General features: G+C 36.2%; 2 protein-coding genes and 1 pseudogene across 2 annotated transcripts; all 3 read right to left on the bottom strand.

Moving 5' to 3' along the window:
• Nucleotides 1-2,117: 2,117 nt before the first annotated feature.
• LOC132305192 (uncharacterized) lies at nucleotides 2,118-2,492 on the bottom strand. Its single transcript, XM_059802866.1, has one exon. The coding sequence runs from the start codon at nucleotides 2,490-2,492 to the stop codon at nucleotides 2,118-2,120; it is 375 nt and encodes a 124-aa protein (XP_059658849.1).
• An 18,886-nt stretch (nucleotides 2,493-21,378) lies between these two features.
• LOC132305191 (G-type lectin S-receptor-like serine/threonine-protein kinase CES101) lies at nucleotides 21,379-47,468 on the bottom strand (annotated as a pseudogene).
• A 9,506-nt stretch (nucleotides 47,469-56,974) lies between these two features.
• Nucleotides 56,975-60,850, bottom strand: LOC132305190 (G-type lectin S-receptor-like serine/threonine-protein kinase At1g67520). Its single transcript, XM_059802865.1, has 6 exons — nucleotides 59,646-60,850; nucleotides 58,623-59,023; nucleotides 58,155-58,374; nucleotides 57,784-58,021; nucleotides 57,518-57,665; nucleotides 56,975-57,419 (listed from the first exon to the last, which is right to left on the bottom strand). The coding sequence occupies exons 1-6, from the start codon at nucleotides 60,847-60,849 to the stop codon at nucleotides 57,111-57,113; spliced, it is 2,520 nt and encodes an 839-aa protein (XP_059658848.1). The 5' UTR covers nucleotide 60,850; the 3' UTR covers nucleotides 56,975-57,110.
• Nucleotides 60,851-72,089: the final 11,239 nt, after the last annotated feature.

The following is a 72,089-nucleotide window of genomic DNA, read 5'->3' as shown; positions in this document are numbered from 1 at the left end:
TCCTTGCCTCATCCTTCCACTCGAGCAACACGCTATCCCGGATAAAAGTCATGATTGGGTCAATCCAGCTCGGCTGATATGGTATGGCATTAACTTGCCGAGGGTCCGAACCGGACGGTTCATCAAAGATGGATGGCTGACATAACACATCAACTGGTATAACCCTAGCAAATGTTTCTCCAGAACTTGACGCACTATAAGCCAATTTGATCTGCATCTTCATTATATTCCCTCGACAATTGGATGAATTTAATCTGATTGAAGTCTTTTGCTTCTCGTAGGGACGGTAGAACGGTAGGCCTCCATTGTTTTATCTTTGGTTCCATATTCCTTAGTCACCTATGGATTGATCAGCTGTGAATTGCTAAAAATAACTAGATTTTTAACCTTCAATTCTTTAGCTAGCTTCAGTCCAGCCAGCAATATTTTGTATTCAGCCTCATTATTGGTTGCGCTGAACTCAAGTCTGACCACTTGACTCAGTGTGGTGCCTTCTAGCGTTTGCAGTTTGATCCTAATTCCTACCCCCATTTGATTTGAAGAACCATCTACAAAGAGCTTCTATGAAGAACCTCCAGCATCTTCTTCTATGTCTTCAACATTATATTCCAGCAGGAAATCAGTCACTGCTTGTCATTTGATGGCGGTTATGGGTTCGTATGTTATGTCAAATGAGCTTAACTCTATGGCCCACTTCATCATTCTTCCTGACAGATCTGGTTTATGCAGGATCATCTTTATAGGAAAGGGAGTCAGAACGACGATAGGATGGGATTCAAAATAATGCATGAGCTTCTTTTTTGCATTCACCAATGATAGGATCACTCGTTCGGCCTTTGAATATCTTCTTTCTGGCTCGGAAATTGTTTTGCTAACATAAAACACTGAGAACTGCTTACCTTCTTCACAGCGCACCAAAACGGTACTCGTTGCGATGCTGGACACACCAAGGTACATAAAGAGCTTTTCACCTGGCTCAAGGGCTAATAAGACTAGAGGGTTCCACATATATTTTTTTAAGATGGTCAATGCCTATCTTTGCTCATCCCCCCAGGCCTGCCTTCCATGGCCTCTTATTATATCAAAAAACAATTTGCAATGATCTGATAGCTTAGAAATGAATCGGTTCAGTACAGTTATTCGCCTTGTGAGTGCTTGCACTTCTTTGACCATTCTTGGTTTTACATTTTTTATCAAAGCTTCTGCTTTGTCCGGGTTTACTTTAATACCTCTGTTATTGACCACGTGTCCCAGGAACTGTCCAGAACCCACGCTAAAGGAGCATTTGGTTGGATTAAGCTTTATTCCATAACTCTTCAACACCCCGAACACATCTTACAAGTGTTCTAGGTAATCGTCCTTCTTCTTACTTTTTACCACCATGTCATCAATAGATGCTTCTACAGTCTTCCCAATTTGATTTTTGAAAGTCTTGTTGATCAGCCTTTGATAAGTAGGTCCAGCGTTCTTTAGTCCGAACGGCATGACTTTGTAGTAGTAGGTTCCTCGTTCGGTGACAAAAAAAGTTTTCTCTTCATCAATTGGGTCCATAGGGATTTGGTTGTAGCCTGAGTAAGCATCCAGGAAGGTTAGCCATTCGTATTCAGTAGTGGCATCCATCATTTGATCAATCTTTGGCAATGGGAAGCTATCCTTCGGGCATGCTTTGTTCAGATTGGTGAAGTCAATACACACTCTCCATTTCTCATTCTTCTTTTGCACAACAACGACATCTAAAAGCCAAACCATATACTGAACTTCTCTAATGAATCCTGCATCTAACAATCGATCAATCTCTTCAGCTATGATTTGATTATGCTCTAGGGTAAACCTTTTCTACTTCTGTATTACAGGCTTGGCATTCGGGTCTACATTGAGGGAATGACAAGACACGGAAGAACTGATTCCAGGCATGTCGGAATGGCTCTAAGCAAACACACCTGCATTCTAAGATAGAAAATCGATTAACTGTTGTCTCTCCCCCACTTCAAGCCCTGACCCTACCCTTGTGGTTCGGTCTGGCTTCTTACGATTGATCTGCACGTCAATGAAAGGTTTTTCGGTCAAGACCGAAGGCTCCTCCGCCCATTCTTATTGGGTGGAGGCTCCTGTAATTGCTATCTTGGGCTAGCAGAATGGATGGGAGCTTTTCCCTTTCTAGTAGACTTCAAAGTTACAGAATAACACTCCTTGGCCGCGACTTGATCTCCATAAATATCAATCACCTTGTTCCCATCTAGACCCAAACATCTCATCACTTGATGCAGAGTTGATGGAACACCCTGGACCCTGTGAACCCACCCCCTTCCCATCAAGAGATTATAAGATGGATGGATCTCAACGACCACAAAACTCTCTGTCAGAACTCTTTCAGCAGCTTGTACTGTCAATTCCACCATACCAATGGGCTCCACCCGTTTCCTATCGAACCCTAGTAGTGGATTTTTGGTGGGTTTGAGCTTTTCTGGCTTGATCTCGAGCCGGTCAGACATTATTCTTAGCATGACATTCGCACTGCTCCCAGGATTAATCAGAACTCTTCATACCAGGCACTTCGCCACTGTCAAACTAACGACCGGTGGATCTTCATGAGGGGTCTGAACACGCAATAGGTCTGTTCTATCAAACTTTATCTGCGCTGATGCGTTCTGCTGGTACAGAGCATTCACACTGCATACTATTCTCTTCATTTACGCTTGGCAGAGACGCATTCTGAGCAGCTTCTCTAACTTTTCGGTCTGTTCAGGTCAGCCATGAATTACATTGATAATCCAAACGGGCTGAGCATTATGGTAACTTGGTTTTTGATTTCTCTTAACTTGCTCAGCCGGTCAGTTCTGCTCCTATGTTAGCCCTTGAACGTATCCTGCAAATTCTCCCATTGTAATCAATATCTCTACTTACCTCCTTAAGTTTCTGCTTTCATTTATCTGATGACCAAAATCATTATAGAAAACACAATGTTTAGCTTGATCTTTCTGTTCGAGAGGTTGTCTAATTGGTAGTGGAGAGCGAAACTTATCTTTGTTTTCTTGATACAGCCTTGTGAGAGTGATTTTAAGTGGAATGTCGGGGCCTCTTTTCTGCTTTCCAGGAGCTCTGATACAATGACACAGCTTGTTTTTGCCGGATATTGGATTTGGACTTCTCCTCTGTTGAAATTATCAACATCTTCCTTGCATTAGCTGCTTCTTCTTCTTCCAAACGCATGAAACCGTCAGCTCTCGTTCAGCTCATCCATGGTCTTTGGCGTATTCACCACCCGACTTGTGTGGAACAGTGTCCCTCAGTTCATTGCTAGCTTGAATGCTTGAACTGCTATGGATGGATGACATTCCATTACAATGCTCTTGACAAGGTTGAACCTGGTGAGGAAAACTTGGAGCCACTCATCTTCATGCTGCTTCATTGTAAATAGGCTTGAAAAATCTTTAGCCGGGCGCTTATTCCCATAATACTGGCTTATGAACTTGTCATATAGGTCTTGGAAACTAGCGATTGAACCTTTTCCCAAATTCTTGAACCAATTGAGCACTGGCCCGGTCAAACTTGTAGGAAAGCACTTGCACATTAAAGGATCATTCTCCGTGTTCAGAGCCATTTTCAACTGAATGTGGTAAATGTGATCAATTGAGTCACTCGTTTTATTAAACAGAATGAAAACTGGCATGGAAAACTTCCTTGGGTTCAGAGCGTTCAGGATCTCGTCAGTAAATAGAGAGGCAACCGTTCTTACTGACGAATGTAGGGCTTCGTTCTCCCTTAGATACTTTAAAAATGTCTTTTGTTCAACAGACCCCCTATCCAGTTTGCTATATTCGTATGTGGCCATTGATGGTCGATAAGGAGGATCATACGACCGTTCCTCTGTTAACTCCTTCTGCCATAACGGTGTAGCCTTGTGGAAACCATACTCCATGGCTTCATCTCGCCTCAGCCTTTCTTGATACGGATTAAATGCCACGGCCTCTTCTCGCCTTATCCGCTCACGATGCGGATCTAAATGAATTGATCCTTCTCGATCCTCTACTTGATGAACATTTAGCGGTAAATCACCTGGCCTGATCTCTTCGCGGTGAAGATCCATACGATTGTTGCCTTCCTACTCACTTTGGTGAGCAGCATTGGGTTGCATAACTCGATCTCCTATTGGAGTTAGTCGTGGAATCGTCGGAGCATCCCAAAGCTCCATTCAGGCTCTCAATTCTGCATTTTCTCTTCTCAGGGCTTTGATCATGCTCATCAACTCATCAAGCTTTGACTGTTGCTATTCTCCAATGAATTTGAGCTCTCACCTCCTATCATCATTCCTGATCAGAGCAAAGTCATCAACTGTAAATTCCTGATCGGATTTGAGCTGTGTTAATGTGAACGTACTATATCTAGCCTCAAACCACCTGAATTTCAATCTCCCTTGGCCTAATCTGAATCTTTCCTGCCATGAATTCGTCAAATCTAGCTTTACTAAACAAATCACAATTGCGTAGATCCGACGTTAATCTCTCAAAATCAACTAGAATCAAGACTTTGCAAGACAAACCATGATTTCTCCGATCTGGATTCAACTTCCAGAGATCAAGCTTCTTCTTCACGAATTAGCTTTGATCGAATTAGTCTTAATTGAACACGAATCAATCCTCATCATTTCTCACGGACGGCGCCATTGAAGATGCAAGAAATTTCTCTCTTTATTTTGACAAAGTAATTTTACACTTCAAAGATTTTTCGATCCACTTTCCCTCTCTTTTCCTTCTATTTATAGACGGTTACAACCACTCTTAAAGCTTTCTAACTGACTTTCTTGTGATGGGTTGGCCTTGTCAACTTTCCTTCGTTTTGGGTCCAATTCCTTTCATTCTACTTCGGGCTCATCTACTGATCTCCTGGTTTTGGGCTTACTCAGTGAGGACTTGCTTCATTCAGTTGCACTTACCCGACCCGCTCTTAGCAATCTGGATCGTACCAGGCCCAGGCCATTTTTGGTATCCTCACCTACATAACCTCCCACAAACTAGTATGAGGCGAGTACTCATCAAGGTAAATAAAATCTATACAAACAAATATTAGATTTTTTTTTTTTTTTTTCCGTAATTGTTATTTTCCAAATCAATCTTGTATTTTTATAATGGTTTCCAAGCCCATTGCTCTATATTTAATTTTACACAAACTTTAATAACTTGGGGAAAATAAATCTTTCGAATCTTCTCTATTGTCTATTTGGTTAATTTAAATATGTTTGGACTCAAATCACATAAAAAACATGTTAAAACCAACATTTGGGCTAAAATTAAGACATGAAAACTAAAAATAGAATAAGCTAGAGGCTAATGTATTGACAAAATTAGGTTATTAAATAAAAAATGCTAACACTCTACTAATTATACAAGTATAGAATAATATATTATCCCTAATTTTCTTGATAAAATACCAAAATTAACAAGCAGATTGTAATGACCCAAACCCAGTGGGTCCAGATCACTACCCGGATCCTGACCCGACCCATAAACACCCAAGGATAAAATGGTCTATATGACCCGTATAATGCATTGGAGGTCTAAATGAATCCTTAATAGTAATTTCTAATCACTTTAGATCGCTTAAGAACGAGAGAACCAACTATGATCACTATTTAGGTCACTTAGGGTTACAAGGATAAATCAGTCTTTTTGGACCGTGCAATACATTAGGGATCTTATAACTATCCTCTAGGCTATATGGTCACTTGGGATCATTTAGAATGGAAAGAAAACAACTTAGTTTGAGACCCTGATTAAGGGCTAAAAAAGGCAAAAATGTCATTTCCGGCCACTTCGCTCATTTCCCGACGGGGCTGTGGGAACCCTAATCTCTCAAATACCTTGTAAGATCGACATGAAGAGTTTCGGGACCAACAGAAAAAGTGAAAAAAAAAAAATGTCTCAAACCTAACCACGATCGCTCGTGTGTGTCCTACGAGAGATCAGAGGACACCCCTGTGTGCGCGAGGCATGCCACATGCGGGGGACCCCTGCCGAACGAGCGTTCGTCCTCCTTGGATGAGCGAGTGTCCCAACCCAAAGATAGGGCTTTTTGCCCCTTTTACCCTCAGAACCTGTTCCCTGAGCATGTTATTGGTCATTTTTTACCCTTTTGCCCCTGTCTCAACTCACAAACGTGCATAAATGCGAGATAATGGAATTAATACAATAATTTACAGTCTTAAATTATAAAATTGTTCCGAATTCAATTATATGATTCCAAGTTACAATAAAATACTTCAAATGAATACAGAATACAAATTACACCTTGACGGTCGAATTTACGATGCCTAATATGAATTTACATCAACTATGCGTTCAATACAAGATAATAAAGGCAAGCTTCCGTTAACCCTATCTACGCAATTGAGGGCTCGTCATTAACCATGTGGCCGTCATGACCTGAAAAATGTTAAAGGAAGGGTGAGCATGGAGGCTTAATAAAAGTAGCCTAAGGCGTCAACTTTGGACTCCCTTGAGCCAAACAACACACAATAGGATAAGAGAACCGAGATCATGCATTGGGGTACATAGAACATTTACAGTAAACAACTATATAAGTAAGTCCATCAGTATCAATCTCATAACTCAAATGCCAATGTGTATGAAATGAAATGGAATACACAATGTTCCCTGCCTTGGTCTCTATTGACCCAGACTTGGCTTCTACTTGCCCAAGCTTGGCCTCTACTGGCCCTAGACTTGGTCTCTACCGACCTAAACTCACTTTTGAAAACCACTAACTGACTTTACTGAGGCGATATTGATAACTATCCTTGGTTCCAAATCTGACAACCATTTGGAGCCTAGTCTCAACTTTTTCATGTCCTAAACCGGCACGCGCTCCCTCTAGGTCGAATTAGCACGGGACTCACGAAATTTGGTTCCCTTTTTTTTATAAAAATCCTTTTCTCATTTTCATTTTCCCCCATGCCATGCATATGCATCAATCTCATCATTTATCCTCATCTTTATCAAAATCACTACAATGGTGTAATACCCTAATTTCAAAAGGATAGTCTCGGTATTGTTTTGATTGTTTTAATTGCATTTTAATTATTTATTTGATTTCTTGGCTAATTGTTTACTATTTAATTGATTTAATTATATATGTGTTAATTGAATTATTTGTTTAATTAAACTTGTATGCTAAAACGTGTATTCGATTTATTTGTTTAAATTAAATTTTACGAGATGGTCTGTATTTGTTTAGGAATTTAATTATTTTACGTTTATTTTATTTTAGTTTATTTTTATTTTTATTTTATTTTTCTTAAGGAATTGGATATGAATAATAATAATGGATCAACCAATTGGGTCTCATGGACTACTCGGATAAGGGGTTTAATGGGTGTGGATAATTACCCATGAAAAGTTGTATATGTATATATAATAAGGAAAGTACTTTAGTAATAATCTAATGTATATTTATATATTATATATAAAAAGGATTACACATAGATGGTAACTAAAATATATTTTAGTTACCTTTTTAGTATTTAAATTTTATTTTATTTTTATTATTAGTTTGACTTGGATTGGGAAAAGGATTAAGGTTATTTTATTTTCCTATAAATATAAAACTATAGGGTTGTAAAAGGAGTTAGAAAATAAATCACGAAATATATTTTAGAGAGATAAAGAAGGAAGAGGAAGAAAGAGAAAGAGGAAGGAGGATAAGGTTTTTATCAAATCCCTAAAGGCAAGTTTTAATTCTTCTCTTCTTCTTTGATCCGTACTCTATGCATGCTAGATTAATTATAGATTCTTTAAATAAATTAATTTAGAAATTTCAGTTCGTATTTTAATAAGTTGTTTTAATTATTCTTTTATGCCGAACTGGGCATTGTTGGTGGCCTTAGTTTTTAATTTATTGTATTTTATTTTTACATGAATGGTTGATATCATGAATAGTTTTGTATTTAATGGATGAAATCAAAATTGGTTCATAATGTGCGTACCACACAAGGAAGTTACTTTTATATAAATCAACATAAATCAATTTGTGCACCTGTACGAAATCAAAATTTGTTATTCTTCACACCTTAGGCACGTTGAACGAGAAAGGAATAAACAAAAGTCAAAGCTGCATCAGTTATATTAATTGAAATTTCATTTTTTTTTTCTTCTTACGACATACGCGCCGAATGAGGGGAAACAGTATTAGCATGAATCAATTTTGCATGTAATACATGACATTAGAATCTATTTTTCTTGATCAAGCATGCACACCGAACGAAAAGTTAATATTGTTGGGATATATGCCTGAAATCAGTCAGAATTTATTTATTTTTTTTACATGAATTATTTTTTAAATATTATTTTGGTTAATGCTGGGATATTAAACTGATATTTATTATTTTTGATTGATGGATCTGTATTCAATAATTATTTAATTTAAATAGATTCATTAAGAATTGAGTTGCATGATTTAAAGTACTCATACTAAGTATGAAATTTAATTTAAAAGGTTAAATTAATTAAATAGGATTGGGTTAAATTATTTAAATCAATTATTTGAATTTAAATGAATTTAATCAGGCTGTGGAGGAGTATAATTAATTGAGACACATGTTAATTTCCTATGAAGTAAATTAATTGCATGATACTTAAAATTGTTATTTTTACTCAATTAAATATAAATGATGTATATATGATTTATATCATGTTTGTGTAGATTATTAGATGTAGATGTTTGCATCTTTATATGGATATGGAAACCTTTAAGTGGTTATATTGTGGATTAATGCACCATTATGGGATGGGGACATATAAGGGAATGGATTAATTAATAAAGTTAAGTCCTACTTATTTTCTTGTCAGGTCAACGGAATAGTTGAATGACATATTATTAAAATAATATTTGGATAGTTTATTTGGATGGTTGGATATGACGGATTATATATATATATATAATTATATGCCATGATATGAGCTTGAGTCTTAGGATCAGTGGTTAGGGTGCGTATATTGCCAGGGATGTGTAGCTAAATATAGTGTAATTGTGTATCCTGGTAGGTCTAGGTACTCGTGCCCACTATATGTGCATTTTGCATGTTGCCTACTATTCAGGTTGAGACAACTCTATAGTCTAGTGAGATTCCTTTAGTGTGTATATATCTATATATGGACTATTTAGTTATTGTTGAATTAATTAGGATCTGTTTGTGTATCGGGTCTCTGTTTGGGATGTAGTAGATTAGAACTTATTTGTGGGCCTGATCCGCTATTATTTTTCAGGTGTTCGTCAGTTCCAGTCTTAGAGATTGTCCATACTGAGCAGAGATAGTCATTCACTCTTCCGACTCTACGTAGGACTCTTCTTTATGTTTTACTTATTGGATTTATTTCAGTTCAGTTATTTTAGTTAGGATATTATTAGGGGTCCACAGTATGGATTCCCGAGTAGTAATTTAGTTAACTACTGGTATCAGAAGATTTAAAGAATTCTGTTATGGGATTTTTAATTTTTAATTATTATTTATTTGAGGATTTTAAAACAAGTTTTTATTATTTAGTTTCTTTCAGCTTATTATTTATTTAATTATTTATTATTCTTTTTGTATTCAAATGCTTGTTTAAATATTAATTGTTTGATATCCCTTATATTCTGTGCTCGGAACTGATTACCTGTGCCTCTAGAATCGAGGGGTATCACAAATGGGAAAACCGTAGCATTCTCTATAACATGATCATGGCATAAGATTATCACAATCAACACAAGCATGGCATGATTTCTTAAGGATAGTGCAAATGTAACATTTTACTATCATTTAGTTACAAGCATGCTTTTCTATTAAACCATAGCAACACAATCATTCTAGCAATTAAACTCAATATGGGATGACACATTTACATCATATAAGCATGCTTTAAACACAAAATCATCTCAATTAAGCCAACATTTAGCATGTAGCATGAAATGGAAATCTTTTAACACATATAAACCTACTTCCTCACACATTAGCATGCCAACATCCTCATATTCATCACTTTACATTAAAGAGTAAAAATAGAAGCGTTCATAGCATTTTTACTCAATGAAAGGCAAAGTTCAAAGGCTTAGAAAACCCCTACCTTAAATCCTTCTAGCCAAACAAGTGCTAAGGCCAAGCCAAAATCGAACTCCCTTAAACCCATGCAATATTGATGTCAAATGGAAGCCTTTGCCTTGTTCTCCAACTTTCCCTTCTTGACCATCTTTAAATTCCCACTCCAAACCTCCCAAATCTAAGCTTAAAACATTATGTATATGTGTAGATATAGAAAGAGAAGGATAAAGTTAGAGAAAGAGAGAGAGCTTGACCAAAAATAGGGAGGAAAGAAGGCTAGCAAAGTTTTCAAAATAAATACTTGGCCCTTCTTGTACCAAGTGTTAACCTATGGTTGGTTATAACTTATACTAAGTTACCATCATGCCCCTCCTCTTCCAATGAAATGCCATCCTTATCCCACAAAATATCTCTTCTAATATATACATATATATGTATATATATGTGTGTGTGTGAAATAACAACAATGCCCCTCAAATAAAATGAAAAAATCGGGATAAGTTCTTGAACTCGGAAATCGTCCAGACTTTCAAAAAATTCTAAAAATAATCATGTCAACTCTAATTGAATTAAAATAATTAAGAATAGATTTCTAAAACACTCGGCTCAAAAAATAACCGAAACGGCCCTTAGACCTGCGTGGCACACAAAATGAGGCACGAAAAATAAATTAAAAAAAATCCAAAACATTACACATACACTCTATAATATACGTGAAGTATTTATTAACAGAATTCTTTTTTTTTAAGGAGGTGAGGGTTCGAGTCCGAAATAATTTAGGAATGTGTGTATGAGTTCTTACCTAGCCAATATATACACAAATTATATATATATATATATATATATATATTGTGTATAAATTATAGTGGGCTCCAATGGACCTAAGGATCCAAAAGGCCTAGAACAAGAAGATAGACCATTCAAAAGCAACTCAACAAAGTAGGATTAACTAAGTTAGTGGCCATATAGGCCCAAAAAACTAATAGCCTAGTATGCCCATAATTTGAAACATTTAGTAGTTGCCAATGGCTAACCAACCAAGTTTTCCTTTCTCTAAATGTTCTCTCTCTCTCTCAGATTGACACCTTTTTGTAATTATTGCTTTGCAAATCGTATTTTAGAGTTGAGTTGGTTTAGACTCAATCAGCAGAAGATGACATTGAAAACAACCATTACAGGGTTAGGTATGGCTTCAACATCATCTGCTTTATTATAAGTCTCATCTTCTAACACACTTAAAGCTTCTTTCTTTGTTGATCCATAAAAGTACTTAAAGAATAGTAATTTTTATGTATATATACATATATAGATATACCATTAGAGGGTTAGGCGTAGCAATGACAAAGATGGGATACAAGTTCTAATCCATCATTTGAGTTTAAGCTTCCTTACTAAGGATTTGGGCAAACTTCGGTATTTATTAGGAATTGAGGTGGCTCGGTCGAAACAAGGCATTAGTTTTTCTCAATGGAAGTATACTCTTGATCTCTTACAGGATATTAGATATCTTGGTTTGAAACTTGTAGCTACACCTGCAACGACCCAAACCTGGGGTCCGAATCGCTAACTGGGTCCCTACCCGAATTTGAGGACACTCAAGGGTAAAATGGTCCTTTTGCCCTCAACTATGCAATATGAGTCACGAAGAGGTTACATTGGTCATTTCTAACCACCACGGGTCGCATGAGCAGCTGATCTCGGAGTTTGGGTTCGTTCGGGACCTTTTGTTCACTAAGGGTAATATCATCATTTCTTATCAAAATTATAAGATAAAACCCAAACCATGTGAAAAAGGGTTTAAAATCAAGTAACTTTGACTCAATAATGAGTCCAATCAGGTTTGAAACAAAAAAGTTATGATATGTCGAAGTTCTAGCCAAAAAGAAGAAAATTTGGCTAAGTATGGGAGCGGGGGACCGGTCGCCCAACACCCTTGGGCAACTCGGCGTGTGTGCCTGACAAGCGGCGACTGGTGCCCGGATTGGCGACTAGTCGCCCATTTGGCAACTTTTTGCTGAACAGTGTTTTTAGCCCAAAAATGGCATTTTAACATTTTAGAACTTTTCCATTCTAATTCTTTTGGTTTGGCACTTGAATCCTGGGCTATACCTTGGTCGTTTGGACCCCGAAAACCTGTCCCAACACTCACATATGGATATAAAATGAATCAAACACCAAAAATTAGTTCCTTCTCATCATTTTCATCCTTTCCTTCCATAAAATTACATAACCGGCTTAGATATGAACATCATCATAAATATGGTCGTTTACATGTCTAAAAATACTCCAAAGGTTTCAAAATTTCCCAAAATAATATAAAGACATAGTTGAAGTCCTTAAGACCGAAAATACAATGCTTTACATGAAAATAACCAAATTTATACAAAAATGGCTTTTAACGCAAACATTGATTACAAAAAAAATTATAATTGATAATCTAACAACTTTGAGTACACTTGGGAGAGTCCGTTGCCAATCCTGTCCTTGTAATAACCTAAAAAATATTTAAAAAAAAAGGGTGAACACGGAGGCTTGGTAGGAGATGCCTAAGGCACCAACCTTGGACTCCCTTGAGTCACGAAACATATAATAGGAATTAAGAAGATTGGGATCAAAAATAGGTTTTTCATAGCATTTAATTCACTATTCAATCTCAACGACTACATAAACACGGGTCATTCATCATTAAAGTGTACTATCCTGTATTGAGGACATAAATCCTCAAAACAAAATCTTCAATAATCAATGGTCATACCGCAAACCTTTATTGGACACTTGGTCCTACCTAACATACCACATCATCGAGACAAACCACCTAAATCCCTAAAACACTATTATCCCAATCGAAGGTATTTCCCAAACCAGATCTACATTGTCACACTAACATAATACATAACACGATGCTCTCACTGTCACTAACAAGGCGAAACAATCATTGACCTTTAACCCGACATCATGTTAGAGAAAGACTGATTTAAGAGAAATGGTTGGCCAGGCCATTCTCGTCATCAATTTGCTCTCAACACTAATGTCGTTCCCGTCTTCAGTTCCAAACCTCAATTACAGTCTCACATACTTGATCTATAAATCCCAATCTTGCCTTAATCATATAACCCATAACAATCTAAAAACCGACACCAAATACTACAATCATCGATAAGTATAAAAACTCTCCGGTTAACACCCTTACCAAGTAGACAACTCCATAACATCATTCGATTTAATTCTTACCTCGCCACATGCTAGTCACTAATCGTCTAATCATGGACATCCAATTGCACTCAAAATGAAACTAAACTCCTTATTCACAAGAAGAAGAACCACATGAGATACCCGTATGGAACTAGAGACTCAAATCTAGGCAATCTCGCCACTAACCAGCGATCTCGCCACTAACCAATGGGGACCTGACACTAGAACCTCGTAAACCAAATGCTTAGGGCACAGTCCACAACACGACCATCTCGCACTACCAGTACCTATCAGAATCCTATTGGGACCCGACACTAGAACCTTGGAAACCAAATGCCTAGGGCACAGTCCACAACACGACCATCATATAAGAGCGTTAATGCTAACAATATACTATCGCTAGGAAGGATTACAGCCCATCGGACATCGTGTCCCGTTCTATCTAGAACCAGTAATTCCAAATCGATAACCTTTATGTCATAAAATGACACCTCGACACTTATTCCATCTCTATCTTCCTAAGCGACACTGCCTTAAACAATGTGCATATAAGACCCGTGACCTCTGTCACAGCAACCCACTGACTTGTCAAAGAAAAAGGTGTTTATATGGCAATATCGCCCTCACTGGCTTTAAAGACTAAACAGCCCACAATCACCTTAACCGACGCACAACCCCCTCACCTACCTGATAACGTACAACAAGCAACTCACACTCTCTAATCCATATTAAGGTCACACTGCAAACCGTCTTACTCATCAGCACTTAGACATCACGCCATAACACCTCTACCATCATTCTTCCCAAATGATAACTTGAACCTTTTATCCCACCAACTCAACCAGCTACTACTAAGCGATCTCCCATCAAGCATCTCTAAGATGACATCATCACAACAAGAAAGTATGCATTACTCTCAATACTTCCCACAGCGACCACTACATTGCTATAAGAAAAGAATCTTCTACATGGCAATGCCATGCTGACAAATCCCAAAAAGAGAAAATGAGTACCGTAACTTAAGTGCTCAACACATAACTATCTCCTCAAAACTAACTACAGCACAAACAGCTGTTAATACTTAACCAGTTACTCGAACCACTCTTCCCAAGGCAATATACGTGCCTAGTCAAAGAAACTTCACGCTCTAGCTTCAACATCTTTCACTGTCCCTTAAAACACCCTTGGTCCTGACGAAAAGTCAAATGGGGATACCCATTAAACCTATGAGATCATCCTCATCCTAAGTCATTCCAATAAACACTCCACCCTCCTGGATCCCCAAATAAGGAGTACTACCTCCTGACACTCCAGACACAACCATAATGAAACTCCAATTCAAAAATCTTTACTTCTAAAATGTAATACGCACGGTAACACAGTACCCGCTATCCACTACCTCATCCACAAACAACCGAACACTTCAACGACCACACACTTCCTGCCTTATTGCGCAATCCCGCACTATCCAGTTAAAACTGACCACCATTCCCTACTTCGAGACTAACTCGACAACCATACCAACCTACAAACCTTCTTATCAACTGAGCTATGCAATCAACTCACCGAGATTCAATTACCTGTAACACAATCCTGTAGTTTTCTGAAATGGAAGTCACCCCTTACTGACCAGTCTCTAACACAGACTCTTGTAAGACCACGAAATGAACTTCTTCTAACGGTCGGTCACCCGGCCCTGGCATGATTCCAGTCAATGCCCACGCCAACCTAAACTTGCTAGTACCAACTAAACCTTCTTAGCATCTATAACCAACCTGTACTTGAGTACCTGAAATGTACATCCATGATCCTTGGACCATACCCGTGACCCTACCAGTCTCTATCACACCTACCATAAATCGGTTCGAAAAGAACTGTCATACCAAACCGTGACCCAAGTTATAAGCACTAACTTCTTAAGGTCATACCTTTCTCCCACGAAAACCTTACGTCGTACACCTGACCCCCACGGTCACAAGAACCCACAAAAACCCATAAACTAGCATATGAAACCCATACGCCTCATCCTAGGCACCGCACCATACAACATACAATCGTTCTAAAGTTGTGCCCCAAGCACCACACTATGAAAACAAAGAGAAGACTGAACTGACCATGCATAAGATAGCTCAATCCACGAGTTCCCAATCCACGCCATATGTTTGATAAGAACCGACACCGAAACAACCCTGGAGCAACCAAGCTCTTCGCCTACTCAGGTTATAACTTACATAACCATCTACGTCGCCACAAGTACTCTATCGTAATAATAACCATCCCATGCTCAACCGCACACACACACACACACACACACACACACACACATATATATATATATATAATAACTGTAACCCATTCCCTGATACAACAGTGTCCTTTTGAATAAAATTTTAACATTTTACTTTCTTTCTAGTCATCATTCTTTCACACATGTAGAAATATGCTGGCATAAACCATGCCCGACTACCCGTCACATTAACATCTAATATAAAATTATACAAACCATGCCTACTTCTTGCCATTATACCACGCACCTTACACTTGTCATCTCATCACCATCAACATGCTTTCAATCATTCACACATTTCATTGACATAGCCATGTAACACACATCTTAGAAATTAAACATGTAAGCATATGAATAGTTAGCAAGTAAGCATGCTCTTTTTAAAACTGTAAACATATAAACACGTAGCACATAGCACATAGTCAATGCAAGTCAACCTCTCACCCCGTCTAGGTAAGCCACTACTCATCATCCTAAAGGTTTTCGAACATTTACTCTAATACCAAATCTATAACGACCCAAACCCGGGGTCTGAATTGCTAATCTGGTCCTTACCCAAACCCGATGACACTCAAGGGTAAAATGGTCATTTTGCCCCCCAACTATGCAATATGAGTCACAAAGAGGTTACATTGGGCATTTCTAGCCACCCGGGTCGCATGAGCAACTGATCTCAGAGTTTAGGTTCATTCGGGACCTCTTGGCTACTAAAGGTAAAATCATCATTTTTTGTCAAAATTATAAGATAAAACCCACACCATGTGAAAGATTAAAATCAAGTAACTTTGACTTAAGAATGAGTCCAATCGGGTTTGAAACAAAAAAAGTTATAGAACGTCGAAGTTCTGGCCAAAAAGAAGAAAATTTGGTTAAGTATGGGAATGGGGGACTGGTCGCCCAGCACCCTTGGGCAACTCGGCGAGCGCATGAGGGCCACCCGGCGGGCACGCCTGACAAGCGGCGACTGGTTATCCGGATTGGCGACCAGTTGCCTATTTGGCAACTCTCTGGGGAACAGTGTTTTTGGCCCAAAAATGGCATTTTAACATTTTATAACTTTTCCATTCTAATTCCTTTGGTTTGGCACTTGAATCCCGGGCTATACCTTAGTCGTTTGGACCACGAAAACCTATCCCAACACTCACATATGGATATAAAATGAATCAAATACCACAAATTAGTTCCTCTTCATCATTTTCATTCTTTCATTTCATAAAAATAAGTAACCAGCTTAGATATGAACATTATTATAAATAACGTCATTTAAATGTCAAAAAATACTCCAAAGGTTTCAAAATTTCCTAAAAGAATATATAAATACATAGTTGAAGTCCTTAAAACCGAGAATACAATGCTTTACATGAAAATAACCAAATTTTTACAAAAATGGCCATTAACGCAAACATTGATTACAAAAAAAATTACAATTGATAATCTAATAACTTAAAGTACATGCACTTGGGAGAGTCCGTTGCCAATCTGGTTCTTGTAATAACCTGAAAAATATTAAAGGAAGGGGTGAACAAGGAGGCTCAGTAGGAGATACCTAAGGCACCAGCCTTGGACTCCCTTGAGAAATGAAACATATAATGGGAATTAAGAAGACTGGGATCAAGAATGGGTTTTTCGTAGCATTTAATTCACTATTCAATCTCAACGATAATACTTAGGCATTTTTAATACAAGTATGCACGAGATGTAATGCAATGCCCACATTTCCCAATCTTGGTCTCAACCGACCCCAACTCAGCCTCTACCGGCCCTAAGATTGGTCTCAACCGACTCCAAACTCACATTTTTGAAAAACGTTAACTGACTTTATAGATGCGAGATTGATGACCATTCCTGGTTCCAAATTCGGCAACTATTTGGGGCCTAGTATCAACTTTTTTACGTCCTAAATCGGCATGTGCTCCCTCTAAGTCGAATTAAAACCGGATTCGCGAAATCCGATTCCTTTTTGTAAAACCTTTCCAAAACCCCTTTTTCTTAGTCAAATGCCCCAAACCATGCTATGCATGCAACCATGGCATGAATGTAACAATTTCTAGAATTTACCCCATTCATGGTATTCCTATCAACATGATTATAAGCATAACATTTTCATTTAAGCCAAGCACAACAATGGTACTTTATTATAACCACTTATAAGCACATTCATCATTAAATCTCATGACATCACAAATCATGCTACGATTCATACATTAAGCATTTTGCACCAAAATCATGTAATACACATATTTAGCATGATATCAATCACATATTTATCCAAATACTAGCATGATTCCCACACTTTGCATATATTGCATATTAAAAACACCATGCTTCACACTTAACACATAGTCACATAACAATCTTTGTAGAACATGAATTTCTTAATTTAACATGCACATCTAATATTCATATAAGTATGCTTGGTGTAGAAATCAAAGGTAATAATACTCAACAAAAGGTAAAGTGCAATGCATTAAACATCCCTACCTCAAAGTGTGCTAGCCAAACAAGCCCTTAAGCCTCCCAAAATTTGAAATTCCTCTAAGCCTTTGCATTAGTGGTGTCAAATGAAAGCCCTTACCAAGTAGAACAACTTTCTCTTCTATGGACTCACCAAAATCCCACTCTAAACCTCTCAAAATGGAATTTGAAACATAGAAGACATATTTGTCTCTAGATAAAAAGAGAGAAATAGAAGGGTTAAAGAGAGAAGAGAATTGGCCAAAAATGGAGAGGAAATGGGGTTGGCTTGGTCTTGCAAATACTTGTATGGCCTTCCTTGTGCCACTTGTCACCATCCTATGGTTTACTAAAAATGGTCAAGTACCATTATACCCTTACCCTTCCTCTAAAATGCCAAACATACCCCAAATATATCTATCTCAATACATATATATATGTATATGTGTGTGCAAAGACCACAACGCCCCTCAGTTAAAATGGCAAAACTAGGAGAAGTTCCCGAACTTGGAAATCGTCCTGACTACAAAAAATTTTTAAAAAATGATCTCGTTAACTCTAATTGATTTAAAATAAATAAAAATGCATTTTTAAAATCCCTGATTCGAAAAATGATCGAAATGGCCCTTGGAGCTTGCGTGGCACGCAAAATGAGGCACTTAATATAATTAAAACAAATATTTCAAAAAATTCAGAAAAATCTGGGACATTACAACACCCATGTAGACTAATGTAAAACTTAAGGTGGATGATGGTGACCCACTCGATGATCTAGAGATGTATCATAGACTTGTAGGTAAACTTATTTACCTCACAATCATTTGTCCAGACATCTCCTATGCAATCAATGTCGTGAGCCAGTTCATAACCAATCCTTGGGTACCTTACATGGAGGCAGTTGTATGCCTCTTGAAGTATCTCAAGGGTGCTTTAAGACGTGGTCTACTTTATCGATCTTCTTTGGATTGAGGGATACACATATGCAGATTAGGCTGATTCTCCTTCTAATCGACTATCCACCGCTGGTTACTGCACCTTCATAGGAGGAAATCTAGTAACTTAGAGGAGTAAGAAATAGTCAGTTGTGGCTCATTCTAGTGCTGAAGCAGAGTATCGTGCCATGGCACACACTACCTGTGAACTTACTTGGTTCAAAACTCTTTTATAGGAACTTGGGATTTCAGTCCAGTATCCAATTCTTCTCCATTGTGACAATGAGGTAGCAATTCATATTGCTAGCAATCCAGTCTACCATGAGAGAACTAAACACATTGAAGTAGATTGTCATTTTATTCGATCTAAAGTTGACTCAAATGAGATTGTTACATCTTTTGTAACATCTACACTAAGGCGCTTCCCAAGAACTTTATTGATTCCATATGTAGCAAACTGAGAGTTATTAACATTTACTTTCCAGTTTGAGGGGAAGTATTGTACCGTATTGTATGAGTTGTCACACGTGTACAATTAGAATTATATAAGTTGTCACCTACCCCTCATTACCATATATAGAATTACCATATATAGGATTTACTTGTTCTCCACTTACCTACTGCTGTACCTTCTCCTATATAAATACCTTTGTATTATTGTAAACTGACTCAATAAGATATACGTTTTCATGTATTCTCTTTCTCTCTCTCTTTCAACAATTTTCGATACTGATGTTAGGCAATTCATTATTAATTTGATTCACCTACCATCAAAGCCCAATTTAGTCATTATTTTCTTGTCCATTTTTAAGGCCACAAAGCTAGTTTTGCACTTCTTCAATCTCAATACATGCAACATCTCCCGTAACGCGTTTTAAGTCTGTCATTTTTATCAGAGCAGGAATAGAGAACAGAGTTATTAAAAGACATTATCAACATTATATTTTGCTCAGTTTGTAAGTGGGTTGAACGTAAGTATCATTAGTGTGAGTACTAGTCTAAGAACAGTCATTTAGTGAAGTACTAAAGGATAGGTAATTGTCTCCAAGTCCTCCCTCCCGATAACCCTTCTGTAGGAGGACCAAAAATAATTTATATCATAGTAAGATTCTTATTTTTATCTTCCTCAATTTTTTTTTTATTATGTATCCAATATACAATTTTTTCCATTTATTTTGTTGCTGATCATTATAAACAGGTAACATACATTAAACAATGCGATAGAATGTAATTCTGCCACTTCTCTTAAGTCTTATCTCACTTTTTTTCTTTTTCTTGTTAGAATGATCCTTCATGGAGACTCATGATTTTATAAGTACAAATTTAGATGAGGAAACATAAATAGATATTAGAAGATTAGGAAAAATAAATAGATGATTTCTCGAGTCGGTCCCATTGAGTCGTATGATTAGGCCTAATAAAAAGTTACTGCCCTAGACTGTCAGGCATCAAACTGTATTGAGCCTCTTTTTTATTACCTGTTTTCTTGTTGCAACTTTTTAACTTCTAATTGCATATTTGAAATGATTTTGAAATTTTTTTAATTTTGGATTAATGATGAGGTATAACTTTGGCTCTTTATAAGAGACGAAAACGATTGATCAATTGAAATCCCATAAGAGGAAATAACAAGAAAATTGAATGCTAGCGAGGTTAAAGTGGTCTTTCTATAGCATTCTCTTTAATTATATCAGCTCCAAAATAACATTTTATGCAACTATATCAAGTTACTTACTTATATTACAAAAAACCAGGGGCCGCTTGATATTATTTGAGGCATAAAGCAACATTTTACAATTAGGCCTTCTTATGTTTAATATATGAATATAATATTAATAAATTTTATTCAAGGAAACTTAAAACATTATTTGGATTTTTAATTTTAGAAATAGTAATTTAATTTTGTAGGCAATTAATGTGTGAGGTTCCAAAAGAAATATAATGACAATTATTGGCATGTAATAGAGATAGTGTTTTGTTTGGTAGGCAATTGATTATTGATGTGTGAGAGAGTTTAAAATAAATATAATGATAGAATAATTATTCAAATGATTTTATTTTGTAACTGTGTGAGAGTTCAAAAGAAATAGTATAACGTTGAATAGTTATTGATATGCAAGATAATTTAAAAAATTACTCCGTAAAACTTTTCCAATTTTAAAGAAACCTGTATTGATCAGTTATATTTATTTGGTAATTAATACATTGAATGAAACATAATTAATACATTAACAAAAATTTGGGGCCTCATTTTTTTTTATTGGAGCGCAACTTGTTTTTGTATTCATCACTATAATATAAATTGCATTATTTGGTAATTAATATATTAAAAGAAACATAATTAATACGGTAAAAAAAAATATGGGGCCTCTTTTTCCAATTGGGCCTAAGGAGGCCACCTTATTCACCTTATGGTTGAGCTGGCGGCCTGCAAAAAACCATCTCTATCTCGCATCTATTGCAGAAATGGAAAGCCCATTTACAGAATACTTTTCAGGCCTACTTCTGTGTGAATCTTCCTCAACCACTCTGCTTCCACTTACAAATGCTGGTTTCTTTGGCATTGGCAAAGCCATACTGTAACTTATTAACATGGAAACAACTTCTGGTATAGTTGGCCTATCAACTGCATGATCTTCTACATATAAAAGACCAACATGAATACATCTTAGAAACTGTTGTTCAATACATGAACCCCCCAGTGTTGGATCCACAAGCTCTAGAGCAGCATTTTTGTTCCATAAATTCCATGCTTGTGATTGCACAATTATCAGTTAAAATGTTGGAAACAAACACATTAGTATTTAGCAGTGAAAAAAATAAAATCAAGACCACCATTTCGTATTACTTACAAATCCTACTAGGTTAAGTGGACCTTCAATATCATAAAAGCTGTTGTTCTTTCGGCCACTCACAATTTCAAGCATTAGTACTCCAAAACTGTAGACATCAGATTTAACAGAGAAAACTCCCTCCATGCACTCAGGAGCCATGTAACCACTACCAACAAGGCAACAATATAGATAATAGTGTTTAAGTATGCCATAAATTATAAGTTTAAGAGAAGTAAACTTCACACCTATCAAAACATATATAAATAAACTTATTCGATACTTACTACGTCCCACCAATTCTTTTTGTGTTAGCTTCCGATACATTCTGCTTGCAAATTCTAGCCATACCAAAATCAGAAATTTTGGGGATCATGTTCTCATCAAGTAATATGTTACTAGCTTTCAAATCTCTATATATTATCCTATACTTGTGAAGGTAAAGTAGTCCTTGAGCGATTCCTTTAATAATGTTGAGGCGTCTTTCCCATGTTAATTGCTCATTCTTACTTGTATCTATCTCGAAATGAAGTGCAAAATATGGTACCATACGTGTTTAAATTTTTGGGACAAAGATAAAATTTCATTGACCAATTACACTTGAAACTGACGCAAATGATGTTGTAGAGAAACAAAATGGATTTCTTACCAAAGAGAAGGGAGTGTAGACACTAAAATTTTAGCGGGCTTCGATTTTCACAAATGGACCCGTTAAATATAGGCCTAATGTTTAATTAAGTTATTTAATTGGCCCAAGTTTGGTCCACTTAAATTATTTAATTTGTAATGACCCGGTCATTTTCCACCTTTTTCTTTTTTTGAAATTTTACGGATAAATTTTTTCCGTTTAATTTTCTTTTCTGAGTTTAGTTTCTCGTCACTTAGTGTCATCTCGAGTGCTCAAAAACGGTTTATGAGACTCTTTTGTTTGGATTGACAACTTTCTTTGAGGACCGAGTCATTTCTACATTTTCACTTTTCGGACACTATGCGCTATTTCGTCCTTTTCCATTTTTGTCTTATCTCCATTTGTTAGTTTTTGGCACAACCTCACTTTTCATGCTCGGAGTTAGTTTTTGACTTCATCTGCCTTCATCTTGAGTGGTTTCCTCGAAATACGTATCTTTACTTTTGTAAGAAAGTACTCTGGTTGCTCCCGGTGTCCATAGGGGTAAGGATGCACAATTCTTTAGAATCTTTTTCTTTTCTTGGGGTGTTTTTCATAAATATATTTTGAAGATATTTTATTTCAGGGGCATCTAAGAAAATATCTTTTGGAAGATATTTTCATTCTGGGGAGTTTCGCAATTAACCTTTTTTATAGGGGCCATTGTGTAATTAACGAAAGTTATTGTAAATTACCTTATTTTGAGCCTGGATCCTCGTACGGGATTTATTTTTACATTTCGTAGAGTCGTGGACTCTTAGAATTTCCTTCTGGTCATTTTTCTCCAGTTTCAGAGTTTTTGGCCCCGGTTGTCGCCGAACTTGTTCGGGTCATATCTCTTTGCTCGGGACTCAGTTTTTGACGCCGTTTTTTTTGTGGTTCATATTTTATCATTTTGAATCTTTTTCATGCATTGAGTTTTGCCATTTGAGTGCGTCTGCTCAAAATTCACTTTTCTGGACCCGGTGGTGCCATTTCGGGGCCCTTTTAGGGTTTTCCTATAAATAGAAAGTCATAAAGTGAAAAATCACTTTTTCTCTTCTTCTTCCTCTCCTTGGCCGGTAGCAATGGAAGACCATGGGGCTTCCACCATCTCTCTCCTCCTTCGATCCACTTTTTCTTGGTGAAAAGTCTTCGGCCTTAATGTTTATTGTTCTCCTCGACGTGCTCTACCTTTACCCCTTATTAGAACCCATTTCTGACCACTTTTTGAGTTTGGGTTTGAATTCAAGTTGTGATTTTCATGGGGCTTCCTTGGGATTCTTGTTCACCGTGTTGTCCCCGACAAAACCCCGAAGTTTCGTTGAATTCAGAGCTGTTTCATTTCGGTGGGGATTTGAGATTTTCATCTCAAATTGAGGTAGGGGGTGTTATAATTTACATTCTTGTTATCTTGCATGTTGTTGATGCTTATATAACTTGTATGCTTACTTTTGTTCAAGATCTAGAATTTTATTTAAATTGGATTTTTATTCTACTTAATTGAATTTTATTCAAATCAATGGATTCCTTGTGTTTTAAATCGTAGTTTATAGTCTATATAGATGCACTTGATAATTTCTTGACATTTCACATGCCATCATAGTTGAGAACTTAAGGCATGACTTGTGTGTTCCAAAATCTTGGTTGTGCATGGAATGTGGTTTAATCCATTGCTTGTATCTTGATACACTCTTGGTTGCACAACTTGTTGATTTTGGAACTTGGGATATCAATCAAGAATTGACATGGCTAGGACTTGGTTCTAGTACGGGGGAATGTCCCTCTACAACTATAGTGCGCACTAGGGGAAGGTATCCGTGGGTTAGTAGACTTAAAGTGATCGTAATAGTACAGTTTTAATTCGAGCGATATCCGAGTTTCCATATTGGTTGATTTCACTCTTTAAATTTCAAGTTGCTATTCCTTGAAGATTTAAACTTGTCGTGTTATGTGAAATGCTCCAATCTTGTTTCATTGTGATTTCATGCTTCATTCGTGATTTCACTCCTTAAATTTTAAGTGTTGTTTTCCTTGAAGATTTAAGACCTTTTCGTGTTAATTGGAATGTTCCAATCTTGTTTACTTGCATAGATATTATGCCATGTTTTTGATTCCATGTATAACTCTTGTCGTGTTAATTGGAATGTTCCAATCTTGTTCACTTACAGAGATAGTATGCCTTGTTCTTCATTTAATGTGTAATTCTTTTCGTGTTATGTGAATTGTTCCAACCTTGTCTAACTGCATAGATATTATGCATTATCCTGGACTTCATGTATTCTCTTGTTGTGTTAGCTGGAATGTTTCAATCATGTTAATTGCATTGATAATGTGATTCATGTTAATTTATAAACTTATCGTGTTCCTTGGATTATCCCAACCTTGTTCAATTTCATAGACATCATGACTCATGTTGCTTCATGTTAATATGACTTAGGAATGATCCTATATAAGCATCTTGACTTAGATTCTAGGTGGCATGGAATAATTTATACTATCAAGCATAATTTTTGAACCCTTAGATTTCAAGTGTTATCTCTTGAAGATCTAAGAACCTTGTCGTGTTATATGGAGTATTTCCTACCTTATTTAATTGCATAGACATTATGCTTTATCATGGATTTCACTCCTTAAGTTTCAAGTGTCCATTCCTTGAAGACTTAAGAACCTCTTGTGTTATATGAAACGCCCCAATCTTGTTTACTTGCATAGATATTATGCCTTGTTCTTGATTTCTTGTATAACTCCTATCGTGTTAATGTCCCAATCATGTAAATTGCATTGATAATGTAATTCTTTTATTCTAGTATCTTCTTGTCGTGTTGAATGAATATTCTAAATCTTGCTTAATTGTATTGATAATGCAATTCATGTTGATCTATATTCGAGTATCTTTCCTATCGTGTTCTTTGGATTATCCTAAACTTGATTCGTTTCATATATGTATGTATATCATGATTCGTGTTGACATTGGTCTATGGTAGCTTAGGATGCTCCCTGAGTCAAACCTTTGACATAGACGTTAGGTGGCATGACCCTTTTGAATCGTTTCATGCTAGTCCAAAAATCTGAAAGAAATCGAGTCGATACATGCTCATTCTCTATAAGTAAACTTGTTTACTCACCCCGAAGTTATTGGGGGGCTGTTTCAGGTACGAAGACTTGGTTCGTGATGTTCATCATTGCTTGGATGATTGTAAACTTGAAGGTTTTTAATTATTGTAAAGGTTGGCTTGGAATGCCACTTATAGCCTTTTATGTCAAAATGTGTATATTTGATTCCACATATGAAATGTGTACATGAGTACACTATTTACAATGTATTTGACATGTATGAGATGAGGCCGGAGGCCAATGACAAGTAGTTTGTATCCTATGTAATTTTTGACTTCATGAAATATTATGAAAATATTGAAAAATATTGAGTTTTTGTTTCACCATGTTTGCATTGGGTGTGGGAATTCCATTTTGATTCTTCTATATGGTCTCATTACTCATATATGAAGTATGGCCAAGGGCCAAATGGTATTTTGAAACCTTTTCATAGTTTTGAATTCTGAGTTTTAATTCCAAGTTCCATTTTTGTCATTTTGGCCATTGGGGGGGGGGGGGGGGGGCGGATTTTGCATCGGCTATATTTTTAAGTCATGGACCATTGTAGCACATCCTAATAGGTAAGTTACGTTTGCGTGCATGGTCGTTTCCGGGCAAAACCTCTTCCTTGGCAATTTGAGCTTTCTATGGACTCATTTTGCACTTTTGTTGCATAATCTGCTCTAGGGAAATTCTTAACTTTTCAAAGTGGTTTTATTTTCTTCTTTTAACTTGGTTGAATATAAAACATGATTTTAGGGGGGGTTTCTTCTTTGTGTTTTTCTAGAAAATGTCGTCTTGGTACCGGAAATTGTTCACGAAGTTCAGCTTTCAGTTTTACATTTAGCAGCTTTTTGGACCCTCATGACCTGATTTCATGGAAGGGCATTTTGGGCATCTTACAGTGAGTTTTTTTTCGATTCCTTCCATAGTCTCACATAGAAAACTCAATTTTAAGGGTGGTTTCTTTTTGTGTTTTTCTATAAAATGTCATCTAGAACCTTAAAAATCCAATTTTTGCCGAGAAACCTTTACTGCCAGATTTTTGGGTTGAGCGTATTGGTTTTTGCCCTCTAACCGGTTAAAAGAGGTCATCTAAATAGTTAGATGTGTGTGGGCAGTGTTTTGGTCGTCATTTTTGGTCTTCTAACCAGTTAGAAGGGCTTGGTAACCAGTTAGATGACCTAGGGTTGACTATTTTGACCGTTTTACCCCTCTTTCTTCCGTTAGCCATATCTTCTTCATCCGGACTCCGAATCAAGTGATTCTTGAGTCTATGTTCATTAATTTTTTATTGTCTTTCCAATGGTGTACTCGGAAGCACTCACTTTCATGTTAGAATTGATCGTTTTGCCCCTAGGTCCATTCTTGTCCGTTTTTGAAACGCCGTTTCCGCATTTGTTTTTCTTTGGGTCCGTGACTTCATTGAGTGTCACATTGGTGTCCTAGGGACGTGTTATGTCTCTTGAGACCATTGTTTCATATTTTGCTTCCGCATTCTGGATCCAGTTCGGGTCATCACAGGACACACTGGGTTAAAAAATTCGGGGTCGTCACAGGTGGTATCAGAGTGTCCGGGTTCGAATACCTTGGACGACGGGTTTTGGGTGCATATCATGCTCATATTTTTTTGCTTTGGTATGTCATTTGTATCTTGGTAACATATCTTATTTGATAACATGTCTGATATGATAACATGTTCACGTGTTCAGGTGTTTTGAGACATTTATTAATTGTTAAGCATGCTTTATGTGTATATATACTTCCTGATAACATGGTCGGCGTTACTATCATGTCTCGGTGTGATATCATGTCTGCGTGCTTAGGTTAGCATGACCGTATGTGACGTATGTCGGCATACCTAACGTTTTTCATTCACGTATATTGTCGTGCCACGTGCTTACGTGTTTCCTGATAACATGTTTTGATGTGATAACATTTCTGTTTGCTTGTGTGACAACTTGTTTAAAAGCTTGTTCATCTTGACATGATTATGTGCAACATATTGACATGCTTTCTATTCTTTTCCTGTATCCACTGACATGTCTTACGTGCTTCTTACTACTTGTGTGAGTAGATAGTCCGTTGCTATGTTACATGTTCACTGTTTACTTTCATAACTGGTTTTGGCATTTTCACTTGGGGTCTGTCGTAAACCTTAGATACGTTCTTGTTTTATGAGTTTCTTCATTGGATAGGAGAAATTCATTCTGTAAAGACCCATGTAAGGAACTTTCTTGTTTGTTCTGTCGGTTGATGCGAGTAAGGCTCATGTCAGCGTAGAGGATTGCGATTCATTTCCTTTTCCTTGTCTGGTGGAGTGAGACGTGGGCCAGGGCAGCACCGTTTCATTTCTTTTTCCTTCGTGGCTTCTGGATCTAAGGCCTTAAGCGTAGCGGTGCCTATGACATTGTTGTCAGAGTTTTGGGATTGGCCAAGATGGTCTGGCCAGACATCATTGGACCATATCCCATTCTCGCAAAATACCTGGTTCTCGTAGTGCTTCTGGTAATGATCGTTTCCGACATTGATGTCTTCGTATCGATACGTTTTTTTGAGTTGACCTGGTTGGGGCAGGTTATGAACTAGTGCCTTATACTATCATACTACCTTGCTGACGAGTAAGTGTGGATGGGTTTTGGTTACTGTTCGTATTGCCTTGTCATTCTCTTCTTCTATCGTGTTTTAATGTTTCGTTGTCTTGGGATTCTCTCAGTGGTTGACGTTGAGTTAACGTGCCGATTCGTATGAGGTGTTGTCTCAGTTCGTGTTTCACGTTCCTTCAGTTGATCTTGAAACTTATGGAGTTGTCCTTCGGTGCCTTATGAGGTGTCCTTTGATTTGACCTTTTGTTTGGTCCTTGTTATGTTCTTTTCCGGTATGTTCCGTGGTGGCTTCTGTCACTACACCACAAGCTTAGAGAATGTGCATTAAGGCGAGGGCCAAGTTTTACATTTATAAAAGCCACTACTACCTTCACTAAAAATATAGTTAGGGTGAGTAGGGATCGTCCCAAGGGATTGGAGTTGAATTTGGTTGTGGAATCGCTATTAGGGTTAGTAGGTCGAGTGATCAAACAAATAGTTGGTTGGTTGATTAAACTAGAGAGCAAATTAAACTAAATAATTGAATGCAATAAAGAGTAAGAGTAAAAGAGAGAGATCTTGGGGTTTAGAGGTCACCACCAAGCAATACTTTTTTACACCCTTAACAAGTGACTAATGAGGGAAATGTGCGTTGCAATATTGATGTGTGTGTGTGTTTGGTTGATTCAATTAGCAAGGGTGACCAATTAAGTATATATTATCTAAGGAACATGTGAAACGCACAATATATCTAACAATTAAGTATATATTATCTAAATAGCATGTGAAAAGCACAATATATCTAGCAAGTCATTAATCCTTTCATTAAGCTCACAAGTCAAATACACCACAAGGTTAGAGACATATGCTACTTATATTCAAAAGTATGGAACATCAAACAACAAACATGGATTGTCCTCCCATCTAATAACTATGCTACCACTACACTACAATTAAGCTAATGACATGAAATTAAACTAATTAAGTTAAGGGAGAGGCACAATCTATCAAGAAATGAGCATGAACCATCAATAAAATTACAAGAGCATTCCATTAAGCACAATGTTTTGACAATCTTTAGATCTATGGCATTAATACACATAGACATGCACCAATAACACAAGAAATGGAGACAAACACATGAACATCTATTCTAGCATACATAGACATATGGATAGAACGAAATGATCAATTAGAAGCATTAACCACATAAATCATTGAATAAACAAGATCTATATATATATAAGTGCCAAAACATGTATTACAACACTAATCCCTCAATAATACACAAAATCAAGATGTAAAAAGCATAATTGGGGTTAACTCTAGCCCCAAGAGGATGTCTAGCCACACATGGTAGTGCTTCTCCAACCCTCAAGGGCTAACTCCATGGTAGAGATTTGCTCCTTGGTTGATGAAGAGTCTCCAATGGTGTCTCTAGCCTCCTCCTCCTCTGAGCTTCCTCCTCAAGAGTTCTTACAAGGTATGATATGATATGATATGATGTAAAAAGTAATCCTTATCCTTATATAGGTAGGTCAAATGACACCCAAAAAAAGCTGGGGTCGTGCAGCAAATATTCCCCAATGATTAGATAAAGGACAACTTTTTGTGAGCTGGAAATTTAACTTTTTTGTACTGGAGGAAGTTTGATCTATCGAACCTTGGACTTGGATCGATCGAACATGGCTGAGATCTATCAAACTTAGGTTAGATCAATCCTCAATGGCGGCGCTTTTTGGATAAAAACAAATCTGAGATATTTCGAAGATATTTTTTGGGAAAAGGACAAAAGTGGTTGGTAGGGTGGTATAACTAGATAAGATCAATCATTTGGATAAGTATAAGTTAGTTCGATCGATCGAAGAATGATGTTGGATCAATCGAACTTTTAAGATCTCTGAAAATGTCATCATGGCTTTGATCCATCTTGAAGTGCTGAGATCGATCATGTTGGATCAATCGAACTTTGATCTGAGATCGATCGAAGATGTTGATTTCCACCTTTTTCTTCCTTTTGCTTCTACTTGGCTCATTTCTTTGATTCATCCCAGAATTGCTTCATTTATGCTCTTATTTGGCTAAGTTAGCTTATTTTTGGGATAAGTGCCTGAAAATGGAAATAATACGAAATCAATCTAAGATGGTAAAGTAAGATAGATAAGGGTACTAGAATACCTAAGCTTAAGGGGTTTGAAAACGCACTTTTCACTTTTCAGCGCTCATCACACCCCCAAACTTAAATATTGCTAGTCCCTAGCAATGAATTAGAAAGTAAAGGAATGAAATGAATAACTAAACAACTATGAACTAAAAAACAATAAATGGATAACGCCACTTTTGTAGGGAACACGATTGCACTTAGCATATGCAGCAAGCCTTTTAAACCCTTAGGTTTCCCCTAGTGGACGAGTGAAGTCTCGTGAGGGTTTACAGAAATGATACCCACAAATATTAAGCTCATTCTCACAAAAGAGATACCAATATTATAAACAAGCATTGGGAGAAAACTACCTCAATGATGCAATTTTTCAAACATTTCTAAGCAATCTCCCAAAATCTCAACATCAAGCAAGCTAATATGGTCCTCCACACATCAAGAAAATGATTATGCAAATCAAAACAACTCTAGAATCCTTTTTGAGTGGACCGACATCAAATGTGTTGCTATCTAAGCTAACTAAAGAATTAATCACATCCTTACCCTCAAACTAGCATACAAATCTAGTACCGATCATCAAGACAAAAAGTGAAACTTTTATTAAAGCTTTATTGTTCTAGGTGCGCTTATTCTTTTCACTCGATTTTTATTTATTTTTTATTAGGATCAAAGATGAAAGCATGGTGCAATGTGTTGATCTATTAATCTTTCTAGTGATTCATAAGGTCGAGCGTTAGGTCAATGACTCCCAAACCAGACGACTTTAGGGTATTAGACGTTCAAACACCCCTACGGACTTACAAGCTCAAATCAACTAGGCTACAAATCAAGACAACCTCTATCTAATCATTTCCTTCTTCTCACCTTTTGGGAGAAGTCCTTACTTTTTATTGCTTTTGCAACTTCTTCTTCTTCTTTTTTTTTTTTTTTTGGTATTCAATTATTAACCTAGAGTTTGGGCCCTCCACCTTTCGGCGTGAGAAGTTCAATGCTTGATGAGGCTACAATCCCTGCTAGTGAAAATGGGTTATTATCTACCTTTATTAAGAATGAATGCTTTCAATGCACTACTAGCCCAATTGGGATATAATCAATTCAATAATCAACAAAGCAATTACCCCATAAATGAATGCTAGTGTGCGCCTGTGCTAGTGTAGAATCCTAGAATGAATCTCAAAATAATCATAAAATCAATATGAACCACAAGTGCAAGCAAAATATCAATCTTTCAAAAAATTTACTCATAAATGACATCCATAAGGCATACAAGGAGTATTGAACTCTCAAGTCAAACAAATTTTAAATTTTAAGTAATATAGTCCTCAAAAGATCAAAATCATCGCTAATATGGACTAATCATAGAAAATCTCTCAAATTCACAAGTTATGTTCAAAATTTTGAATTTAAAAGTAAACACTGTAACATACACCATTTACCCCCAAACTTAAACGGCACAATGTCCTCAATGTGCAAAGAGAACAAAAGGAAAAAGTATACCGATGCAATTAAGGCAAAGAATGACTGGGACTGAAGTATCCAAAGTGGGTGGCATGGCCCCCCCAAACTTGGGATTAACTGTGGTCATGAAATTTGGCACTCGGATAAACTCATCAGATAACAAAAAGGGATAATCAGTGCACAGTGGACATGCAAGTGTAAATGAAATAAAGCAGTGAGAGAGGTATAAGGGTGGTCCTGAAAATCGAGTAGCACTCTCCCACTGAAGTCACTGTGATGCACCTGATGGAGTCAAACAGATAGATATGAGAACATAATAGATGACATCCATAGCAAAAATATATATAAAGAAAATAAAGTATATAGTACATCAAAAGAGCAAAGCCGACATATCCGGCTGTAAATAATATACAGTGACAAAAATAAAGTATAGATCACAGAGGTGTAGTATAAAAAGATAGAAGAAACTGGGAATCATAGGTGGAGGAGGCAGGACTGGCAGGGCGAGCTTTGCGGATATCCCTAGATAAATCTCGGAGTGCAATCATGACATCCATGCGGAATGTAGCAAAATCAGCTCGATGGGCTACAATATCGACTCGAATGGCAGCAGTATCAGCTCTGATAGCAACCACTGCATCCTCAAGAGCTTGAAGACGCTCTCCAAGCTGGGGTTCTGACTAGGAGCCTCAGGTATGGATGAATCAGAAGAAAGATCCTGAGTCTGCTCCTCCTCGTGTACTGACGACCCAGTTGGAGAGTGCTGCTTTGCGTCATCTGCAGGTTGCTTTCCTCAGCCTTGAGCTCCTCTGCAACCATTAATGCATGGTCCTGCAGTCTGGTGATAATAGCATTGTAGCTCTTGTTCCAGTCCTTCTTCAAGAAGTAACAGGAACCTCTCTCAAGGTGCTCTTGAGGATGAAAAGGATAGCGCTGATTGATCAGTATCTGGGTGATGAGGTGGCCAAATGGGAGAGACTTAGCCTTTCCGGGCTTCTCCTTGCTGATATACTCATCGAAGAGCTTCCTCATCACGCTCCAAATGAGCGCGTGGATAGATACCCAGTGGCCTGTATAAAATGCGTAGAGGGCTGTCAGATAGTCTCTTCGCCGCTGAATCTTGTGCCTGGCCATATAGATGTTCCGAAAGAGAATGGAATCAAAGAACCATAGGTCATTTGGAAGAAAGGTGCGGGTGGCGAAAGTCTCGCCATCGGCATGGTGACCTGTCAGAAATACTACCATGTCGGCATAAGAAGTCCTGTATAGCCTAGGATAATGCTCTTGTAGCTCCGAAGGGTATCGGTGTGGACAGTGGCATGATCTGGCTAGCGTGTCCACAGTAATAGTAATCTGATGGCCATCTATAGTAGTGACCAGCTCTGCCGTGGTACGGGGGGACGGTCGGAGGTTCTGGAAGAACATCCGTACTAGTTGCGGGTAGATTGGCTCAGGGGTAAGAATAGCTACAAGGCCCCTCTGGATAATATCATGATAAGCTGATCGGGTCAGTACCGATCTGGAGAAGAAATCTGTGTCGAACACTGACTCATGGTCCACTGTCAAATACGCATATCTAGGCCTGGGCCTGTCACGCTCTCGAGCTGGCTGGTGTGGTGGAGATGGTAATGGTGAATGCTCAGCCTCAGCATGTGATGGAGATGGTGATGGTGTAAACGCAGGCTGAGCCTTAGAAGTAGATGGAATATGATCATCCTCAGCCTCATGAGCAGGTGACTGAGGTGGAGTAGGCTCTAATGGCTCCTTCTGTGCATGAGAGGGTTCTGCTGGCTCCTCTATCCTAGGTCTGATATGTCTCCGAGGCCTGTGTTTGGCAACAGTCTTGCGCTTAGTCATGGCCTAAAAAATAATTTAAAAACTTGCAAGGGGAGTCAATGCCAAAATGAAGAATTGAAAGCACAAAATAGAAACATGCATGTCAAATAAGATAGACAAAACATATAGATGACATAAATCTATGCAAGTGACAGATATGAAGCATGCTAAACAATGTAAGTATGAAATGCATCCAATGTGGAATATCACAGGCATTGGCAATGAATGAGATAGCATGGACACAAGATAAGATGCATTGAATGTGTGTATGAAATATGTGAAGTTCGATTGATCACAAAAAAGTGTAAGATCGATCTCAAAACTTCGATCAATTTGAGAAACTGAAAAAGATGAGTTCGATCGATCTATCAAGATCAATCTGAGATAGAAGTTCGATCGATCGAACTGTGCGAAGATGAAAACTGAAAAGTCACAGATCTACGACTTTGAAAGCATGGGGGCCACATGAACAATGTCGTGGGCCCATTAACACAACAATTCCTCAATCCTAGTCACTTTACAAAGCCCATACTCCCACAAATCAAATAAAAACTCAAAATATATATACATATATACAAATCTATATACACATATATATAACATGATTCAAGTTTCATCAATGGATGAAATCATCAACAATACATCCTAGATCTAACAGTAGGCAACATGTATTGAACAAATTGAAGCTTGAAATCACAAGATGTGGCTCGGATCTTACCTCAAGTCGCGAGAGAAGATGAGAGGAAGATAGAGATGAAAATCCGAGAGGAGAGAGAGAGAATCAACCAGAGATTCGCCGGAGACGATGATGAAGATGGGTGCACAATGGTGACGGGAATGAGGGACAATGGTTTGGAGGGTTGGATCGATCTAATGAATTGATCTTGAGACCCTTAAGGTCTATTTTTAAAAACTTTTCCCGATTAGTTCGATCGATTGAATTGAGATTTCAGATCGATCGAACTTTGATGATCTCTCTTCAAAGTATTTTTCGAATTTTTGAAATTTTTGAAAAATTAAAAACTAAAATTAAAAATTAAAAATTAAAATTGAAAAATAGAAAATATTTTTGGATTTTTGAAAAATAAAAGTAAAAATAAAATAAAATAAAAATATTTTTGAAATAAATAAAGTAAAATCCCTTTTTTTTATTATTTTTTTTTAATAAAATATAATAAAATCTTTTTGGGATTTTTGGAAAAGAAAATAAAATAAAAATATTTTTGGATTTTTTTCTTTCTTATTTATTTATTTATTAAAAAGTCAAATGAAGTCAAACAAAAGTCAAAAAAGAGAATTGAAGAACTGAGATCGATCTGAACAAAATGTTCGATCGATCAGACAGAGAGCAAAAATATGTAGGTTTTTGGTTCAAAAATTTGGTTAAGTGTTGGAACACAAGATCGATTGAACTTTGAAGTTGGATCGATGAAGAACTTCAGATCGATCTTGAAATGTTTTCGATCGATGAGATATAGAGCTAAAATGTGCAGGTTGATGAAGGCTCAAAATATTTCTAAGTGTTGGAGCACGAGATCGATCGAACTTTGAAATTGGATCGATCTAAGGTCTTCTGATTGATCTGAGAATAAGTTCGAACGATGGGACAGAGAGGTGATTTGGATGCTGGTGGATGCAGGTAGAAATTTTTTCTAAGTGTTGGATGCAGGTGGAAGTTCGATCGATCGAACTCTCATTTGAGATCGATTGAACTTATGCAAAATGCTCAATCACAACATAAAAGTTCATGCAATCCTAATCACAATCCTTAGCAATGCATATAAACTAAAAACAAGTATCTAGACTTCGTAAGAAATGAAATTAAAGATAGAAATGAGGGAGGAATAGGGTTTTGACACCCTACGAAATGTTTTGCTAGTCTTTAACGTCTCTAGCAAGACGTTGGGCTCTTTTAGTTAGGATCAAAGATCTTGTAATGCATCCCCTCCTTGTTGGGGTGATAGATACTTTGAATTCCACCCAACAAATAGTTCTTTGAAGAACTTGTTGAATTAAGATCAAAAGGAACTTTTGATCCCTTGTCAATGCAATCACAACCTTTGGGCTTCCATGCCCTTTCAAGGCAAGAATTTGAAACAAGACTTTGAAAATGCAAGGTTGAAGATGATTCCTTTGAAGTTTTGGTCTTACACAAAAGCTCACTTCCTTGACATTGAAGATCATAGCATTTATCTATAACATTAACTTCTCCTTCATATTTGTCAAATGAGTTGGCTGTGGAATTGAAGATATTCAACTTCATCTTCATGTGGCCAAATGAGATCTTCATTATCCCCATCCTACAATTGATGTTGGCATTAGCGGTTACCAAAAAAGGACGGCCAAGGATAACTGGAATTTGGCTTTTAGGATTGGGGACCTGTTCCGTGTCAATGACAACGAAATTAATGGGGAAGAAGAATTTGTCAATCTTTTAACAAAACATCCTCAATTATACCCCTAGGCTTCTTAATGGATCGGTCTGCAAGTTGTAAAACTACCGGCGTCGGTTTCAATTCACCTAGGCCTAATTTGACATAAACCGAGTATGGAAGAAGGTTAACACTTGCTCCTAAGTCAAGAAGCGCTCGATTAATGATATGATCACCATTAATGCATGTAGTAGTAGGTGAACCGGGGTCCTTAAACTTTGGTAAGGTGTTATGTTGCAAAATTGAGCTTACTTGTTCGGTCAAAACCACTTTTCTTAGTGCTTGGCTCTTGTTCTTCCGCTTTTGGGTGCATAAGTCTTTCAAGAATTTGGCATAAGCCGGAATTTGCTTGATTGCATCCAAAAGTGGAAGATTGACTTTCACTTGCCTAAACATTTCCATGATTTCATTGGTTTTTGCCTTTTGCTTATCTTTTGAAATGGATCCTTTTAAGGCATCCGGAAATGGAGTTTTTAACTCAAAAACTTTTTCAGCACTTTATTTTGAAAACTCTTCAACACAAGAATTTTTCAAATCGTTTTGTTTCAAATCATTTTTCAACAAAACCTTTTCAAATTCATTTTTCGGCAAATCTTTCTTCAAATCATTTTCAAAGTCATTCTTCAAATCATATTTTGAAGCTTTCTCATTCACAAGATCATGTATATGCAATGAAGGAGGAATGGGATGTGAAACAGGATGGGTGACAACTTGAGGTTGCACCGGTTCACTCTCTTCATTGAACTTTTTGACTTGATTGTCCACAATCCTACCACTTCGCAAGGTAGTCACTGCATTAACATGTTCAATGGTGTGGCCTTCTGATGAGGGATGGGTTTCCACAACACATTGTTGCTTAGGTGGGGCATTCATATGCATCTTTCCCTTCTCTCTTGCATTAAGAGTGCTTCCTATTTTCCCTACTTGGGTTTCTAGCTTTGCAATAGATTGAGAGTGGGAATGAAGCAATTGTGTGTTTGCCTCAAGAGTGCCCAAAGTATTTAAAACTTTTTCTTCGAAGGCGGGACTTCTAGCATTTCTTTGGGAATAAGATTGGTTGGGAAAATGAGAGTTAACAAATTGATTCCCTTGTGATTGATAAGGTTTATAACCTTGGGATCCTTGGTTTTGAAGTGGAGGTGGAATGTACTTCCCTTAAAAACAGCCTTGGGAAGGGTTTGAGCCCTCTCCTTGGTTTTTCCAAGAGAAATTCGGATGATTTCTCCAACTTGGATCATTAGAACCAATCCTCATCTCTCTTGGCAAAGGGAATGCACTTGACGTTTCAACCTTTGGAAGGGTCTTTCCTCAGGATGATGAAGAAGGATGGACTCTGGTGACAAGAAAAAAACCATGGAAGTAACGAGCTGACATTTTTTAGACTAGTTATTTTGACAGGGGGTGAAGGGAGAAGAAACCTCAATATCACTATAAGCAGTCTGGCCATAATAGAAAATGGGTCAAGAAGACACAGTCAACCAAACACACCTATATAAGAAAAAGGATCCAGAAGCCCATTACTTTGCAAGAGTTCTTTCCAGAAGGATATCTAGATGACGAAGTTGTAATAGCTTACATGGTTTCAACTAAAACGAGCCTTGATGGTGAGAATAACAAGGATTAAGATTTTGCCCAGACTGTGGAGAATCATACAAAGGATGTAGCCATCATTGAAAAGTTCGATGATGATAAAGTAGTCGGAGGTACGCTAGATTCATGTTATGCACCAATTATTTTCACTGACGAAGATCTTCAGTTGGGTTCGAAGCTGCATAATTGTCTTCTTTTCATCTCCGGTTACATAAAAGAACAAAGAGTTACTCGAATTCTTGTTAATGGTGGATCAGCGGTGAATCTCATGCCAAAATTTACGATGAAAAATCTCGGCATCATAGTCGACGAGTTATCTCGTACCTATTTGATTATTCAAGGTTTTAACTAAGGAGGACAGAGAGCTATTGGTATGATTCGGGAAAAACTAATTATTGGCGAGCTCCAAGCTGAAACCTTATTCCACGTTATTTATGCAAAGACGTCCTACAATTTGTTGTTGGGAAGGCCTTGGATACATAGTAATGGTGTCATTCCATCGACTCTTCATCAGTGCTTCAAATTCTATAAGAATGGTGTACAAACAGTTGTGGTGGACCATAAACCATTTACAGAAGCAGAATCTCATTTTGTCAATGCCAAGTTCTATATCGATCATGATACACCTTCTGAAGTGCCCATCCCAAGCCATCCATTTACACAAAAGGTTCAAGAGGTTCAATCTACAAAAACAAAAAAAGCGTTAAGAGATCCATTAGATGTTTCAGTGACAGACATTGTAAAGATAGCTAAAACGAGAGGGGTCTCGATAAAAGCACATCGGACGAAACCTATTTTAAAGTATGTTCCAAAATCTCAACTACAAGAAGGGCAGTCACCTGTCATTGAGATACTTGAAACCAAGGAATTTAAATTGAAGATGTCACAAACCAAAGAAAAAGAAGATGTGCAAAAGCTGAAAGGAGAGTTAACTCTTCCTCTCACCAAGATTCAAAAGTCTTCGCCTTCCAAGCCTCCGTTAAAAGGGTTCATGCGGCCTTCTCAATCTCTGGTCAATCATGGATCACTTCCAAAACAAAGGACTGATGAAGGATTCGATCCTAAAGTATACCAACTCATGGCTAAGTCGGGGTATGATTTTACAAATCCTACAAACCTTGGAAAACTGAATTCAGAGGTTATCGGTGAGAAAATGCATGGCCTCAATGAGACACAGAAGAAGTTGAAAGATTAAGGGCATAAAATCATTCCACCCAAGTTTGGTATCGGTTTCGTACTTTCTGAGCCACTTCGATTTCACATCATAAAAAAGGATAAAAAGTCAAACACTTTTTACATTGGGTTTGAAGAAGTCAAAGATGAACAAGACCAACAGACTATGCATCAAAAATCAGTCTTCGATCGTATAGGAGCTCCATGTGATCGAGCATCTGTATTCAATAGGTTGTCAAGCCAAAAGTCAAATGTCTCAAGTTCTCATGTCAACAGTTTGCCTCGTACCTCTGTTTTTAACAGAATGAGCTTTCATAACCAAGGAAGAAAATTTTCACAACCTCAATCTCGAAAGTTAGTAGTTAATCAGATTGGTACTATTAATGATGCACCACTAAGAAGCAGTAAGAGTGGAAAGTCAGAGAAAACTAACATTGACGTGGTGAACAATAGTGAAGTTCGGAGCCTAGTTCCCTCACGAATAAAACGTATGACAGAGGTAGATGTCACTAATGATGTTACATTAAAAGCTCGAAGGCGAACCGTTGTATTCACTAATCAAGCAAAAGAAGTGGATAAAACAAAAGACATTGGCGAATCATCTTATGTTACTTCATACTACATCACTGTTGAAGAGGAACCTGCCTCTGAACAACCAGATGACATCGAGAAAGCTCCACCAACACTAGAAGACGGGGGGCAGGCTACCGTTGATCAACTCAAAGAACTCAACTTAGGGACTGATGATCAACCCAGGCCAGTTTTCATTAGTGCATTCTTAAGCCCCTCAGAAGAAAATGATTACTTTCAATTGTTGTCTGAGTACAGGATGTCTTCGCTTGGACATACAAAGAGATGCCCGGTTTTGATCCTAAAATTACAGTGCACAATCTTGCTATCAAACATGGGACACGTCCGATTAAGCAGTCTCAACATTTCTTCCGTCTAGAGCTAATTCCGAGGATAGAGGAAGAACTCAAAAAATTGATTGAAGTAGGGTTCATTTGTGAGGTCAAATATCCAACATAGATTTCGAGCATTGTTCCAGTGAAGAAGAAAAATGGACAGATTCGAATTTGTGTGGACTTTCGTGATTTGAATGAGGTATGCCCAAAAGATGATTTTCCTCTTCCCATCCTCGAACTCACTCTAGATGCAACCACAGGGCATGAAGCTCTCTCGTTTATGGAATGTTGCTCCGGGTACAATCAGATAAGAATGACTCTGAAAGATAAGGAACTAACTGTTTTTCGCACTCCTAAAGGCATATATTGCTACAAAGTTATGCCTTTCGGACTCAAAATTACGAGAGCAACATACCAGTGTGCCATGCAAAGGATTTTCGACGATATACTCTATAAGATTGTTGAATGTTATGTTGATGACTTGGTGGTTAAGACGAAAGAACGAAGGGATCATTCACAGGATCTATGTATAGTTTTTAATTGCCTCCAAAAATTTCAACTCAAGATGAATCCTCTTAAATGTGCATTTGGTGTGACTTTAGGGAAATTCCTGGGATACATTGTATGTCATCGTGGTATTGAGATTGATCCTAATAAAGTGGAGGCCATTCAAAAGATGCTGCCACCAAAGAATTTACACGAGCTTCGAAGTTTGTAAGGTCAACTTGCGTTCATTCGTAGGTTCATCTCAAATTTGGCTGGCCGTTGTCAGCCTTTTAACCGACTCAAGAGGAAAGACGCCCCATTCATCTGGGACCAATCTTGCCAAAATGCTTTTGATAGCATCAAAAAGTATCTTCTCAATTCTCCGGTATTGGGAGCACCTGTACTTGGAAAACCGCTCATACTTTACATTGCTGCGCAAGAAGAATCGTTGGGTGCCTTACTTACTCAGAATAATGAAGAACATAAAGAAAAGGCATTGTATTACCTAAGTCGCAGACTCACCCTGACGGAGCGAAATTATCCTCCAATTAAAAAAACATGCCTCGCATTTGTCTTCGCCTCTAAGAAATTGAGGCCTTATTTCTTGGCTCATATGATACATCTTGTTACAAGGGCTGATCCTCTCAAATATATCATGTCTAAACTGGTCATTTCCGGATGCTTGACGAGGTGGTCAATTTTGTTCAACGAATTTGAAATTGTTTATGTGCCACGAAAAGTAATGAAAGGATAAGTCTTGGCAGATTTCTTAGTTGACCATCCTATTCCAGCTGATTGAATTTTTTTTGAAGATTTTCCTGATGAAGATGTCTTCCTTGTGGACATCCTCCCTCTGTGGATGATGTTTTTCGATGGGGCAGCACGAGCAGACGGGGCTGGAGCAGGAGTAGTGTTTGTCTCTCCAAAAAGACATGTTATTCCATACTCTTTTGCACTCGCTGAAAACTGCTCAAATAATGTAGCTGAATATCAAGCCCTAATCATCGGCCTTTAAATGGTAAATGAGATGAAGATCACGGATCTCAAAATCTATGGAGACTCTAAGTTAGTGATTAACCAACTTTTTCAAGAATATGAGGTTAAGAAAGATGATCTAGTGCCATACCATCGTTATGCCTCTCGTTTGTTGAAACAGTTTGATAGTGTCGTGCTATAACATATTCCGAGGAAAGAAAATCAGATAGCGGATGCTTTGGCAAATTTAGCTACAACATTGGCGTTAACTGATGAGGACCTGGTTGATGTTCCTGTATGTCAACGATGGGTCTTGCCACAAGTCTTGGAAGATAAATGTGAAGAAAGTAATTTGGTTTCTTGCTGGACATAAGAGGAAAAAGACTGGAGGCTCCCTATCATTGATTATCTGGAACATGGAAAGCTTCTTAAAGACCTACGCCACAAGACTGAAATACGAAGACGAGCACCTCGTTTCATCTTTTACAACGATATGTTGTATAGACGTTCATATGAGGGTCTTTTCCTTCGCTGCCTTGGAAATGACGAAGCAACCTATGCAATGAAGGAGGCACATTCTGGGATTTGTGGAGCCCATCAATCTAGTCCAAAGCTTCACTTTCGTACCATGGTCAAGGATTGCGTAGAGTATGCGAAGAGGTGTCAAGCCTATCAATTCTATGCTAACTTCATACACTAACCACCAGAACCGTTGCACCCTACTGTGATGTCATGGCCATTTGATGCATGGGGATTAGATGTAGTTGGTCCTCTAGACAAGTCTTCAAAGGGCCACTTGTATATCTTGGCTTCCACTAGTTATTTTTCTAAATGGGCGGAAGCTGCACCCTATAAACATGTGAAAAAGGAAACAGTGGTTGATTTCATCAAGTCTAACATTATTTATCGATATGGTGTCCCTCGATACATCATTACTGATAATGGGATGAATTTCAAAAATAGTTGGGTAACCGACCTTTGCGAGAAGTTTGGCTTCAAATAACGTAAATCCTCCATGTACAATGCCCGTGCAAATGGTCTCACGGAAGCATTCAATAAAACTCTTTGTGAGTTATTGAAGAAAGTAGTCAACCAGACAAAGAGAGATTGGCATGAGCGAATGGAAGAAGCATTGTGGGCATACCGCACTACGCATCGTACACCTACTCAACCAACTCCATATTCTCTTGTCTATGGCATGGAAGCGGTTCTTCCATTGGAACAACAGATCCCTTTGTTAAGGATAGCCATACAAGAAGGTCTTATAAGTGAAGAAAATGCCATCTTACGTCTTCAAGAACTGGAAACATTGGATGGAAAGAGATTAGAAGCTCAACAACAGTTAGAGTGTTATCAAGCTCGACTTTCGAAAACATTTAATAATAAAGTTTGATCTCGATCATTTCAAGTTTAAGACTTAGTATTAGCTGTTCGTAGACCAATTGTCATGAATCGCAAGGGGAATAAATTTGTATCCAAATGGGATGGACCATATATTGTTCGTGAAGTTTATACTAACGTCGCATATCTCATTATTGATGAAGACGGAGTAAAAGTGGGGCCCATTAATGGCAAGTTCCTGAAGCGATACTACCCATGAAGGCAATGCTCCTGATCGTATGAGCTTAAACTGCACTATGCTCTTGGCCCGCATGAGCTAAAACTGTGTACGGCCCCAATAATAATAATAATAATAAAAGAAGTTATTTTTAACCGAACTACGTCATTGACTTGATCCCTATAATGGTATATAGGCAGCTTGGAGGTTTGTTCCAAGTTCAGTCATAAAAAAAAAAAAAAAAAAAAATAAAAAATAAAAAATTTCTTCGTATTACTCCTGGCCCGTAAGAGTTTAAACTGTGAACAACAGAATAAATAAAACTCTTGATGCTTTTATTAATCAAAATGAAAACTTGCACACTGAGTCAGATCTTTTGGCGAAGCTTCAGCTTGAAATCATCATCAAAACTGATAATGGCTAACGATACTGGTGGTATGACCTCTTAGAGTTTCTTCTTACTCTCTGAATGGTTGATGTCTGATGTCTGATCTGTGGCTAATGAAGACTGCATCTACATCTGTCGTTGCTCTCCGAATTGATTAGTTGTTGCTGACGACGCTCTGGCGATGGCTAACAATGCTGGTGGTATGACCTCTTGGAGTCTGTTCTTACTCTATGAATGGTTGATGTCTGATCTATGGCTAATGAAGACTGCATCTGTCGTTACTCTCTGGATTGATTCGTGGCTGCTGACGACACTATCTATGCTTGGTCGTATGACTTTTCGGAGTCTTGTCTCGCTCTATCAATGGCTGTTGGACGATCCATGGCTGATGAAGATGCAGATGGTAATAGTATGGGGCTTGAAACTCTTGAAAAACACCATGGTTGACTAGCACTCCCTGAAAAAAAAAAGAAAAAAAAAAAAATCATCAAAAGTGTGGATTAGCATGGATGGAAGATTTTAGCTCTGAAGGAACAATGGGTCCTTACGGACTAGATGCGTTCCGAATGAACAATGGGTACTTACGGACTAGTTGCGTTCCGAAGGAATAATGGGTCCTTACGGACTAGATGCGTTTCGAAAGAACAATGGGTCCTTACGGACTAGTTACGTTTCGAAGGAACAATTGGTCCTTACGGACTAGTCAAAAAAGTTTGTGAAAAAAAATTCCAACAAGCGTGGAAAGTAAAAAAAAAAAAAAAAACAAAAGTAGAAAAGTTTCTCCAGCAAGCGTGGAGAGAAAAAAAGAAAAAAAAAAAAAGTTTCTCCAGCAAGTGTGGAGAGAGGGAGAGGGAAAAAAAAAAAATGATGAAGAAGAAGAAAAAGAAGAAAGAAGAAGGAAAAAATATACCAATTATTTGTGTTCAAGCAGAGGCCACAATCCAATACAGTCTTCAGAAGTACGTTGTGATCTGACAAGTCTTTAAAGATTATTGGAATTGATGTCAAACCTTATAATATTGAGGATATATATAGGCAACAAGATACCTCCAAGTTGTATTGGGATTTGGACAATTCAATTCAAATAGGAAAGTCAAATTCCAATCCAAAATTGGATTAAAAAAAAAAAAAAAAAGAAAAAAAAAGAGGAAAGTTGGATACTTCAAGTCCCACTTGAAAAAGGAGATAGGTCCTGTCACTCTTGGAACTCGAAATGGGGGCAATTTGTAGACACTAAAATTTTAGTGGGTTTCGATTTTCACAAATGGACCCATTAAATATGGGTCTAATGTTTAATTAAGTTATTTTATTGGCCCAAGTTTGGTCCACTTAAATTATTTAATTAGCCCAACTCAGATGGTTAAATATAAAGGTAATTATTCCTAATAAAATATATTTGGAATAATTATTTTTAAGGATAATTATTATAATATAACCGGCCTGGCCCAGTTATTATTTTATCCTTATCAGGAGATGACACATGTCATCATCCTATGGATCCAAGAAGCTTATAAATAGAGGCCTGGAGGAAGAAGGAAGGAGGTACACAAATTCAGAATTCAGAAGTCTAGAGACTCAGAAATCCAGAGACTCAGAAGTTAAAGACACAAATTCAGAATCCAAACTCAAAAGCAAAGAACATCAAACACATCCAACAACATGCCATTCTTCATCAAATCCCACAGTGATTAACAATAAGCACATCCAACGAATGTACCATTCTTCATCAAATTCCACGGTGATTCAAGAACAAGCTCGTACAGCCCTTGGATCCAACTAATAACAAAAAGGAGATCGAATCAGAGGACCATTCTTTTTGTAAAAGATATCACAAACGATTGTACTCCAAATATTTATGATTTAATAAATTATTATTTTGCCCATATTTTGTCTTTATTTGCAAAGAACAAAATTTGTGTGTACAGGGAGTCCAAACTTTTGTTAGGCATGTATTCATATACCAACATCTTCTCATCTCCTTGAATGCAACAACATAGAAGCCTCACCAGATTCATGTGTTGGAGTTTGGCTATGAGTATGAGCTCATTCTTGAACTCCACCAATCCTTGTCCCGATCTTCTCGATCTTCTTGAAAGTCACTTTACAGCTATTTCACGTCCCTCAGGCAATTTTCCCTGGAATATATAAAAGTTCATTACCTAATAATGCATCCTTAGATCTAGGCTAAGAAACAGACTAATGCTATAAAAATAAAAAACTTAAACCCCATACAAACCAATGCGTCATTGTTTTCTCCTATTTGTGTGTGTGTATGTATGTGTGCGTGTATAGGAAAACAAATGACAATTGAAATCCATTGATGGAAAAACTGAAATATTCGATTGTGCAAGGAATTTATACAAGGGCAACGATTTCTTTTCTGGATTGTACCTTGTAAACTGGTCCAAAACCACCCTCTCCAAGTTTACATTCCGATGAGAAGGAACTTGTAGCATGCAAAGCTAAATACCTTGAACTCGTGACCCTTATTCCCGTCAAGTTCAGGTTCATCTCCATTTGATGTCATAAGTTCAAGTAAAACTTTCTTCTCTGTATTCTCTATTTCGATAGAATACAAAACTAAACCTGTCATTCCATAAAAATAATAGAGACTAGGGTGAAACATGACAATGTGACAAACAAATCTATTATTTGTTAGGGATGTACCTCGTCCTCGTCGTTTATTTTTTCTTCTTAAAAAGCACAAGAGGACGAAAAGAAGCATTACTAATGCAACTACTACAGCAATGACAATCCATATCCATTTCTTCTCTCCTGCATTTAATTATTACAATAATTGTAAAGTAGAATATTCCAAAATAGTTCTTCTCATTTTCTGAATGTAAAACAATGATTTCTGACTAGTGATAAATGTTCAAATTGCACATCTTTTGAATTAAATATATATATATATATATAGTTTATTTAGAAACATAATCTTTACTGGGCTACACTAGTTAAGGTTAATTGAAATTACGAATGGACAAAAGAATGAATCGAAATTTTGTGCGCATGATGGATAAAACATATAGACAAAAAATGAAATGATGATTTTGTGTGTATGTAGGTGAAACTAACACCAAGTAAATAGCCTTTACTTTTAAAGCTGGTTCATTTGTTCCGGATGATATTTAGAACGAGTGCCTAATGTTATTTGAGTATGATTTGAGAAAACCTACTCTTTCTTGGAGACTCGGAAATAAGAACATATTGTTGGACTGCAGCACCACTGTAATCTTGACGAAACACCAAATTTCCTTTCCAAAATACGCATCCTGTCCCATAATCATTAAAACCAACACAATCACAATCTTTCCAACATATGTCCCTACAATCACTGAGACCAAGACTCTCATTATTGTCAGATGATGCTTCACTAGGAATGAAGCCCCCAGATCGTAGATCAAACTTCTGGTGGCGATTCCTGCACTTGGGCTGCTCCCATAGCTCACGCCCACTGTAGGCTAATTCTGATCCCCGCGTATTGTAACCATAACAAAGTTGTACTTGAGCAATCACAGGCCTACCTTGATTATCAGATATGAGACCCTGGTAACCTAGCACCCATGCTGATATAATTTTTTGATCATCTGGTGTAAGTACAGGATCTATTATAAGCGAATAAGTAAAATACTCCTCTTCCGCATCAGTAACATTGGTGTAATTATAATTCCAGTTGAAAATATCAGGTTTTGGCAAGAATTCAAATGCCTTATCCTTCAACACCCCACTAGTCCAATAAATCGTCCCTCGTTGCCTAACAACCAATCGGCGTCCACTAGGATCCCATTCAAGAGTGAAAGCCCCTAGAGCTGGTTCATCCTCAGCAAACCAAGATGTAAGAGACCAGATCCGTCCAGTCCTGTGGTTGACACCTAATTTCATCCCCGGTATAAGCGTGTCGGTAGGATAGTCAAAACTCTCCCAGAGTACCTGCGGCTTTGTTGATCCATTGGAATTTGCCTCTCACTACAAAGTTTCCTGAATCCAACAAAGTTGCAGTTATGTTAATGGTGCCGGCTTTACTCGCATATAGCTCAGTAGAGTTCCCTCCATTGTATGTAATAATCAGTTTCCCGGCTTTGTCTATACTGAGAACACCAGAATTGTTATATATAGGTGAGTTTCTGTTGGCAACCCATACTGCCCGTTGATCATGGGAATTTGTATACCATATTCCTCCTAAGTAAGTATTATTGCTGTCTGAGTACCCCGAAGGCGGAGGCTTAAAGAATCCCAAGGTGAAGATTTTACTTGAGGAAACTAGGAAAGTGGAGGAGGATGAGTTGAGCATATCAACTTGTTGGAGTGTGTGTGATGATGCATCAAGAAAGGCCAACAAGGATGACAAAATGTGAGAGAAAATTATGAAAGTGAAAATTTTCTTAGATCAGGCCATGATAAACAACGTGTAGAACAATGATTTAAGCAGGCTGAATGGGTTTTGGCACGTATATAAACTCTAATCTGTTGACTTCAAAAATCATCCGATTTCCTGGAAAATACCCACCACGTAATTTCCATGGTGTTACTCTCCATACGGGTGCATGAACTAGTATTCAACAACGCAACTATTGTGATTGAATGAGTAGATATTTTTCTTGGGTCCCTCTTTACCTTTTTAATGCTGCAAAATTTGTACTCCACTAAATTGCCTCTGCCTAAAGTACACGTCTCAGCAAAGTACGTGGGAACTAAGAACCAGGTCCACAAATATGTCTAAATGCTTTCAATCAAGGAAAATATATCATCAATTTTAGGTGAAAGACACTTATAATTAATTGTAATATAATTTTGTTCAAATATTAGTCATAGCATATATAACTTGAAAAAATTCCAAAAAATAAAAAGTAAAACATAATTTAAATAAATAAACAAAAAACTTATGTGAGAAAAAAAAAATATATATATATATATACATAAAGAAGAATGTTGTAAATGTCTTTCAACCATCATAATTTTACAAAGTCTGCATTCACACACCTAGATGACTCATATGAGATAAGTATGGTTTGACAATTCTTGTCCTCTTTGCACCATATTTTTTATAGGTGGATCCATCTTATATATAAGATTTTCTTATGGGATACACTAGTATAATATTAAGTATATATCTCATTAAAATCTTGTTAAAAAAAAAAATTAATGGGATAAAAACTTACCAAAACAAAAATAGTACATTATTTTTATGTTTCTGAAAATAGTATTACATATGTTAATATTGTCTAAAAAAAATCTTGTCCAAAAAATTCAGTGGGAAAAACCGAATAAAAACAATTACAATACCCACAAGGTAATCTCCACGGTGTTAGTCTCCATATGGGTGCATGAACTAGTAGTCTAGTATTCAACAACGCTAATATTGTGATGGAATGACTAGGAAAAATATGGGACCGCATAGGGCAGCCGCCTTATGATTGAAACGGCTCGACCGAAATCCTCTTCGGTGCAACAGGACATATGTCCTAGCCGGTGAGTAAATTAGAAAAGTAAAAATACATGAGGTAAAAAATTAAAAAGGAAAACTTTTTTATATACACATATATACGGAACCAAATCAAAACCAGACCAACTTCTTACTTTTTTTTTTTTTCTCTCTACAATCTCTCTTTACACAAATATTTTCCCAACCTACAACTTCTTGTATATCACAACATATAACGTGCTAGATGCAACATACCATCTGCATCTATAACATATCATCTTGTATCCCAACTTTCATCTTACCAACATCTCACTTATTGTACAAATACATAAACATATCTTGGTACAAATTGTATATCACAATATTTTCCTACCTTACATCCCAACTTTCCCCTTATCAACATCTTAACTTTTTTCTTACCAACATCACACTATTCAAAACCAGACCAACTTCTTGTTTTTTTTTTTTTTTCTCTCTACACAAACATTTTCCTAACCTACAACTTCTTGTATATCACAATATTTATAGAACAGATGGTATGCCCACAACTTCTTGTATGCGTTAGATGCAACATATCATCTGCATCTACAACATACCATCTTGTATCCCAACTTTCATCTTACCAACATCCCACTTATTATACAAATACATAAACATATCTTGGTACAAATTATATATCACAACATTTTCCTATCTTACATCCCAACTTTTCCCTTATCAACATCCTAACTTTTTCCTTACCAACATCACACTATTCATCTCTTTATCTTGTTTGGTATGTACGTTAGAAAAATACTGGGATGCTAGTAAGGAAAAAGTTGGAATGTACATTAAGAAAATGTTGTGATGTAAGACCAACGTGCCAACAATTTCTAACATGTATCTCAAACAAAAGAAAGAGATAGTTGGGATGTTGATAAGGAGAAGGTTGGAATGTTGTTAAGGAGAACGCTGGGATGCTTAGTGAATACTGGTACAAACTGATATATATACATCAATACATTTTTATGTGTGTGTATATATATATATATATATATATATATATATATATATATATATATATATGTATAAAAAGTTTTGTCATGCTCGGATGAAGTTATCAAATTTCAGAACTGTGGAGATCATCTTCCCACCAATCAATTACAAAACCATAATTATCTAGCTATCCAATTTGAAAACCATGGAGATCTTCTTCCCACCAATTAATAGCAAAACCAGAGATATACATTAACAACAAATGATTCAAACACATATACCCCGAATCAATCGACCCCAAACCAGAGATTTTGATAAGATAATGCTAAGAATTTAGGGTTTTGAGAAGGAAGAAAAAAAAAGCATCGTTTGCTGAAATTTGGTATTTTGTATAAAGTATTATGTATGCAGTAACAAATTTTAACCCATCCCTACTTATGCGACGTGGAGCTATTAGGACCATAGATCACTCACCGGCTGCAACAGATTTACTGTTGCGCAGGAGATGATTTTTATCCCAGGGAATGAGTAAATTTTTCTTGGGTCCCTCTTACTTTTTTAATGCTGCAAAATTTGTACACCACTAAATTGCCTCTGCCTAATGTAGAATATATATGCTATCACGTCTCAGCGAAGTACGTCGGATCTAAGAGCCAACCAGGCAACCACCAGGTCCACAATATGTCTAAATGCTTTTAATCAAGGAAAATATATCATCAATTTTAGGTGAAAGACAATTATAATTAATTGTAAAATAATTTTGTTCAAATATTAGTCATAGCATATATAACTTGAAAAAAATCCAAAAAATGAAAAGAAAAATATAATTTAAATAAATAAACAAAAAACTGATATGAGAAATATATATATTTGGAGAAGAATGTTATAAATATCCTTCAATCATCATAATTTTGGCACGTTACATAAGAATGGTACAAAGTCTTTGCATTCACACCTACAACACATAAATGACCCGTATACTTTGCATTCACACCTGCAATAGATAGATGACCCGCGTGAGATAACTGTGGTTTGACAATTCTTGTCCTCTTTTCACCATATTTTTATAGGTGAATCCCATCTTATATATAACACTCTCATTTGGAATCTACTAGTATAACATTAAAAAGATGTCTAGTTAAAATCTTGTTATGAAAAATTTAATGGGATAAAAACTTACCGAAACAAAGAGTACATTATTCTTATGTATCTGAAAATGATATTGCATAGGTTAATACTGTCTAAAAAAAATCTTGTTAGGAAAACTCAGTGGGAAAAAACCTTAACGAAGGAAAACATGTACAGTACGCCAATAGCTTTTCAATTCAATTTCTCTCCCTCATTCAGCATTAAAGATCATTGAGTCTACACATTCTAATAGTATGCACCAGCTTCTCGAATGTTGTGGTTAGAAGCTCTTTAATGAATTAATTTGTTAGCTTATCACTCGAACGTATTTGTTGAATGTCAATATCACGGCTTCTGGAGCTCGTGCGTGTGAAAATAATTTTTGTGAAATGTTCCTGGTTCTGTCACCTTTTATGGATGGAGACTCATCTTATCAATGTAATACATGCTGCATTATCTGCATATAATGTTGTTGGGCTATCCTTGATTGATGAGAGTCCACATGCTTCACAAATTTGTTGTACCATAGATCTCAACCAAACACATTCTCAGTTTGATTCATGAATTGCGATGATCTCAAAGTGATGTGAAGCAGTTGCAATCATTGTCTGTATCTACATATTGGATCAACTGGGGTTTTGATTTTCTTGAATAAGACAACCTCATATATATTAGTGGTTCACGAAGGTAACGCAAATGTGTTTAAACCCATTCCAATATCTCCGAATTGGTGCAAACCTATACTGTGCTAGTATGTTGACTGCAAATACTATATTAGGTTTAGTGCAATTTGTAAGGTATATAAGGGCATCGATTGCACTAAGATATGGTACTTCAGGACCAAGAAGTTTTTTGTCTTCTTCTGGAGAACGAAAATGATCTTTCTCAATGGGTGAGCTTTATCCACATAATAGTGCTTCATGACTTTTTCAGTGAAGGTTGATTGGTGGATAAGAATTCCACTTGGTAAATGCTTGATCTGTAGGTTGAGGCAAAATTTTGTTTTACGTAAATCTTTTATTTCAAATTCTTTCTTTAAATAATCAACAATCGTGGTGAGCTCTTCGAGAGTTTCCACAAGATTTAGATTATCAACATATACAACTATAATGGCACATTCAGATTCTGATTTCTTGATAAAAATGCATGGACAAACTGAATTATTCACATATCCTTATTTCAATAAATACTCATTGATACGATTGTACCACATGCATCCAAATTGCTTCAATCCATATAAGGATCGTTGTAGCTTGATCGAATACATGCTACATAGTTTTAAGTTCTTTATTTCAAGCATTTTAAATCATTCAGTGATTTTCATATATATGTCACTATCTAATGATTGATATAAATATTTCGTAACTATGTGTAATGTATCGGATTTTTTTTCAAATTTTTTGGTATTTTCTTTTATTTACTTTCTGTATCTCGTTTTGCATTCCACGTGGGTCCCAAGGGCCATTCGGGACATTTTTATGAGTTTGGGAGTTCTGGGAATGCATTTTAATTATCTTGAGCATGTTAAGATTTACGGGATCAGTTATTAATATTTTTGGAGTCAGGATCGACTTTATGGTGGGGAATCTTCTCGGGCTTTTCATTAATATTTAATATTGTATTTGGCATGTTATATATATATATATATATATATATATATATATATATCTATGGTAAGATATTTTGGGGGCAATGTTGTCTTTAGTGGGATTATAGGAGGGTATTCTGGGGAGTTTGGTGTGAGGAATGGGGACCACCACTTGACATGTGGCCAAAGGAGGACTATTCATGCAATTGAAGACTTGGCAAACCACCCCTATGCTTCTTCATTTTCAGCCATTCCCTCTCTTTCTCTCTAGCTTTCTTCTTTCTCTCTCTATATTTATATACACTATGCTTTAAGCTCATTTTTAGGAGCCTTAATGTGAGATTTGAGAGAAGATCAAGAGGCAAACTTGCTTTACTCTTCAAGGGCTACATTTTTACACCACTCCTGAGGCCATTTGGGGGATTGCAAATTTGACCTAGCTTAAGTGCTTGTTTGGTTGTCTCTATTGAGGTAGGGATGGTTAAGACCTCAAACTTTGTATTTCATTGAGTAATCTTCATTTGATTTTTCATTTAATCTATATTGAATGCAAGTTTGTGAATAGATTTATAGTTGAATGATGATGTGGTGAAAGCATGCTTGTATACGATTTAAATAGTGGCATGGTATGCTACTGAAATTGATGTTATTGCCTAGGTGTAAAAATGTTTAGTTACAAATGCTAGCATGGTTGTGACAAATGATTTTCAGTGATGAGCATTCTTATATTTGATTCTTGGTAAATGTCATGCTATGCTCGTGATGTTATAGAAACGAGGATGAAGTTAAGTAAATGCATTGTTAATATACATGGCATGACATAGTGGAAATGTTGAATGGGAATGTCAAATAAGTCAAAGTAGAAAGGGTGTGGAAAGGGTTGTGAAATGGATTTTATAAAAGAACTGAATTTCACGAGTCTGGTGCTAATTCGACCTAGAGAGAGCACTTTCCGGTATTTAGACGTGTAACATTGAATTAACTAAGCCCTAAATGGTCGTCGAATTTGTTGTCAGGGATAGTTAATCAATCTCGTCTTGGTAAAGTCGCTTAGCAATTTTCGGTGTGAGTCGTATCAGTCTAGGTTCGGAGTTGGGATGGCATTGCATTTCATGGCTTCATTCTTCCATCTAACTTCTGAAATTATATATGAAATGAATGCTATTATTGCAAAGTGTGTTGTTGTGAGGGTTTAAAACCCCTCTTGACTCAAGGGAGTCTAAAGTTAATGCTTTAAGCATCTTCTACCAAGCCTTAGTGCTCATCCCTTCTATAAATATTTTTTAGGTCACAACGAAGAAGTAATGGACAATACACTTCCACAAATGTAATCTTAGGCAGATGTGATACCCCTTGACTCCGAGACATGGGTTGATCAAGCCCAAGCCCAAACCCGAGGGAAATGTCAAACAATTAAAGTATTTAACAAGCATAGAATACAAAATGAATTAAGAATTAAGAATAAAGAATAAAGCTGAAAGAATACTAAATAATAAATCCTCATTGATTTAATCCAATAATAAACCTAATTAAACTAAATCATCTGATACCAGTAATTAATTAAAATTACAACTCGGGAATCCATTATGTGGACCCCTAACCCAAAATCCAACTGAAATAAATGAAATCCAACTAAAACATAAAGAAGAAGTCCTACGTAGAGTCGGAGTAGTGAATAGACCGTCTCTGCTCAGTACGAACAAGTCCTAAGCCTGGAAATGACGAACACCTGAAAAATAATGGTGGGTTAGGCCACAAACAAGTTCTAATCTACTACATCCCAAACTGAGACTCATAACTCATATACATCCTAATTAATTCAATAATAACTAATAGTCTGGAAATATATATATACACACTAAGAGAACCTCACTAGACTATAATGTTGCCTCAACCTGAATAATAGGCAACATGCAAAATGCACATATAGTGGGCATGAGTACCTAGACCTACCAGGGCACACAACTACACTATATCTAGCTACACATCCCTGGCAATATACTTGTCCTAATCACTGATCCTGACACTCAAACTCATATCATGGTATATAACTGTACATATATAATGTCCATCCAATCCAAATAAAATAAACTATCCAAATATTATTTTAATAATATGTCATCCAACTGTTTCGTTGACCTGACACAAATAAGTAGGACTTAACTCTATGGTTAATCCAATCCCTTATAAACACAAATAGGTTGGACTTAACTATTCCGTTAATCCATTCCTAATGTGCCCCCATCCCATAATGGTGCACTAATCCATAATATAACTAATCAAAGGTTTCCATATACTTATAAAGATGCAAACGATATTTAAATCTAATTATCCAAGTAAACATGATATCAATCACATATACATCCTTTGCATTTAATTGAACAAAATAACAATTCTAAATAGCTTGCATTTAATTTATATCATAAAAAATTAACATTCATCTCAATTGAATTGTACAACTCTATAACCTGATTAAATTCATTTAAATCCAAATAACTGGTTAAAATAATTTAATCCAACCATCTTTAATTAATTTAACTTTTTAAATTAATTAAATTCCATATTTAGCATGTGTACTTTAAATCATGTAATTCAAATCCTTAATGAACCTATTTTAAATCAAATCGATCATAATTAATACAGATTCATTAATCAGCTTGGCAACCAACAATTCTTCGAATAAATTAGTTTTTTTTTTTTTTAAACATATCACACAGACCCATTAATCCCAAAAATAAGAATTTGTAAAAATAATAACCTAGGGCCCCAAACAGTGCCCAATTCGGTAGACTGGTAGCCCAACTGGTCTGCTGATTGGCCAACTGGTTGACCGATAGACCATACCGGTCGGCCGATAGCTTCATTTCTATCGGCCGAGTCCTGTAAAAGAATAAAAATACTTTGACGCAAAATTTGATATCTCATGAAATTGATCTTCGATGGGGCTAATTTTTAATTTTTATTTTTTTATATATATATTCAGCTCCATATGTAAATAAATAATTTTAAAAATTTTCTTACAAATATCTTGAGTATTTTATTTTTCAAAAATAACATAAGATTGTTGGAGTAGATTTTTAGATTGCCTATTTCTCTCTGGTTATGAAGGTTTGTTGTACAAATCTTATATTTTTGGAATTCTTATTTCATAAACTTTCCGTACATATATTATTTATAATTTTTAAATGTACGGTCTGTGAGATATGAAATTTTGAAATTTGAAAGAATTAAGATTTAAATAAAGAGCATTTTGGTGCAAACATCAACTCTTTTACCTCCTTCATATAGTTGAGGGGGTTCTTTGGTAAAAAATTTGATAAGAGGGATTTATTGGTAAAAGGTACAAATTGAGGGGGGTTCTTTGGTAAAAAAAATAGACAAGAAGGATTTATTAAAAAAAGTTACAAGTCGAAGGGGTTCTTTTATATTTTGCCCTCTTTTTTTTTTTTTTTCCCTTGTTATTATTGTTCAATTATTACCGCATGCTATATAAGTTTGCTTGGCTCAAGTGTGGCTTTTCAAGTTTTGGGCCTTAGTAATATTATTTTTCATGAAGCCCAAGTAAAATTGGGCCAAATCAGAGGCCGTAGGCGACCGCTTTGGTCGCCTGCCCAGGGCCGGCCCTGATTCTTATCTTCCTCAATTTTTATTTTATTTATTTTATTTATTTATTTATTTTTTTTTTTTCTGATCATTGTAAACTGGTAACGTGTGTTAAACAATGTGATAGAATGTAATTCTGCCACTTCTCTTATCTCACCTTTTTTCTTATTCTTGTTAAAATGATCCTTCATGGAGACTCATGATTTTATAAGTACAAATTTAGATGAGGAAACATAAATAGATATTAGAAGATAAGGAAAAATAAATAGATATTAGTTATGATTTCTCGAGTCGGTCCCATTGAGTCGTATGATTAGGCCTAATAAGAAGTTACAGCCCTAGACTGTCAGGCATCAAACTGTATTGAGCCTTTTTTTTTATCCCCTGTTTTCTTATTGCAACTTTTTTACTTCGAATTGCATATTTGAAATGATTTTTAATTTTTTAAAATTTTAGATTAATGATGAAGTAGAACTTTGGCTCTTTATAAGAGACGAGAACGATTGATCAATTGAAATCCCATACGAGGAAATAACAAGAAAATTGAATGCTAGCGAGGTTAAAGTGGTCTCTCTATAGCATTCTCTTCAATTACATCAGTTCCGAAACAACATTTTATGCAACTATAACAAGTTAGTTAGTTATATTAAAAAAAAAAAAATCAGGGGCAACTTGATAGTATTTGAGGCCTAAAGCAACATTTCAAAATTAGGCCTTCTAATGTTTAATATATGAATATAATATTTATAATTTTTATTCAAGGAAACTTAAAGCATTATTTGGATTTTTAATTTTAGAAATAGTAATTTAATTTTGTAAGCAATTAATGTGTGAGGTTCTAAAAGAAATATAATGATAATTATTGGCAGGTAATAGAGATAGTTTTTTGTTTTGTAGGCAATTGATATGTGAGAGAGTTCAAAATAAATATAATGTTCGAATAATTATTTAAAATGATATTATTTTGTGACCGCGTGAGAGTTCAAAAGAAATAGTATAATGTTGAATAGTTATTGATATGCAAGATAATTAAAAAAATTACTCCGTAAAACTATTCCAATTTTAAAGAAACCTTATATTTATTTGGCAATTAATACAATGAATGAAACATAATTAATACATCAACAAAAATTTGGGCCTCATATTTTTTGATTGGAGCGCAACTTGTTTTTGTATTCATCACTATAATATAAATTGCATTATTTGGTAATTAATATATCAAAGGAAATATAATTAATACGGTAAGAAAAATATGGGGCCTCTTTTTCCAATTGGGGCCCAAGGCAGCTGCCTTATTGGCCTTATATTGAGCTGGCGTGCAAAAAAAAAAACCATCTCTATCTCGCATCTATTGCAGAAATGGAAAGCCCATTTACAGAATACTTTTCAGGCTTACTTCTGTGTGAATCTTCCTCAACCACTCTGCTTCCGCTTACAAATGCTGGTTTCTTTGGCACTGGCAAAGCCATGCTGTCATTTGTTAACATGGAAACAACTTTTGGCATAGTTGGCCTATCGACTGCACGATCTTCTACACATAAAAGACCGACATGAATGCATCTTAGAAACTGTTGTTCAATACATGAACTCCCCAGTGTTGGATCCACAAGCTCTAGAGTAGCATTTTTGTTCCATAATTTCCATGCCTGTGATTGTACAATTATCAGTTAAAATGTTGGAAACAAACACATTAGTATTTAGTAGTGAAAAAAATAAAATCAAGACCACCATTTCGTATACTTACAAATCCTACTAGGTTAAGCGGACCTTCAATATCATAAAAGCTGTTGTTCTTTCGACCACTCACAATTTCAAGCATTAGTACTCCAAAACTGTAGACATCAGATTTAACAGAAAAAACTCCCTCCATGCACTCAGGAGCCATGTAACCACTACCAACAAGGCAACAATATAGATAATAGTGTTTAAGTATGCCATAAATTATAAGTTTAAGAGAAGTAAACTTCACACCCATCAAAACATATATAAATAAACTTATTTGATACTTACTACGTCCCACCAATTCTATTTGTGTTAGCTTCCGATACATTCTGCTTGCAAATTCTAGCCATACCAAAATCAGAAATTTTGGGGATCATGTTCTCATCAAGTAATATGTTACTAGCTTTCAAATCTCTATGTATTATCTTCAATCTTGAATACTTGTGAAGGTAAAGTAGTCCTTGAGCGATTCCTTCAATAATGTTGAGGCGTCTTTCCCATGTTAATTGCTCATTCTTACTTGTATCTGTCTCGAAATGAAGTGCAAAATATGGTACCGTACGTGTTTAAATTTTTTGAACAAAGATAAAATTTCATTGACCAATTACACTTGAAAATGATGCAAATGATGTTGTAGAGAAACAAAATGGATTTCTTACCAAAGAGAAGGGAGTCCAAACTTTTGTTAGGCATGTATTCATATACCAACATCTTCTCATCTCCTTGAATGCAACAGCCTAGAAGCCTCACCAGATTCATGTGTTGGAGTTTGGCTATAAGTATGAGCTCATTCTTGAACTCCAGCAATCCTTGTCCCGATCTTCTCGATATTCTTGAAAGTCGCTTTACAGCTATTTCATGTCCCTCACGCAATTTTCCCTGAAATATATAAAAGTTCATTACCTAGTAATGCATCTTTTCTAGGTTAAGAAACAGACTAATGCTATAAAAATAAAAAACTTAAACCCCATACAAACCAAGATGTCATGTTTTCTCCTATTTGTGTGTATGTATGTATGTGTGTATAGGAAAACAAATGACAATTGAAATCCATTGATTGCAAAACAGAAATATTCGATTGTGCAAGGAATTTATACAAGGGCAACGATTTCTTTTCTGGATTTTACCTTGTAAACTGGTCCAAAACCACCCTCTCCAAGTTTACATTCTGATGAGAAGGAACTTGTAGCATCCATCATACATGCAAAGCTAAATACCTTGAGCTCGTGACCCTTATTCCCGTCAAGTTCAGGTTCATCTCCATTTGATGTCATAAGTTCAAGTAAAACTTTCTCCTCTTTATTCTCTATTTTGATAAAATACAAAACTAAACTTGTCATTCCATAAAAATAATAGAGATTAAGGTGAAACATTACAATGTGACAAACAAATCTATTATTTGTTAGGGATGTACCTCGTCCTCGTCGTTTACTTTTTCTTCTTAAAAAGCACAAGAGGCCGAAAAGAAGCATTAGTAATGCAACTACTACAGCAATGACAATCCATATCCATTTCTTCTCTCCTGCATCTAATTATTGCAATAATTGTAAAGTAGAATATTCCAAAATACTTCTTTTCATTTTCTGAAGATAAAACAATGATTTCTGACTAGTGATAAATGTTCAAATTGCACATCTTTTGAATTAATATATATATATATATATATATAGAAACATAATCTTTACTGGGCTACACTAGTTAAGGTTAACTGAAATTACAAATAGACAAAAAAATGAATCGAAATTATGTGTGCATGATGGATAAGACATAAACAAAAAATGAAATATATATATATATATATATATATATATATATATATATATATATTTTACGAAATAATATACCCGTAGAACTGATATGACGTGAGTTATAAAAGGTAATTATAACGGTAGTTGAGATGGTCTAGGATTCCTTTTTGAAATTTAAATTTTAAAAACTCTATTATCTCTACTATAAGGTTCCAATACTAATCACTAAATAATAAATAATATAATATAATAAACAAAAGTTAAGGGTTTTACATTGCGTGTATGTATGTGAAACTAACACTAAAAGTAATAACCTTTAATTTTAAAGCTGTTTCATTTTGTTCCCGATGTTACTTAGAACGAGTGGCTAATGTTATTTGAGTACTATTTGAGAAAACTTACTCGAGTTGGAAATAAGAACATATTGACGGACTTTATCACCTATGTAATCTTGATGAAACACCAAATTTCCTTTCCAAAATACGCATCCTGTCCCATAATCATTAAAACCAACACAATCACAATCTATCCAACATATGTCCCTACAATCACTGAGACCAAGACTCTCATTTTTGTCAGGTGATGCTTCACTAGGAATGAAGTACCCAGATCGTAGATCGAACTTCTGGTGGCGATTCCTGCACTTGGGCTGCTCCCATAGCTCACACCCACTGTAGGCTAATTCTGATCCCCGCGTATTGTAACCATAACAAAGATCGACTCGAGCAATCCCATGCCTATCTTGATAACCAGATATGAAACCATTGTGCTCTAGCACCCATCCTGATATACTTTTTCGATCCTCTGGTGTAACTACAGGATCTATTATAAGCGAATAAGTAAAATACTCCTCTTCCGGATCAGTAACATTGATGAAATTATAATTCCAGTTGATAGTATCAGGTTTAGGCAAGAATTCAAATGCCTTATCCTTCAACACCCCACTAGTCCAATAAATCATCCCTCGTCGCCTAACAACCAATCGGCGTCCACTAGGATCCCATTCAAGAGTGAAAGCCCCTAGAGCTGGTTCATCCTCAGCAAACCAAGATGTAAGAGACCAGATCCGTCCAGTCCTGTGGTTGACACCTAATTTCATCTCCGGTAGAAGCGTGTGGGTGGGATAGTCAAAGCTCTGCCAGAGTACCCGCTGCTTTGTTGATCCGTTGGAATTTGCCTCTCTCACTACAAAGTTTCCTGAATCCAACAAAGTTGCAGTTATGTTAATGGTGCCGGCTTTACTCGCATATAGCTCAGCAGAGCTCCCTCCATTGTATGTAATAATCAGTTTCCCGGCTTTGTCTATACTGAGGACACCAGAATTGTTATATATAGGTGAGTTTCTGTTGGCAACCCATACTGCCCGTTGATCAGCGGAATTTGTATACCATATTCCTAAGTAAGTATTATTGTTGTCTGAGTATTTCGAAGGCTTAAAGAATCCTAAGGTGAAGTTTTTCCTTGAGGAAACTAGGAAAGTGGAAGAGGAGGAGTTGAGCATATCACCTTGTTGGAGTGTGTGTGATGATGCATCAAGAAAGGCCAACAAGGATGACAAAATGTGAGAGAAAATTATGCAAGTGAAAATTTTCTTAGATCTAGCCATGATGAACAACAAGTGTAGAACAATGATTTAAGCAGGCTAAATGGGTTTTGACATATAAAACTCTAATCTCTGTTGACTTCAAAATTCACCTTCTACAGCTTGGCCCGCAGCAGTACCTTGACCAACTCAAGGTCCAATCTGATTACCTGAAAAATACCCACCACGTCATTTCCATGGTGCTACTCTCCATATAGTCTTCTTGGGTCCCACTTACTTTTTTAATGCTGCAAAATTTGTACTCCACTAAATTGCCTCTGCCACGTCTCATTAAATTATTAAAGTACGTGGGATCTAAGAACCAACCTGGTCCACCACTATATCTAAATGCTTTCAATCAAGGAAAATATATCATTAATTTTAGGGGAAAGACAATTATAACTAATTGTAATATAATTTTATTCAAATATTAGTCATAGCATAAATAACTTGAAAAAATCCAAAAAATGAAAAGAAAAATATAATTTAAATAAATAAACAAAAAACTGATATCAGAAATATATATATATATATACACACACATAGAGAAGAATGTTATAAACGTCCTTCAACCATCATAATTTTGCCGTGTTACATTATAATGGTACAAAGTCTTTGCATTCACACCTACAACACATATCACTCATATGAGATATGTGGTTTGACAATTCTTGTCCTCTTCGCACGATATTTTTATAAGTGGATCCCATCTTATATATAGGACTCTCACTGGGATGGGATGGACTGGTATAACATTAAGAATATGTCTAGTTAAAATTTGTTAAGAAAAATTTAATAGAATAAAAATTTAACAAAGTAAAAAGAGTACATTATTCTTATGTATCTGAAAATGACATTTTATAGATTAATACTGTATAAATAAATAAATAATAAAAAAAATCTTATCAAGAAAACTCAATGGGAAAAAACCTTAACGAAAGAAAACAAGTACGGTATGCCAATAGCTTTTTAATTGAATTTCTCCCCCTCATTCAGCATTAAGGATCACTGAGTCTACGCATTCCAATATTAGAATGTTGTGGTTGGAAACTCTTTGATGAATTAATTTGCTAAATTATCACTCGAACGTATTTGCTGAATGTCAATATCACGGCTTTTGGAGGTCGTGTGTGTGAAAATAATTTTTGTGAAATGTGCCTGATTCTGTCCCTTTTATGTAGCCTCATCTTATCTGTGTAATACATGCTACATTATCTGCATATAATGTTGTTGGGCAATCCACATGATTCACAAATTTGTTGTACAATAGATCTTAACCAAACACACTCTTGGTTTGATTCATGAATTGCGATGATCTTAAAGTGATGTGAAGCAATTGCAATCATTGTATGTATCTGCATATTGGATCAATTGGGGTTTTGATTTTCTTGAATAAAACAACCTCATACATATTAGTGGTTTCACGAAGGTAACACAAAATGCGTTTGACCCCATTCCAATATCTTCGAGTTGGTGCAAACCTACACCCTGCTAGTAAGTTGATTGCAAATACTATATTAGGTTTAGTGCAATTTGTAAGATACATAAGGGCACTGAATGCACTAAGATATGATACTTCAGGACTAAGAAATTTTCTGTATTCTTTTGGAGAATGAAAATGATCTTTCTTAGCATCAAGTGACTGGTCAATCATTGGGGAGCTCAATGGGTGAGCTTTATCCATATAAAAACGCTTCATAACTTTTTCAGTGTAGGTTGACTAGTGGATAAGAATTCCACTTGGTAAATGCTTGATCTGTAGGCTGAGGCAAAATTTTATTTTACCAAGATCTTTTATTTCAAATTCTTTCTTTAAATAATCAGCAGTCGTGGTGAGTTCTTCAGGAGTTCTCACAAGATTTAGATTATCAACATATACAACTATAATGGCAAATTCATATTCTGATTTCTTGATGAAAATGCATAGACAAATTGGATTATTCACATATCCTTATTTCAATAAATACTCACTGATAAGATTGTACCACATGCGTCTAAATTGCTTCAATTCATACAAGGATCGTTGTAGCTTAACTGAATACATGCTACATAGTTTTAAGCTCTTTATTTCAGGCATTTAAATCATTTAGGGATTTTCATATATATGTCACTATCTAGTGATCGATATAAATATTTCGTAACTATGTGTAATGTCCTGGATTTTTTTGAATTTTTTGGTATTTTCTTTTATTTACTTTCTGTATCTCGTTTTGCATTCCACGTGGGTCCCGAGGGTTGTTCGGGACATTTTTATGAGTTCGGGAGTTCTGGGAATGCATTTTAATTATCTTGAGCATGTTAAGATTTACGGGATCAATTTTTAAAATTTTCAGAGTCGGGACCGACTTTATGGTAGGGAATCTTTCCCGGCTTTTCATTAATATTTAATATTTCATTTGGCATAGTGTATATATATATATATGTGTGTGTATATATATCTATATATATATGGTAAGATATTTTGGGGGCAATGTTGTCATTAGTGGGAGTATAAGAGGGTATTCTGGGGAGTTCGGTGTAAGGAGTGGGAACCATCACTTGACACGTGGCCAAAGAAGGACCACTCATGCAATTGAAGACTTGGCAAACCACCCCCATCCTTCTTCATTTTTGGCCATTCCCTCTCTCTCTCTCTAGCTTTCTTTTTTTCTCTCTCCATATTTATATACATCACGCTTTAAGCTCATTTTTGGGAGCTTTAAGGTAAGATTTGAGAGAACGAAAACTTGCTTTACTTTTCAAGGATTACATTTTGACCCCACTCCTGAGGCCATTTGGGAGATTTCGAATTTGACCTAACTTAAGGGCTGGTTTGGTTGTCTCAGTTGAGGTAGGGATGCTTAAGACCTTAAACTTTGTATTTCATTGAGTAATCTTCATTTGATTTTTCATTAGATCTATATTGAATGCAAGTTTGTGAATAAATTTATAGTTGAATGGTGATGTGGTGAAAGCATGCTTATAAATGATTTAAATAGTTTCATGGTATGCTAGTGAAATTCATGTTATTGCCTAAGTGTAAAAATGTTTAGTTACAAATGCTAGCATGGTTGTGACAAATGAATTTCAATGATGAACATCCTTATATTTGATTCTTGGTATATGTCATGCTATGCTCGTGATGTTATAGAAACGAGATGAAGTCAAGTAAATGCATGGTTAATATACATGGCATAACATAGTGGAAAGGTTGAATGGGAATGTCAAATGAGTCAAAGTAGAAAGGGTGTAGAAAGGGTTATGACATGGATTTTATAAAAGAACCGAATTTCGCAAGTCCGGTGCTAATTCGATCTAGAGGGAGTGTTTGCTGATTTTTGGACGTGTAACATTGAATTAACTAAGCCCCAAATGGTTATTGAATTTGATATCAGGGATAGTTAATTTATCTCGTCTTGGTAAAGTCAGTTAGCGGCTTTTGGTATGAGTCGTATCGGTTTAGGTTCGGAGTTGGGATGGCATTGCATTTCATGGCTTCATTCTTGATCTAAATTTCGAAATTGTGAAATGAATGATATTATTGCAAAGTGTGTTGTTGTGAGTGCTTATAATCCTTAAGCATGGTTGTTGTGTTGTGGTTAATTATAAATAACCACTCGCAATAGTACGAATCTTTGTAGGATAGCACTATAGATAGGGTGTTGAACCCACAAAGTTATTATGTTCTGCTTTTAACTAATCTTTATTGGTTTATAGTTAACTGATTGAATTGATTGATTGGTTGTCACAATTATAAATTAAAATTAAACTAAAGTAATCAGAGTGAGAGGTCTTAGGGCTTTGACTTCACCACAACCTTCGTACTATGGTTAATTGTTTCAACTCTGGGGATTTAATCAAATTATATTTCAGATGAATTGAACTTAATAACATTTGTTCAATTCGGGTTTTAAAGAAAGATTTTTATAAATTGCAGTTAACTATAACCCATCTGTGGTTAGCATGGACTATCCACCTACTTACTTTAACTAATTTGTAAACAATACATTTTTCCTAAGTATAGACTATGAAAATATTCTTTTATAAAAAACGTTAGAACACCATTACATGACCTCCATTCTTATGTCCGGCAGGGCTCCGCCAGATACCGTCCAATAAGAATGGGTTGAGAATAGAAAACGAATAATTATATTTAAGGCAAGGTAATAATAATTTGAAAACTATTTAAAACATTGAATCTAATTGAGTTGTCTCAATTGCTCATAGTCATGTAATCATAAACATAATATACATATAAAATATCCTAGAGTTAAAACAATCAAACCATAATACTAGATTGGGTTACATCAGTGCCTTAAGAAAAGAATTAGCTACTTATGATGATGCCAAATATTATCTGTGTTGTAGTCGTCTTCATCATCACATACGACACTTCTCTTCTCAAGATCTTCACCTTCTAAGGTTATGGAAACCCTAAAAGCGGCCATCACAGTATCAGCTTTCTGAATAACACGAGAAAAAAAGGACTTCTTTTATCAAGGCTTGTGCCTTCTTTTATAGAAGAAAGTAAAGGTCTGGTGGGTTTCTAGGTCTTCTGGCTCATATGGAATGAGATACGACTTTAAAAAGAATAATCTCGTAACTTAAATATGATCTGTCATGGAAGGCTCGAGCTTTAGGAAGTAGAGCTCGAGCTTTGAGGTTCGGGCTCGAGCTTTGGGAACAAGGGTCGAGCTTCATTAAGTTATTGCTCGAGCTTCATGGAATGGTGTTCGATCTTCACTTTTACACTTAGCCAATTTTCTTCAACTATTTTCCGAAACGTCTTTTCCTTCAACACTTAGAATATTTTGGGATTTATCTCTTTTAACATTGCTCAATCCAAGCTTTATGGGCTCGACCTCTATGTACCAAGCTCAAGCTTTGGGTACTCAAGGCTCGAGCTTTGAATGATGGTGCTCGATCCTTGAGGTCTGGCACGAGGCGCTGGGAGCTTGGTTCTTTCATTAAATCAGCTTTTCAAATTCCGATGCCTTGTGCTGGAGCTTAAGGGCTAAGACTCGAGCAACTTGAGGTTAGGCTCGAGCACCCTGAGTAGAGCTCGAGCTCTGAAGGTACAAGGCTCGAGCTTCAATGCCTTGTTGATATATATATATATATATATATATATATATTTCTTCTTGCAGGGCTCGAGCCTCAGGACTTAAGCTCGAGCTTTGGTTCCTAAATTCTTCCAAACTTTACCATTTAAGCTCTCGGCTTGCTTTGGATGACCGACAACGATTTTGTAAGTTTCGATATCAGTCTTTTCATCATAAAGTCCCAGTTTTAACCATTTCTTTGGGAAAGTACCTATAAACACATATTAAACATAAAACAATCTAACAATGGATAGAAGTATCACTTTAGGCCTTAACATATGTATAGTTAGGGGCTCGAATATGCAATATTCTGCGCTCATCAATGATCTTAGTTATTCTTTAATCCTATTCATGTGTTGCTTGACTCAAGGGAGTCTAAAGTTAATGATTTAAGCATCTTCTACTGAGCCCTAGTGCTCATCCCTTCTAATTTTTCAAGTCACGGCGAAGAAGTAATGGATGATGCACCTCCATAAATGTAATCTTAGGCAGAGGAGTAATCTTTTGTAAATTTTGTAATCAATGCTTAGTTTACGATGATTATTTTGTAAAGATGACATTATTCGTTGAACTTATTCTCTTGGACTATGTTTTTGATACGTTTGGACATTTAATTGATGAAAATGATATTAGCACGCATATTTCGTAAACGGTTTGAATCTTGTAGAGAAATGATGTATAAAGACATATTTAAATGTTGTAGTTTGATGTTTCATGTTGATTATCATTTAATTATTCATGTTTGTGAGTTAGGATAGGGGCACCAAGGTTAAAATGACCAAAATGTTGCTCGAGGATGAGAACAGAGTCGAAAAGGGATAAAGGCCCATTTTTTGGGTTCCTTCGAGCACTCGTAACCCCTATTGCGAGCGCTTGGGCCTTTAGTGAAGAAATTTTAGTAGTAAAATTCCTTAACCGAGCTCTCGGAGGCCAGTGTCGAGCGGTTAGATTGTGACCCAACCTACGCGCGCGGCTTGACCTTCCGCACGCGCAAGGGTGCTCACAGCACCTTACGAGCCCTTGAAAGGTGTCAACCGAGCGCTCAGTTAAGGACATTTGGGCATTATTGATAAGTGCTAAAAGATGAACATTTCGGCCCTTAATCTTGCATTTGTTAACACTTTAGCCCTATCTTTATTCATCTTGTTAGTACTTATTTTATTTATTGTCATTTTCAGGTTGTTAAAGCTAATAAGGGCTCATTTCAGCGCATTAAAGTCTCAGAGAAGGTCAACTGAACTGCAGCGAAAAAGGGGCAGCTGAAAGGAACAGGAAAATGAACTCTATAAGGATATGACTGGTCGTATAAATCCATGATCGATCGTACACGATCGATCATAGGAAATCCACGATCGATCGTAAGTTAGGCTGAGAATGTTAAAATGCAGACCCAGTTTTCAATTGCGACCTAAGCTCTGGTGCACGTGATTGCTAACATTGGTGTGCATGGTTTGACCTATTTGGGAGCCTTAAAGTTAATTATAAATAAAGAATGAAGGCCCTTTGACACATATAGATGCTTAGGATCAATTTTGGGGGGCCTCTCTCTTCTTTCTCTCTTTAGGGTTTGCTTTCAAAGAAGAAGGAGAAGAAGAAAAAGATGCAGCAAAGCTTGAAGATGGTGACTGACACCTTTTGACCACATCCATTCTCTCCATGGCTGGCTAGCTCTTTACGACTGGCTAGCTCTCCACTTAAGGTTTGGATAAACCCTAAGTTTGTGTTGCTGTACCATTTAACTTTGATTTTTGGGGATTTTTAGTTGTATATGTTTGCTTAGTCTTGAGGATTCATAGTTGGTTGTACTAAATATTGATTTGTTGAATTCTTATATCACTCTTTAATTCTCTATATGTTGTCTTATGTGTAGTTGAGTTAATGATTGATCTCTACATTGAATGATCTTTGTAATTGTGTTCAGTGATGACCATGCAATAGTTTACTGTAATACCCCTATATTCAAAGGTTGATGTGAATTTATTTAATTAATTAATTTATTTTATTTAAATTGCTTAATTATGACTATGATTATTTGTTGGTTTAATTATCCAATTAAATTGTTATGGTTGGTTAATTTAAATTATTTATGTATTTTTATGTGTGTGCTTAATTGCTTAATGTGAGTTCAATTGTTTAATTGATATGTTAATTTAATTGTTTGTCTATTTTAATATAGTATGGATTGGGTTTAGAGTTAGTAGAACCCAAAGTAATGGATTTGGGCTTATTGGAGGAGGCTTAGGTGTGTTGAGAAGGCTTTGGGCCCATGGGGTGATGTATGTAATTATATACATATATATATATATATTTATATGATGTATATATTATTTAATTATTATTTAATATATAATAATTAATTTAGTTTAAATTAGTTTAAATAAAATAATAATTAAATAATATTACATCGTATAAATAAATAAATAAATAAATAAATAAATAAATATATATATATATATATATATATATATATATATATATGTTAGGTGTATTATTATTATTATTATTATTGAATTTAGGTTAGGATTTGTGGGTAGCTTATATATATGTATGTTAGTTACAATAAAGGGGTTTTGTTGATACGTGAGTTTTGAGAGAAGAAAAAATGGGCTTGGCACAAGGTGAGAGAGAGAGAATGAAGAAGGTGACCGAAAACATTGCCGGAGTTGGAGAAAAAGACTGGAGAAGTTGTAATTGATTTTCAAACCAAAAATCAAAGAGGTAAGTTCTATGTTTTACTCTTCCCCTTTGATCCCTTATTCTATGCATCTTCAGATTGAATTTAGGGGACTTAATGTGACATCCCGGATTTTTTTGGTTTTTTTGGCGCTTTTTTTGAATTTTCGATTTCTATTTTTCTCAAACCAATTGGCGCACCGCGTGGGTTTCGAGAGTCATTTCGTCCATTTCTTTGAATTTAGAACCCTTAGAAATGTATTCCGATCCATTTCGGACATTTTTGAGTTTTGGACCAGGGGGATCCCGTGTGGGTCTCGGGCGGCCTAAGTGCACTAGAATGGTGAGGGCTTATATGAATGATCATTGGAGGGATTTATTATTATATATTCGGTGGAATGTTGCCTTAGGGTAATTTCATGGAAATTGCTCGAGGGATGGAGTGGTTAGTTATGGAATTTTGGGGTTAAGTGATGTAATTTGTGGAAGTTATATGGGGTCTATAAATAGGAAGAGTTTGACTATTTTTTCCACTATTCACCTTCTTCCTCCTTGCACTTTCCATTTATATATATATATATATATATATATATATATATATATATATATATTATCCACCATATATAAGATTTTAAAAAATTTGATTTTGAGGCCATAACATTTGATTTTGAGTGTACCAAAGAAGAGAAAGTTATTCGCCTTCTTCTCCTCTACCCAACAATGTTGAGAAATTAGAGATTTGACCACACTGAGATTTTTGAAATTTTTACAGGTTGGATTTGGAAGAGGGGCTAGATAGAGAATTTGTAGAGTATCCCTTGATTTACAGAATGATGTGAATTTGGAGGCCATTGGGGCACTTGGAGATTTCAACCTAGGCTTTGGCTTGAGCTTTTGGGGTAGCTCCAAGATGAAATGTTGTTCCCCTGGCCTTTTCTTCCTCTTCATTTTGATGGCGCAAGCTTTCGATTTGGCGGAGTTCTAATCTTAGAGCCAGTTAGGGTTTGCATCTTTGAGGTAGGGGTTTGCTTAAATTGTGTAGTCCTAGGTTGTTGTAATCAATTTCTTGTTTTCCACTTAATAATATGCTTATTGTGGTGGAATTTGAGTAATTTGTATTCTAAGGTTTCAAGCATGATCTTCAATTGCTTAATTATTGTTTGAATTGAAATCAATGCCATTTTATGTGTTGAAAAACATGATGATTATGTTGTTAAATGTGCCAATTTGGAAGATTGTATTAACTATGTGTATGGTTGTGTATTGCATGTGGTTTAATTGAGGTAAATGCTAACTATTGTGAGTTAAACTATATCTAGCATGCTTATTATATGACAACTTGCTTACACGGGATTATCTCTTTCATTAAAGTTAAATGCTTCGTGGTTTAGTTGCCAATGTGAACTTCTTAATGAATTGTAACAACCCAAAACTGAATACCATTTATATATAAAATAATAATAATAAATAAATAAAAATTCGGTCTAACCTCTGCTAAAAAGGGTCCTACAACAACCTACTTAAATACAAAAAAAATATGCTATGGACTCTCATGGACCTTTAAGACTTATCCAACCTGTCCCAACATGCAATACAAATAATACATTCCAGCATCCCTTTCATCCATTCATTATGCCTCAACATAGTTCATCTCATGGTGGAACATCCACATACCATTTAATCCAAATATCGTAATTATAGTCCCAAAAATATATGGTTAAGATCTAAAGTCCATGTCTTATAACGTTTAGACAACTTATAATAAAGTTACAGCCCATAAATATAATTACAATAACAAGAGTTCACAAATCTCTATACGGAATATAACAAACTAAGGTTTTACAAAAAGTATGGGACTTAGATACAAAAATAGCAAAATGATCTTCTAATCCAAATTAGGCCTGTGGTGGAACGTCATCCGCCACTTCTTTTCTGTTTCCTTAAAAATGCTAAATATATGGGGTGAGCAAAATTGCTCAGTAGGTGGTGCCTAAGACATACCTCTTGTGGCCTCGTGAATCCAAATAATGCATAGGAATAGAGGATAGGGGTCATGCTATGCCGGAAAAGAATACAACGTAAATTCTAATTTCAAATAAACAATGCCATGCCATGATATGCAATGTCATGTATGTCGCTCCCTATTTTCAAAATTCAAATCCATCACTTTCAAACTGTTAATATAACCCGTCCTTTGGTGACTCTGCAGTGACACGAGAGAAGGGTTGACTACTGTCCCTGACCCTTGGTACCCCCGTAGTGTCATCTGGGGTCCAACTAGCTCAACCACGCTAAGGTATTTACCCTAGTTCTCTCTAGGTTACATTAACACACCGGTCATTTGGTGACTCCGTGGCAACCAGGTTTTCTCAAAATCATTTAATTAAATTTCTCCCAAAAATCCCCTTTCACTTTTATTTCAAAACATTTTGCCCTTTTTATTCATACCCAATGCTATGAATGCATGTCACATATTTTTATTTATTATTATTTTTTCAATAATATGAGAATAAGAAAAATTCACACTACACAATTTAACATGCTCCTTCATAGCAATTTCTAGAGAATTAATAGACACTGTGGGCATGGAAATTAACATCTAAGCATGCTTTTCACGTAATTTCATCAACAAATATAAGCATAAACTTCAAATACAACAACTATATCATTTTTCAAGACAATCAATTCAAATGAAGCATGCTTGATAACAAATGATTAAAGGAAATTCATAAGGGAACAAGAAATTGAGAATTAAGAACCCCTGCCTCAAGATTATGCAAAACCCCCAAATTAATGCCTTAAATTTTGAAAATCAAGGAGTGCACCAAACTAGAAATTGCTCCAATCAACTTGTAAACCTCGCCATGAGCTTCAATTTGCCACAAACGGCACTTAAAAACACCAAGGATTGAAGGAGAAATCAAGGTTTAAAGATTTGATGCCAAAGGAAAAAGAAAAATCTAGAATGAGGAGATGAGAGAGAAGGTTACGGGAGTGAGAGAGAAATGAGACCCAAAGTGGTCTCTAATTCACTTTAATGGTTAAGGTGGGTCCCACCACTTTTATTTTATTTTTCCTTTTTCTTTTTGTTTTCATTTTACTCCACATACACATATATTTATACATATATACACATATAACAATTCCACAATCTTATATAACACATTAAATAAAATGCATGGAAAGCTAATGGACCTAATTAAAATCCCCGTATGCAACAGTTCCAGTAGCAGGCCCCACACGGGACCGTCCGGCCCAAAAAATAGAAAAATGCCAAAAATGACAGCCCTTGCATTTCAAGGAGTCCCAGACTCAATGAAATGCTCTAAATAACTCTCAGACACAACCGGTACACTCCACAATATCCGGCACGTAAAATGGTAAAAGACGAAAATGCCCTTGCAACGATAAAAATTCCGAAAAAATGAAAAATGACGAAAATTGGAAACATCACATGAATTATGAGCAAAACCATGCCTATTGTTCTAATTGTAATTCCGCGTTGATGAT

Source organism: Cornus florida, unplaced genomic scaffold (assembly GCF_030987335.1).
Source record: "Cornus florida cultivar Cherokee Brave unplaced genomic scaffold, ASM3098733v1 CherokeeBrave_3.0.0_Hap2_Chr04, whole genome shotgun sequence".
NCBI classification, from domain to species: Eukaryota; Viridiplantae; Streptophyta; class Magnoliopsida; order Cornales; family Cornaceae; genus Cornus; species Cornus florida.
The sequence above is the reverse complement of the archived record's forward strand: the minus strand, read 5'-3'. Positions and strand labels throughout refer to the sequence as shown.

Bases quoted from the DNA above. Each gene is read 5' to 3' on its own strand.
- LOC132305192 (XM_059802866.1), bottom strand. From the start codon at position 2,492: ATGTCTGACCGGCTCGAGATCAAGCCAGAAAAGCTCAAACCCACCAAA.
- LOC132305190 (XM_059802865.1), bottom strand. From the start codon at position 60,849: ATGGCTAGATCTAAGAAAATTTTCACTTGCATAATTTTCTCTCACATT. The intron at 58,022-58,154 runs GTAAGAAATCCA...ATTTCGAGACAG, and splicing joins TTTGGACTCCCTTCTCTTTG to ATACAAGTAAGAATGAGCAA. The intron at 57,666-57,783 runs GTAAGTATCAAA...CCTTGTTGGTAG, and splicing joins AATAGAATTGGTGGGACGTA to TGGTTACATGGCTCCTGAGT.